This window comes from Ictidomys tridecemlineatus, chromosome 8 (assembly GCF_052094955.1).
Source record: "Ictidomys tridecemlineatus isolate mIctTri1 chromosome 8, mIctTri1.hap1, whole genome shotgun sequence".
NCBI lineage: Eukaryota > Metazoa > Chordata > Mammalia > Rodentia > Sciuridae > Ictidomys > Ictidomys tridecemlineatus.
Window position 1 is genome coordinate 131,789,841 of NC_135484.1, and position 71,607 is coordinate 131,861,447.

A 71,607-nucleotide genomic window follows, 5' to 3' on the forward strand; every position below is an offset into this window, starting at 1 on the left:
AGGGAAGTGGCTCACATCATTATAAAACAGAGGGAGAGAGAGAGAGAGAGAGATGGCCACTTGCCAGATACAAAATATAAACCCATATTCACAAACCCCAATGATCAGCTTCCTCCAGCCACACTCTACCCACCCCCACTCATCACTAATCCCATCAGGGATTGATTCACTGAGTAGGTTAAGGCTATCAACCAATCATTTCTCCTCGAAAACATTGTCACATGTGAGCTGTTGGGAGACACATCATCTAAACCATTAAGGTCTTTTTGGGTTTCTTTTTGGAAGATATTCCTGCTCATATCACATAATCGTATGTTGGTTGGATATTTACAATTGGCTGAGGTTATCTTTGGTTTCTGTTTCACATAATGACTTACCACAAATTACCCACATTTCTTCTCCTATGTGTGTAGTGAAGTAGGGCTAAGGCTATTTCAGAGACCTCATTGCTTTTTAGCCTCCACAACTTTTGAGGTCTAGTCTCTGAATTCTAAATTTCTCTGCCATTTGTCTGTGTGTCACCAGCTGAAAGGGTGACTTCACTCCACAGCCCTGCCTTCTCTTACCACCCTTGACTTGGAGCAGGAGGCAGGTAGATGTTACTGTGAACCTAAGTCACAACAGACAGTGGCTCTCCAAAGAACAAGTGTAGTCAGACATAATAGGGCAGGAATGCAGGACACCCAAAGAAAGATGAGTTAGAGCCCCATCCAGGAGGCAAAGGGAGACAGGGAGTCAAAGGCAGCTTTGAATCAATTATCACTGGCTCCACAGATTCAGTACCAAGGGTGGCCTGAGTTCAAGGACAACAGGCAGCAACTGGCCAGGTGTCCTCCTAGAAAACATGGGGGTACAGATTGGGGAAGGTTTTATGCACAGCTGAGGTTGTGGCTGACAGGTTTGTGATAGAGTTGCATGAGGCAGTGCTGCCCACCAACCTTCTCCTCGAAGCACCCTCGCTCCTCTTCATCAAGATTTGACACATGTTACTCCCTGTTGATTTGGACACCATTTATATTTCCCTCTTGTTTAGGCGTTCATTTAAAAAAATATTTAGGTGGTGATTTTATTTAGTTTCAATTTTCTCTAGCAGTGGGGATTAAACCAAGGGAGGGTTTAATAATCAGCTACATCCCCAGCCCATTTATTTATTTATTTATTTATTTATTTAGACAGGTTCTCACTGAATTGCTCAGATTGGGGTCAAATTTGAGATCCTCATGCCTTAGCATCCTAAGAAGATGGGATTACAAGTGTGCACCACCACACCCTATTTTGAATTAAAAATTTTAAAAGGTAGAGCGTTTGCCTAGCATTCAGAAAAACCTGGATTTGCACCCTTGCATGAAAAGTATAAATAAATACATGGATAAATAAATAAGCAAACAAAAAAATCAGAAACCTGTGTTCAAATACACTATTTAGAGTTATTTTTCTTCTTTTTCATTTCTTCTTTAAAAAACTTTTTTGCATGAAGATGATTATAGTTACTTTTATGGAAAAAATCCAAATGGTTACACTTTCTGATAAACACTTGGAATACCCATGCTTAAAAAATGTGTTGAGAATTTGCTTTAACCAGCTATTAACAAGATGATTTGATTGGCATACATTTTAATATAGTGTCCTGAAGTATGTCTGAAAATATATTAGAATTTTTATGAATTTAGTGAAATTTTGAAGCAAATATTAATAAAAGAACCAAATAAGTGTAACTTGAACAAGGTTATATCATGTCTTATTTGATAGGGCTTCCCATCTCACAAATTAGGCTAATTGCCTTAATGTCTTTCTTCTAGAATTACCTTGAGAAATTCTGGAGCCCTGTGGAACATCCCAATGTTAGCTCAAGGTCAAGTGACAATGTAGAATTTGATCCTAGAGAAGTTAGTCAACAATCTCAAAAGGTTTAAAGCACTTAATGAAAGTAAGGGCCTAGATCATTATGAAAGATAAGTCATTTAGCAAGAGTGATAAAAAATTTTGAAAGCTAATATAGAAAGTTGTGTCATAGTAACTAAGAACAGACTAGGGAAGAAGAGCACGAGAAGAAGACCATCATTAAACAAGGAGGAGAGGTGGGAGGGAAAGGGAGAGAAAAGGGAAATTGCATGGAAATGGAAGGAGACCCTCAGGGTTATACAAAATTACATACAAGAGGAAGTGAGGGGAAAGGTAAAAATAATACAAGGGGGAGGAATGAATTACAGTAGTGGGGGTAGAGAGAGAAGAGGGGAGGGGAGGGAAGGGGGGGATAGTAGAGGATAGGAAAGGCAGCAGAATACAACAGACATGAGTATATCAATATGTAAATCAATGGAAGTGTAACTGATGTGATTCTGCAAGCTGTATACGGGGTAAAATGGGAGTTCATAACCCACTTGAATCAAAATGTGAAATATGATATATCAAGAACTATGTAATGTTTTGAACAACCAACAATAAAAAATAAATAAAAAAAAGTGAAAATAAAATTGTTTTAATGAATAACAAAAAAAAAGAAAGTTGTGTCATAGGAAAAATAATTCAAATTTTAACAGAGATGACTCAGTTTTTTTTCCAAGTAATCAGAGACCTTGTTAAAACCAACCTGAAGCTAGGAAGGCTGAGACAGGAAGACTGAGAGTTCAAAGCCCGCCTCAGCAAAGGCGAGGCACTAAGCAACTCAGTGAGACCCTGTCTCTAAATAAAATACAAAGTAGGGCTGGGGATGTGGCTCAGTGGTCAAGTGCCCCTGAGTTCAATTCCTAGGATCAATCAAACAATAAATAATAAAAGGTTACTCCCCACAGCTCTAGGACTGAGCATTGAACCAGGGGTACTCTACCACTAAGCCACCCGCCCAGTCCATTTTGTTTTATTTTGAAACAGGCTTGCCAAATTGCCAAGTCTGGCATGAATCTTGCCATCCTCCTGCCTCAGCCTTCTGAGAAGGTGGAATTACATGCATGGCTCATCTCACCTGGCTTAAAATGTACTTGTTAGAGTGCAGCTATTTGGCAGTTGTTCATCTGGAACATTCCACATGAAAGCTATCACCATTTTGAATTATCTTTGGTATCATTTGTCCACCAATTTCCAAATGTGCTTAAGAATGAACCATAATAATCTGTTGGAGTGCAGAAGAAAGGAGTTTGCAGGTCCCATTCTGTGTTTTATTAATCTCTTGGGAGCCAAGATAAAATCTTATGATCTTGTTTGGAAAGTCAGGGGTTTGGGAGCAGTGTGTGTGTGTGTGTGTGTGTGTGTGTGTGTGTGTGTGTGTGTGTGTTTATGTGGTTTTGGCAGAGTCCTCCTGAAAGTTCCTTTGATCAAAATATCAAGCTTAAGGATCTTCTCTTGCATGGTCCCCTGCCTCCACTTTTGTCAGGTTTTGGTACAAATAAATTCATTTTGTTTCTGCAGTGTTTTACAGTAGCATCATCAGCAGGTAAACTTTGGTCATGGAATATCCTCAGCCATTACATGGTCACCGTTGGCTCCCTTGAGTTGTCTGAATCTGATAGCAATCATTTGGCATGCATGTGGATGCTGGATCATGTGTGTGTGTGTGTGTGTGTGTGTGTGTGTGTAGTACTGGAGATTGAACCTGGGAAAATTTACTACTGAGAAATACCCCCAGCCTTTTTTTTTTTTAATTTTGTGGCAGGGTCTCTCTAAGTTGTCCAGACTGGCTTGAAACCTTCAAATCTCCTTTCTCAGCCTCCATGTTGCTGGGATTATAGATGTGCACCATGGTACCTGGCCATAGAGCATTTAACACCTTTGAGAGATTGCATTGCACCAGGGAGCAAGCACCATACCTATGAGGAGAATAATAGCCTCGGACTGCAAAATTCCTCTGGATGAAGATTCCCAGGAACCAAGATTTATCCAACTGAATAAGTCAATGGTGAAGCATGTTCTCATCTCATGAAAAGAACCCCTTTATTCTTTAAAAACTTTTTGTTTTTTATCAGAAACATCACTTTTCACTAATTAGGGCACAAACTCCTTCCTGATGAATGGCAGGACAAAGAGATCACTTCCTCTCTGGAGTCTGCCTGAGGCCAAATCCCTCTCAGACTGAACTGCTAGTAGGCAATTCAAAGGGTTCAAACTGTTTGTAACAGTTGCTAAAATATTATTAAGTGAATTTTCCAATTTAGAGATTCCTACCTGAGGTAATATTTATCCTACAAAAGAATCCCTTCAGATGATTGGTACTCTAGTCCATTTTCTGTTACTGTAATGAAATACCTGAGACAGGCTTTGATTTTTTTTAAAAGAGATTTATTTATCTAACAGTTCTGAAAGATACAAGACCAAAATCTGGAATCCCCCTTGGTTTGGCCTGTGGGAGGAAGCCAAAGAACAACCCGGGACTCAGGGTCAGGCTTGTAAACAACTCTCAGAATGATGGACCCAACATCCCAGGAGAACCATTCCTTTCTAAGAACACACAAAGCTTCCAATACCTGAAGCTTTGAGGGATAAATTGCACCAAAACATAGCATAGGGATAGAGCTAGACATGATCACAGCCATCTCAGTCATTATGGCCAGTTTGCCCATCAGTTGATCCCAAGCCCTAGAAGCCAACAAAGTTGTTAACAATCACAGAAACATGTTATCCAAGTCACTGATCCCCAGACATTTACTTCTCTTTCGACATCTATCTTTTGCTGGGGATTTACCTCCCATCATTTTTTATTTTGTATTTTAAGCCAGGATCTCCCTGGGTTGCTGAGGGTCTTTATAAGTTCCCAGGCTGGCCTTGAACTTGCCATTCTCATGCCTCAGCCTCCCCAGCTTCTGGGATTACAGGCATGCCCTCACCAGGCCTGGCCTGGCCTGTTTCTTAATATCCACTGACGTGTCAGACACAGTATAGTTTTTGAGAATGTCCTGGTACTTCCCCGGTGGAATTCCACTGTCTTGCTGCTGCTTGAGACACTAGGGTTCTAAACTGTTTCTGGCATTAGGGAAGAAAAATGAAATTTATCATTCTTGGGGGTTCATTGTCCATGCAAACAAAACAAAAGGAAAAACAAACATGTTTACTAGATGAAAAACACAGAGATCCAGGTTTCCACTCCTGTAATTGCAGCAACTCAGGAGGCTGAAGCAAAATGATTGTGCTCTCGAGGCCAGCCTGGGCAGCTTAGCAAGACTGTATCTCAACATAAAAAATGAAAAGGACTGGGCATGGAGCTCAGTGGTAGAACACTCACCCAGTGATCCTGGGTTCCATCCCCTGCACTGAGACAGGAAGGAAGGAAGGAAAGAAACCTAGACCTGAGTAAACACTAGAAGTGAATGGTGGGCTCTTAGGGACATAAGAGATAGAAACAGGGCCAAAGGCATCTGTCCATGTCTTCATGATGGCTGTCATCTGGAGCCTTTTGAGTTCTTCCCAAAGTGGGATATTTCCCAGGCTGCATCAACCCTAATCAGTTTCTATATCTCTTGAGCCCATAAGGGAATTCTCTGTAGCATAATGAAAGGAGAGAGTTTGAGTAACAGCCAATCAGGAATTGGGGAGCATCAGAGTTAAAAAGTTGAGCACAGTCATGCAACCTGTCAGACGCAAGTGCCTATGAAAAAATGCAAAAGGGATATTTGTTGGTGTGTGATGGTGTTGCAGCTCTAGGGATTGAATCCAGGGTGCTGTCCACCGAGCTCCACCACTAGCCCTTTTTATTTATTATTATTTTTAGCTTCAGTGCAATTTTATTCTAATTCTTTGAAAATTGATAAACCATATCATATTGTAAAACTCAAATCACCAAAACATTCTTTCCCATTCCCCATATCTCCACTCTCTTCAGTCATCTCAGTAAATGACAGTCTCTATAATGAACCTCAAGTAACTAGAACTTTTTTCTTTCATTATCTATCTATCTATCTATCTATCTATCTATCTATCTATCTATCTATCTATCTATCTATCTAATCTTATCTATCTATCTATCTATCTATCTATCTATCTATCTATTCTAATTAGGCATATATGACAGCAGAATGCATTTTGATTCACTGTACACAATTTCAGCACAACTTTTCCTTTCTCTGGTGGTACACGGTGTAGCATCACACCATATGTGCAGTCACACATGACACATCCCTTTATTAAATTTGAGATAGGTCTTGCTATCTTACACAGGCTGGCCTGGAGCTTGTCATCCTCCTGCCTCAGCCTCATGAGTGACTGTGATTATACCCAGAGAGTCCTTTTTGTTTGTTTTTGTTGGTTTGGGCTGTGCCTTTTTCTTAAGTGTTTAGCAGAAATCACCCATATTTGTTTCACTTATGTTTGCAGTCAAAACAGGCTTAGGATTATTTTTAAGACCAAATGGTGGTTTTAGCTGAGGACTATTTGAATCCCAGCCTTCAAATTTGACTTGTCTATCTTTTTCTTGCTATGGGGCATCTCTTAAGGCAGCTGAGCAAGAGGGTTGAAATGGCAAGGTGTCTCTCTCAGTTGTCACCCTTGACTTGGTGCTTGGAACTAGAGACAGGTAGATGTTTCTGCCACACAGGTAACAACAGAGAGTGGCTCTCCAAACACTGTCTTTAGAAGGGATAGGGAATGCAAGATACTCAAACAAAGAGAGTCAAGGGGCCCATCCAGGAGGCAAAGGAAGACAGTATTTCAAAGGCCACATAAGGTGCTTTGAAACCATTATCATTGGCTGCAACAATGCAGTAACAAGGGTGGCCTTGGTCCAGGATGACAAGCAGCTGCTGAGAAGGGTGTCTTTTCATAAAAATATAATTTTGTGTGGGACGCAGTGGTGCATGTGTGTAATTCCAGAGACTCAGGAGGTGGAGGCAGGAGGTTTGCAAGTTCAAAGCCAGCCTGAGCAACTTAGTGAGGCCCTAAGCATCTTAGTGAGATCCTGTTGCAAAATAAAAAATAAGAAAGGGTTAGGGATGTGGTTCAGTGGTATAGAGCCATAGGGCTCAATCCCTGGTACCTAAAAAATTTTAAAGAAAAAAAAATATTTTTTATGCACAATTTGTGGTGGATTTTTGCCTCAGTCCGGCTGCAGCAAAATAAGCGAGGGTGGGGTGGGGGGGTGACCAGCAACTTGTGTAGATTGATACAGCAGGAGTGGGAGCCATTTATTGTAGGACAGGAGGGGTGTATATACATTCCACACAGCTTATCTTAATTAACATAAACTAGATACAGCAGTCAACCAATAAGGAATCTCCACACTTAATGGCTCCCTGAATTTACTTCACAAACCACTCCCTCTGGCAAAATGCCAGGCGCCATCCAGACTTGTTTACAGACTCTAACAGATTTTGCATAAGACTGTGGTTCTGTGAGTCTTTTGTTATGGCTCTTATTAGCAGGCAGCTGTGGTCCAGGATTCCCACTTCCTAGCACCCTGCCAGCCCTGCTGTGTTGGAGTAGTGTCATTTTGATGGAAAACTTTCACCATTAGCTTCACTTGTAAGTACACAGTTGTTCACAGTTGATCAACATCCTCAGCAAGGACACAACCAGTGTTGGATTCCTTGAGTTGTCTGAAACTGATGGCAGTAGTTTGGAGTGTGTGGTTGTAGGAATGTGTTTTGAAAGGAAAGTGACTACAACACTTGGAGCAACCAAGAGATCTTTATTGCAGCAGTGCAACAGAGGAGAAAAGAGAGAAAGAGAAGAAAAAGAGAGCAATGGAGAGCAAAAGGAAGAGAAGAAAGAGAGAGCAAGAGCAAGAGAGAGGGGCCTGGCAGGAATGAATTTTTTAGAGCCAAAATCTAATGGGGTATCTGGGTCTGCAAGCTGCCTTGTTGGCACAAGGGGGGGTGAGTGTTCAGTCTTGAGCAGGCGCTTGGGCATTTGGGCTTGAAGCAAACAGGTGATAAAGAACAAGACAGAAGGGTTGGAGTGGCTAGGTCACCCTGCATCTAACTTTGTTTAGCATGCCCTGCAGACAGCTTATTCAGCCTGTCCTGAACCTAACATGTTTAAAACCCTTTAAAGCCAGGAAGGCAAGCATGGGGACTATATTAGAAATAATTGCCAATGGCCTAGGGAAAGGTATGCTGATCCTGCTTGCTTGCTTGATTATTTATTTTTAGTATTGGAGATTGAACCCAAGGGAGCTATACCATGGTTGCTAATAACTCAGTATCCCTGATGCCAACCCTATAAAAAGTACACAGTATTCAGAAAAAAGAAAAAGAATGTTTGTTAATTTGCTAGCAAAATAGGAAATGAGGGAACTCCTGTTCCAAAGGCTGTGTTTCTGCCCATCAACAGGAACAGGTTTTTTAAAAGAGCAGTTTCAGAGAAAATGACATTAGAACAGAGAAACCAGGAAGGAGAAGATCATGGGGGAGAGGTAATGAAGAAGATTTGGGGGAGAAAAATGTAAGTTTCAAAGCTACAAGAGATATGTAAAAGTGCATCAAGTGAACCCCTATTACACACTGAACCAATTTCTAACCTGCTCTTTTTTGGAGAAACTGGGGATTGAACACAAGGTTGTTTGACCAGTGAGCCATATCCCATGTCTTTTTTGTTTTTTATCTTGAGACAGGGTCTCACTAACTTGCCTAGGTTGCGCATGAACTTACAATTCTCCTGCCTCAGCCTCTGAGTTGGTGGAATTACAGATGTGTGCCACTTTGTCCACTACAATCTATTAAAAAAAAAGAAACACCTGTGCATCTAACAGTATAAGAGGGCAGTGAGGACTGTTTTAAATGGGGGTTAGCAACTCGATATGGGATGCCCTCAAGGTGGGCCACCAAAGAAGTGATAAGAATGACACCTGATAGGGTCCAGTCCATTTTGCGGAGAATTGAGAGGAGGCAACAGGCTTTGGGGAGTGGTAAAAGTACCAGGTCACCAGGGGACAGAGTGGGAGAAAAAGAAGAGGCAGAATTGGCTTTGCCAGAACAACATGCCTGTATTACCAAAGAAAGATCCTTGTTTATGCAAGAAGGGGCCAGAAAAGATGAGGAGCAAGGGGTAGTGGAGAATCAGAGGGTGGTGAGCTGAGCAGGGAGGTGGGTTATCTATATAGAAGCTCAAAGAGGAGGTGTTGAGTGGCTCCTTTGGGATGGCCTGTGACAGAGGAAGAGCCAAGTAAGGAGTTTATTTCAGTCTAAATGTAATTCAAGGGGCAGTAGACATTGAGGGAAGCTCCCTTTGCCAAAGTGAAGGCTCTGATGAGGACAACAAGTTCACCTTGCTGATATTGGGAGTGGAGGCTCTTACACAACCAAGGCTAGAGAGACTATTGCCTACCCTGCCTGATGAATTCCCTCCTAAAAGAAGAAAGAGCCATCTCTGAACCAAGACTCAGAGTGAACTTTCGAAGGAGAAGGGATGAGAAGATGGAGAATCTTGGTGCTGGGCCAAGATCTAAGTTAACTTTTGTGTCTTAAGAGGAGACTTGTCACTGCCATCTCTAGGGGGTAGACTTGAGAGGAGGAGGGGAGGAGAAGGGTAGAGTCACTTCCCCATAGGAGCCGGTGTGTGGATAAAGAAGAAGAGCCCTAGGTGAATGGAAAAATGTGTGGTCATTGTCATGGGCCCTCAGACTAGGGTCCCAACCAGCCCAAATCCTCAGAGTGGAGAGAAAGTCTGTTAGAATCTAGTCTGCTCTGCAAAGAGAGGGACAGCATCATCAAGGAGGAAGAACAAGTGTTGTGATTGGGCAGAAAATGGAGGGGGTTTTGATAGATGTGAATGGGCTCATGAGGTGATAGAAGGACTGGAAACGTCCACCTCAGAAGTGGGTCATGGGAAGGTACTGGCCAACAGAATAGGGGATGGTCCTAAGGTAAGGGTGAGGATCAGGGAAGCAGCAGGTGAGTCTGCATGGAAGCATCTATGAGGGGAGAAGCAGAGCATAGTCCCCAACTTCGTGACAATGTCCCTTTCCATAAGGGGAACAGGACACTGTGGAATGACCAAAAAGGAATGAGTAAAAATTAGAGAGCCACAAGCACAAATAAGGCTAGGTGTCTGTAAGGGTTGGTAATAGGCCCCCAGAACACCTTGAGGGCTGAATATGTAGCCCTGGTGTCTAGGAGGAAGGAGATGGGCCTACCTGACATATGCAGCGTTACCCTGAGTTTCCATGGAGTGATGGTAGTGGTTGGGTGATGGCAAACTGGATCTTTTCAGTCCTCTGCAGCCAGTCCTAAGAGTTGGAAAGAGGAACCCAAAGGGCCAGGTGGATAGGGGGTCCCCATGTGCTCGGGGAATTGAACAGCCCAGTGACCTTCTTGATGACATTTAGGACAAAATTCCAGAAAGTATGAGGCTTGGGACATGTACGAGCCCAGTGACCCATCTGACCACATTTAAAACAGGGTCTGAGTTGTCCTGAGGGACCATCCCATGGGGCAATGATACCAGGGACAGATGGCTTGAGTGAGCATCTGCTATCTCTGCTTTCAGGCCTTCTCACCTCTCTCATCATACACCTTAAAGGACACTTCCAGTCCTCAGCTTTGGGATTTAGAAGCCCGTCTCAAAACATCTGTCACAAGGAGACAAAATTGCAATGTATGCAGTCCAGGGGAGAAATAAAGCATGTCCACGTGCCTCTGCCCCTTTTGGCGCTTTATTCACTCAAAATACTCAATGCAATTTCAATCTATAGGTCCTTTTTTAATATTTATTTTTTAGGTATAGATTGACACAACACCATGCCTATATTTTATGTGGTGCTGAGGATTGAACCCATATCCTGCCCATGCTAGGTGAGCGCTCTACCACTGAGCCACAATCCCAGCCCTGTACATGTTCATAGTAAGAAAATGACAATCCTTAATGCTAGGCACTCCAATAGACATAATAAATTCACAGCAAACAATTCTAGATTAATTTTAAGCATTGCAAACACACTTAATCATGACATGCTAATGACAGACATATCTTCTGCATGCTTATACTTCTGAAACCCCTTCCTGTGCCAATCCCTTCCCCAAACACCCTTTATCTTGTAGAGGAACCAAAGAGTGCTTCTCCCTCCCTGTTCTCATGGGTAGGTTTTAGGAGTCTCTGCTGTGTCTCTAACAATTAACTTCCATCTGTCTCTTTTCTTTGTAGTACTTGGTTAGCACCCGGATGGCCATCTTAAATGGCAGCTGCCATTTTAAGGAAAACATTTCACTTTCCTGACCAAGAGTGTTTCTGAGAAAGGCTCACCACCATTCAAATTAAATAATGCATTGCATTGTGTTCATATGGGCTCTGGTTCTCCTCACAGTTAGATAATTTTCTTCAAATTAAAACTTCCCCCTGGAGTCACATCAATATTGGATTTACTTATTCATTTATTTGTTCACATACATTTGTGGTTCTGGGGATGGAACCCAGGCCCTTCCACATGCTAGACAAGTGCTTTACCATTGAGCTATGTCTCAAGGCCCTCAGTTATTTTTTTTGAAGTTCACTCATTTTTGTAGAAAAGCATGGGTTCTGAGTCCCTAGATTGTACAGGGGAAATTGGCCAGTATTCCAGAAGGGGATATAGACCCTTTTTATGCAGATGCACAAAGGAATTTGCACCTTTCAGTAGCACTACAGAGAGTAGAACCCAGTCCCCTTTTGATTCGTCCACCCTTTCACACCCGGTTCTGTTTGTCATGACATCCTACAGTTGTGGGTTGTCTCACAGCACACATGAACCTAGAGTCAAAAGATGAGGAATTCAAAGAGCAGTCTGGGTGCTTTATCCCTAGGGCTGTGTGGGGACACATGCAGCTCTCAGTCCTTATACAATCTAAGGAGTCTGGACACACCAGAATATCTTCAACTCCCTTTTTGGTCATGAAAACCCTTAAAACAACCAGTGATGACACATCTCATATTTTGGATCTTCCTTGCCTTTATTTGATCCTAGAATCCAGCAGCAGAGCAGAATGAATGCTGTTCAGAAGTCCCTACCTCACCTGCCACACACGTAAGTTAGACATAGAGTGAGAAGAAAGGAAGTGTCATAAAGATGTGTGAAGCACACAGATCACTGTATGGTGGACAGATGGGCTGGCTGTGTAGGACCTGGACTCTGCTACCTTTTCCAAGATTGAGCTGCAATTTGCTTACACTTCGAACTGGGTTCTAATTCACTGTGTATGGAGAAGCCTTCAAGCCCAAATTAGATCATGTACACAGGCAGATTTAGGATAACATAAAAGAAGTTTGGGTGGACCTCCTTCTCCACCTTGGATGGGAGCTAAGGCTAAGGTCACTGCATAACCCCACCAACATTAATCCTCAGCAAGAGTTGTCATTTAGGGGACCTTGGCTTAGGACTAGGCAGCATAGACAGGGCCACCCATTTGCCCACAGCCACCTCATCCTTACTCATCCTCTGATCATCTGCTGATTGAAAACCTTGTGTCCCTGGGTAGGGAGAGATGGGAAGTGTTAGGGGAAGATCTGTCAGTTATGAGCGGCCTTCTCCCCCACCAGAAGGTGGTAATTCATTAAGTTATTTTAGACACATTCAGAAGTGTTATCTACCTATATAATTCTACTATTTTGATGAAAGCTAATTTGAATGGTTTCATTGGCCATGACTACATGATTTCAGGAAAGACTTGGTAGCAGGATGACAGGCAAGGTTTTGTGAGGCCCAGAGACCCTATTTTATTCTCATTGCATCCAAAGACCAAGATGCCAAGTTTCTAGGTCTATGTGGAGACCCACAAGGATGGGTGTACCTTGAGTGTCTGCATGGCGCTGAGGTTGCCTAAGAAAGGTTTTTTTGAAATTTTACTGTCCACTTTGGATGCTCCAAGCCTCCTGTGTTCCCATACATGGATTATGCCACCATGTAGCCACAGATAATGACCTGATTTCAGTTTGATGCTTTGAGTTTCTGGGAATGAACCTCATTGATCACCAAGTACTTGGTGGTATTTCTCCATCAGCCCCTGGAGAATTTCAGTGTCAAAATCAGAAAACTGGGTAAAACCATCATGGAAGATGTCAGAGGACTAATCTTGAGATTTCGTTCATTTCAGACTATTTATTTATGGACTATCCATGAAAAAATATAGTTTCTTCATATGTGCATGAAGCCTAAATCCCATTCTAAAAATCGAGGCCCCTTGTTATGACTCTATACAGACACATATGGCTCTATGCAGAAGGTCCAATCTTCAGGGGCTTCCTTCCAATGTAGCCTCAGCATCTTATTCCTTTCCCCATCCACACTTCCGGCAGTGTCTGAAATGCTGGGCTCCGAGTTTCCTTCATGATCCCTCTACATCCTGGTTATACATCTAATTGCATAGAGGGCATATTTTTATACACACCCAACTAGGCAGCTGTTGGACAGAAACAGTGAATGAGGCCCTGGTTGTAGATGAACATGTGGCCACATTGAGGACAAGGCACAGTATCAAAAATAAGTACCTTTGGCTTCCTAAAGTCCTTCAATAGTGCTGTGAGCTCAGCACAGAGTAGGGAACATCTCTCCCAGTGGATGGCACCCTGGGCATCATAGCTCTCCAGAGGGGCAGGGTATAGCTCTATGCTCAACTGGTTCAGCCTGGCAGTGTGACAGAGCAGGTCCCTGAGGACTGACATAGAGATTCGATTCTGGCAAAAGCAAAAGGTCCTGAGCTGAGAGCAGCGGCTCAGGGCAGGCAGGATGGCTTGGAGCTGGCAATCTGCAATCTCACAGGCTTCTAAGTCCAACCTGTTCAAAGTGGAGGCAACAGTCTCCAGCAGAAATTTGAGGGGCTCTGCACTGAAATTGGTCAGTTTGATGTATCTCAGATCCAGGTGCCTTAGCTGGCTGGTGTTTGGGCATCGGGAGAGATAATTCCAGTCGAAATCTGAGAGCGGGCAGTTGGTTATTGAGAGGGTCTCCAGGGGGGTCTTCAGGTTCCTAAGGAGAAACAAGGCAGTTAGTTCTAAGGGAGAAAATGAATTGGCCTAAACCCAATGTCTCCATGGCCATCTGAATATGGTTGACATTTTGTAGAATCTGCTCATTCAGGTCACTCCATTCCAACCTGAAACTTTCACCACTACTTGTGAGACCAAGTGGGGTCCTCCATCTCTATGAGTGTCACCCTCAATGATAAGCAGAAAGCCACATATCTAGCCACAGGAAGTCAGGAAGAGTCATGCACCAAAGACAAATCCAGGAAAGATGTGTCAAAACACACTGGGGTTAACTCCTCCAGGGCTCACTCCCTGTCCCCTCAGCAAGGGCTTACTTCCTGCTCTTCACTCACAACCCCCGAGTCATCACCTGGAGCTCCATCTGCCTTCCCAGGAGGAAATTAGAAGTGGGCTCCTCTGCTCCCAGAAGGAGGAAAACAGAGATTCCTTGTTGAACAGGTACAGGTGTGGGGGCTTCCCTCGGTCAAAGTCCTCACCTCTATCCTGCTTTGTAAATTTGTAGCTGGAAAGGCCTCCCAGAAAAGGAACCTCACCCACCCTCACTAGCTCCTGTCCACATCAGCTGGCTTCCCAGCATGATGTCACTTCCCAGACCATGAGCCCTGGTTTAACCTTTTGCTCTAACACAGGTTAGGTGATGGAGCTTCAGGATACAACAGGAATAGATGATGGGGTATTTACATTCCAGTGCCTTGTTCACCATGAGAGTGTCAGTGGCTGGCACACAGTAGGTGCTCTTTCATATTTACTGATACTGGTCTGCAGAGGAAGCTCATTTCCCTTACTCACCTCAGAACCTGTTCCAGGTGGCCCTCAAGGAGGAGGACACCATCCACACAGAACTTCCGCAGGCAGTCCATCCTGAGGAACTGCAAGGTGAGCTGGGATAGCAGCCATTCCTGCTCCTCTGGGGAGGTTTTGGTAGGCATGTGGACCTGGGAGACAAGCAGCTTCCTCAGGTTCCTCATCTGGCCCAAGAAAGGAGCATAAGAAGCTAAGGTGGAGGGCACCCAGGTGCAGTTCACTTCCACCTTCTTGACAGAGTCCAGCTGCAGCAGTCTCAGGACCTTCCTGGTGTGGCGGGTGGGTTTCCCAAAGATCTTCAGCCTATTGCAACACAGGTGCAGCCTGTCCCTTCTCTGTGTTACCCATAGGAACAAGAGAGTCAGGAATTCATCCAGGGGCCCTTCTGTGAGGCACAAGTCTATGAAAATCTTCAAGGGCCGCTTAGCTGTCATTGCTGGACCAAGTTTCAATGTTCGATTTTTCTTAATGTCCTCTGGTGAGCAGGCATCAACCATGTCTCCAGACCACTTTCTCCAGAAGTTCCTTGGAACCATCCGCAAATCCAGCACCTGCAGTTTCCACCTCCTGTGGGGACCACAGCAGAGTCTCAGCCCTGAGGCTCTTTCCTTCCCCTCTTAGCTGCTGCTTCCTGGTCTACTTCTTCCTTCTGTCACACTTTTCTCTAATCCAGCCTGGTGCACCCATTGTACAGACTGAGGCAGGGGCAGGAGTCAGCACAGCTGCCACAAGCATCTCCACATCTGGAAGCCTTTCCCAGATGGGGCTCAGCAGGGCCAAGGCCTTTCCACCCCTCCTTGCTGGCAGCACAGAAAGCCTTTGGAGCACACTTCAGCAACCACTCTCTCTGCCTATACCCATCCCTTCCCTGGAACCGAGGGTGCTCCCATCCAGGCCACCTGGGTCCCCCTCACCTGGGGTGATCCTCCTGGGCAAGCAGCATGTCCAGCCCATCCAGTGCCACTCGGAGCATCTCAAGATGTGGCTTTTTCATCAGGGCCCCCAGAGGCAGGCAGGTGAAGGGCCAGGCCTGCACCATTTTCTTCAGGACCTCAGTGTGTCCCCTGCTGAAGGCCTCCACAAATAGTGGTGGGAAGAGCTCTATGGGCAGGTCCTCCAGTTCCAGGATGGCCCTGGACTTGTCACTCAGCAGACTGTGCCCTGCCAGCTCCAGCAGCGTGGGTGGGGACTGGATGCTCATCCTGGGGAGTCTGAAAGAAGAAGGATCTTGGAAAATGGTCCAGAGAAAAGGCCACTATCCCATCCATTGCCAGCCACTGGGAAGGGGGTACTGGGGAGTCCAAAAACTCACCCCAACCTTAATGGGGGAAAGCCTTTGATTATTATTTTGTCCTTATAAAATGGAAATTGGAGTGTCATGTGACTTAATGCAGTAGGCTCCTCAGTTTCAACCACTACAGTGGCTCAGAAAGGAGTTGTAGTCACATGGGTGATGTTATTTTTCATTTCAAAAAATTAAATGGGCACTTATAAAGCATATGCCCATATTATAAAACACTGGGCAATTACAACAGAGTCTCATGGACATCTGTTACACATGTGAGATTCTGCCACCTTAGGGGGGAGTTCAAGAGGACAAATAGATCAGAAGAACAGAGTCTGTGAACTCTTGCATGAGATAGTTTAAAGCTTTTTGTTTATTTGTTTATTTGAAAATATCCCTGCTCACAACACAGTTGAATACTTACAGTTGGCTGAGATGATCTTTGGTTTCTGTTTCACATAATGTCTTACCACAAATGACCCACATTTAGTCTCCTGTGTGTGCAGTGAAGTAGGGCTAAGGCTATTTCAGAGACCTCATTGCTTTTTAGGCTCCCCAACAATGGAAATCTAGTCTCTTAATTGAATTCTAAATTTCTCTTCCATTTTTCTGTGTGTAGCCAGCTGGAAAGGGTGACTTCATGCCACAGCCCTGTCTTCTCTTACCACCCTTGACATGGTGCAGGAGGCAGGTAGATGTTTCTGTCAACCTAAGTCACAACAGACAGTGGCTCTCCAAAGAACAAGTGTAGTCAGACATAATAGGGCAGGAATGCAGGACACCCAAAGAAAGATGAGTCAGAGCCCCATCCAAGAGGCAAAGGGAGAGAGGGTATCAAAGGCAGCTTTGAATCAATTATCACTGACTCCATAGATTCAGTACCAAGGGTGGCCTCAGTTCAAAGACAATAGGCAGCTACTGGCCAGGTGTCCTCCTAGACTTTGGGGAGTGCAGTTTGGGGTGGATTTTATGCACAGCTGAGGTAGGGGCTGACTGGTTTGTGATAGTTCCTGCCATCAGGCAGGGCTGCCCAGGGACCCTCCCTTCACAGCACCCTGCTTCCCCTTAATCAGGATTTGACACAGTTCCTGCCTGTTGATTTGAGCACCATTATGTTTCCCCCTTGGGTTGAAGATTTTTTCTCTGGATGCATCACATAATGGTTAGGGTTTGATTCTCTCTCAGTTCCAGGATGGACTTTTCCTGGTTGGTCCAGTCTCCCATTGGAGGGAATTCATAGATGACTAGGAATCAATGTTGAATCTCATTGAGCCACATTTGAACAAAGTTGGTTTGGAGGGAGTGGCTCTCAGTGTTCCTCCACCAGGAAGTCACTGTTTAATTCAATTTTGCCTGTTCATTAGGTCTTGGGTACCTCATCTCCAAGCTTTAGTCTTTATTATTCTATGAAGAGTTATACTTTTGCAGAAATTTTATGAGTAAAGGTGTTCATTTTAAAAAATATTTAGGCCCTGAATTTATATATTTTTATTTTTTATTTGTTGGCATTGGGAATTGAACTTTACCACTGAGCAACATTCTCAGCTTTTTTCATTTTTTCATTAATTACTTAGTTAATTAAATTATTCATTTATTCAGTTTGGGTACAAGGTTTGAACCCAGGGGAACAATACCACTGAGCTACATTCCCAGCCCATTTTTTTTAAAAAAAATTTTTTTGTTTTGAGGCAAGTTCTCACTAAATTACTGAGAGACGCCTTGAGTTTGAGATCCTTCTGCCTTAGCCTGCTAAGTAGATGCTGTTATGAGGAGTCCCTCCAGAAAGCAGTCTAAGTCTGAATTTCAAATCAAAAGAGAACTTTACTTACCTGACTAGGGACTGTCACCCACCACAGAGACTCAAGCTCTGTGAGAGGACAGCAGCTTCCTGGTCCATCCAAAAACCATACAAGCACAAAATCCATAACTCAGTGACTTGCTTATCTTCATGTAAGCTAGCCAATCATAGAAATTAAAACATTAATAAGTGGGGCCTCGGGGCTCTGGGCAGGACCAGAATTTTCCAGTCAGAAGCCAGCACATTAGCTTTGCAGTTTAGTTGAGCATGGTCCTGGGTTCAAGCAGGTACTAGACAGTCATATCCTGAATTTGAGTGGGGGTCAGTGGGGCGACAATGTACTTCAAAGTCCTGTAGACCCACAATAGCATTCAAACCCAGGATGTAGCTCTCCATGACCACCACTGCATCCTGAGTAGGGTACAATTTGTGGGGTACAAAGTACAGAATGGCAATTTTTTTAAAAAAATAAGAAAACAGCTTTCATTTCAGATTCTCAGAAACAGCTCTTGTATCAGTTTTTCATAGGAGGCACCAAAATGGAGTCTCGGGTGCTGCCTATGACAGTTCTTGCTTTATAATTGTCTTATCTTCCTTTTCAAAATTTTATGTTCATCATCTACATTTTTTTACTAATCCATCCGATAACTGACACACTTATTGATTGTATTTATCAGTTCACAGGACAGCAAATGGGAGTACAAGTGTTCACCACCACAATCTGTTTTTTTAATTACAAGTTTGAAAAGGTAGAGCATTTGCCTAGCATGCATGAGGCCCTGGGTTTGATCCCTAGCAACAATAAATAAAGAAATGAATACATAAATACATAGATAGATAGATGAGAGACCTGTTTTCAAGTAAACTTGTTAGAGGTTTTTTCTTTTTAATCAAATAATCTGATTTTAGTTATGTTCAGGGAAAAAATCCAAATGATAGCTCTTGATGATAAAAATTTAGATTTTTTAACATGGTTAAAAATGTGTTGGAAATTTACTATAAACAGCTATTAAAAAGGTGATTTGATTGGCATACATTTTAATATAGTGTCCAGAATTATGTCTGAAAACATATGAGATTTTTTATGAATTTTTGCCATTTTAAAGCAAATATTAATAAAATATCCAAATAAATACAACATGAACAAGTTATGCCATATTTGACAGGATTTTCCACATATCAAATTAGCCTAATTGTCTTAATGTCTCTCTTCTAGAAATCCCTTGAGCAACTATGGAATTCTCTAGAACATCCCAATGTGAGCTCAAGGTCAAGTGACAATGTAGACTTTGATCATAGAGAAGTTAGTAAATAATCTCAAAAGGTTTAAAGCACTTCATGAAACTTGGGGTCCTAGATCATTATAAAAGATAAGTCATTTAACCAGAGTCATGAAAGATATTTAAAGTGAATAAGGAAATTTATGTCCTATGAAATAATACTTCAACTTTTAACAGAGATGACTCAGTTTTCCTTTTCCCATGTAATCAGAGAACTTGATAAAACCAACTTAAAGCCTAAAAACTTGTTCTCTCCTTCTCCAGTACTGAGCATTGAACCAGGGGCACTCTACCACTAAGCTACCTGCCCAATTCTCTTTGTTTTATTTTCAAACAGACTTCCCAAATTGCCAAGTCTGGCCTGAATCTTGCCATCCTCTTGCCTCAGGCTCCTGAGAATCTGGAATTACAGGCATGGCCCACCTCATCTGGCTTAAAATGTACTTTTTAAAGAGCAGCTTTTTGAGAGATGTTCAACTGGAACATTCCACGTGGAAGCCATTGCTGTTTTTAATTGTCTTTGGAATCATTTGCCCACCAATTTCAAAATGTGCTTGAGAAGGAACCATAATAGACTCCTCTGCAGTGCAGAAGAAAGGCTCTCCTGGAGTTTCTTGGAATTTGCAGGTCCCATTCTGTGTTTTATTAATCTCTTGAAAGCCAATGATAAAAATCCTATGATCTTGTTTGGAGAGTAAGGAGTTTAGAAGCAATTTTTTTTTTGTGTGTGTGTGTGTGTAATGTTGTGGTTTTGACAGAGTCCTCCTGAAAGTCTATTATCAAAGGACCAAGTTCAAGGAACTTCTCCTGCATGGTCCCCTGCCCTACACTTTTGTGAGGTTTTGGAACAAATAATTCCATTTTGATTCTGCAGTCTTTTACAGAAGCATCTGTAAAAGATGCTGGACACTGTGGCCAGGGAATATTCTAAACTACTACATGGTCAGTATTGGCTCTCTTGAGTTGTCTAAATCTGATGGCAATTACTTGACATGCATGAGGCTGCTGGACTGTGTGTGTGTGTGTGTGTGTGTGTGTGTGTGTAGTACCAGGGATTATGTACCTGGGGCACTTTACTACTGAGCTACACCCCCAAAACTTTTTATATTTTTATTTGAGACAGGGACTGACTATGTTGCCCAGGCTGGCTTGGAATCTCTCATCCTCCTGCCTCAGTCTCCCAAGTTACTGGATTGTAAGTGTGTACCTTAGTACCTGGCCATAGAACATTTAAAACCCTCAAGAGATTACATTGCACTGGGGAACAAGTGCCCTAACTAAAAGGAGAATAATAGCCTCAGACTGCAAAATTCCTCTGGTTTAATGTTATACCAATACAGAGACCCTTAAATATCTCTTAGACCACACATTGTCATTCCAATTAAGCCTTTATTGCTGGCCAGCAGCAGACACTCTACTCTCTAAAAGTGAGATGGACAGTGTAGCACACCAGCTTCAGTGATTCCTCATATTTAAGCCAAAAAAACCCAAAAGGGAGATTTGGGGGTCTAGCCAATGTAAGGAAGCACATTGAATATGAGAAGAAGAGCAGTGTACTAAAATTTTATTGATGTTTTTATATTAACCAAGTTTTAGACTCTGTAATGTGGAACAATACTCTAAAATAACAGTTGCTGTTTCACCAGAGATGTACAAAACTTCATTTGTCCCGTTAGTTGCTCTAGAGAATAAAACTTAACAGACACAATATAATTAATATTTTAAGAAGTGTTTGTCATTTTTAATATGTAAATAATCTTTGGTTTATATCAGCACATTAATATTTGCTCTTAGGGAATAACCTTGAATACTTTAAACTATTTGTGTTACATATATAAACAACATTATAAAGAAACATTTTAATATTTAACCTTTATTTATAGATGTTTATATTACTTACTTAGATCCTATTGTTTACTTAGATGTATTATAATTATATTTACCACATAAAGGCTTTCTTACCTAGTAACATGTTTTTTTACTAAATATATTTTTTATATTTAGAACATTTTAATAATTTTTAATCCATGGATCCCTCTTTTTGTTTATACCTTAAAATAACCCTTATCAATTTCTGACTTTAGATAAATTAATGCATTTAATAACAGGAAATATATTTGCAGTACTCTAATTGAAATGCAGTTGAAACCTCTTGACTTTTTATATATAGAATTATACCCACTGGGACTTTTAACTTTTAGTAACCTTGTTTTTGAGATAACGTAAAGTAATTTTAAATTTTTTTAAATTTACCAATATATGAAAACACCAACAGTGCATAAATATTTTTACTAATGGAATTTAAGGAGTTAATATTACTTGATATTATATTTAACAGTTACCATTTAAACTTTGTAAACCAATGAGATGTCTCTAACAACACATTCATGATTAATTTCATATAGGTCAGATCTAATTTACATTTTTTTTAAAAAAGGTATAAGACAAGTGCATTGAATAGTATTTGTAATTTTTTCCAATTGAAGAAATATCCTAGAGACAATTGATATTAGACACTTTATAGACATTAACATCTTATTAACAACTGTTTGACCACCTAGAAACAAATCTGTAACTTGTTTAAGTTGCATTAGTAACTTTAAAGACATTTTTACTTTTACTTATTTACCCAATTTCAATTGAACCTTTTAAATAATATGAATCAAAGGTATTTGGATCCATTTTTTAAATTTTAATTTATGAGCTTATTAATATTTGCTCAATTTTTAGTATTAAATATATGTATACACAGCAATACATGTAGATGGACAGTACACCGGTGCACCTACACAAAATAGACAAACAAAAGCCTTGTAGGTTATTTGTTAAAAACCTATTAGACTGAGAATTAACCCTTGTGAATTGGCCTTAGAACAAAGCAGAATGTAATCAGAAAAACATATTAACCTAGGCGTATCAGATCAAAATTATTATTTTAACAAATACAGACTTTCAAAAACCTTCCTGTCCTTCTTCCTGAGGTGGTCCTGCTGAATAAAGGTGAAACGAATTCAGGGAATATAGACAAAGGACAGGGCCTTATTCCTCCCTGAAGGAACTTCCCAAAGAGGTAACTCCAATGCTCTCCTCAGGAAAGTCACCCAGGTTGGGGTCCCATTGTATGGTTACACATGAGAGTCCGGTCTTTATTATCCACTGAGGGTGGGAACTGTGAGCTCTTTGGGAAGTTGGGGAGCAGAAGATACATGTAAAAGGCAAGTGTCTCTGATATGGTTTGGATATGAGTTTTCCTCCAAAAGCCTCTGTGTTGATGCAGAAGGTGAAATAATCAGATCATGAGAGCTGTAATCCAATCAGTAGATTAATCCATCAAATGGATATATTTCTGTGTGTGTGTGTGTGTGTGTGTGTGTGTGTGTGTGTGTGTATTCTGATAATTAGCATGTTTTGAATCCTAGATAACCACTGACCAAATGCAGTTTCAGAAGTACAGGTGTTTGAACTCAGGGTAATTAAACACTGAGCCACATTCCCAGCTCTTATCTATTTTTATTGAGGCAGGATCTCACTAAGCTGCTTATGGCCTTGTTAGGTTGCTGAGGCTGGCTTTGAACTTGTGATCATTTGCCTCAGCCTCCTAAGCTGCTGGGATTACAATCATAGGCCACCATACCTGGCTCTTCGCCCTATCTTATGCTAAGACAGGATCTCACTTTTTTCTCTATACTCGTCTCAAACTCATGATCATCCTGCTGCAGCCTCTTAAATAGCTGGATTACAGACATGTACCACCATGCTCAGTTTAAATGTAAGCAATTCTAAAAGCCGCATATACTATTTGAGAACACTGGCAAGTAAGAGATGGAAAATGCTAACTCTGAGATGAGGCTTGATTGTCATGTGTATCTTGTACATGTGACAGCGTGCCACTTTGGAGTGGAGTCCCAGGAAAGAAATAGATCAGAATAGAGTCCAGCCTATGAAAAATATTGTGTGGTTCCAGGTTTGATGACCTGCACCTGTAATCCCAGCTACCCAGGAGGCTGAGGCAGGAGGATCACAAGTCCCAGGGCAACTTCAGCAATTTAGTGAGACCCTAATCCACTTAGTAAGACCCTGTCTCAAACTAAAAATATATAAATGGAAAGGAAATGTAGCTCTGTGTTGTAGTGCACCTGGATTCAATCCCCAGAACCAAAACAAAAACAAAACAAAAAATATAACAGAAAAAGGAAAAGAAATACAGAAGGAAAGAAGTTTCATATGATCTAAACCAAAGCAGAAATCAAAACTATTGGGATGATGGGAAACTGCATGTAGAGAACTTCTGGTCATTTGAAGAGAAAGAAATGTGATATTCTCTTTGCATCACAAACTATGTGCCACCATTTTGTGTTTCTTTTTTGGTACTGGGGAATGAACCCAGTGGTGCTCTTCTACAGGGCTCCATCTCCACCTCCTTCTATTTTTATTTTGAGACAGGATCTTGCTAACTTGCTGAGGCTCGCCTCCCACTTGTGCTTCTCCTGCCTCAGCGTTGCTGGGTTTGCAGGCACTAGGGAGTGTAGGTTACTAGGGAAGACTGTCTGGGAGTAGACCCTCTAAAAGTTCTCTTTTAGGCTCAGTTGCCCTACAACACTAAAGCACTTGTTGACAAATGCTTTGTTCTCATCCCTGATGCTAATGTAATAATGAGGACACAATTTTGAGAAAAAGGAAAGGGAATGTTTACTATTTTGGTAGCAAAAAAAGAAAAAACGGAGGGTCTTCTGTCCCAAAGGCTCTCATACTGCCTATCAGAGGAACAGGTTTTTTTTTTTTACTTGATTTTAAAATAAAATAAATGACAGCAGAATGCATTACAATTCTTACTACATGCATACAGCACAATTTTTCATATCTCTGGTTGTATATAAAGTATGTTGACACAAATTTTTGTCTTCATACATGTACTGTGTATAATGATGTCCATCACATTCCACCATCCTTGCTAATCCCCTGCCCACTCCCTTTCCCTCCCACTCCCTTGAACTATCTAGAATTCATCTACTCCTCCCATGGTCCCTCTCCCTACCCCACTATGAGTCAACCTCCTTCTATCTGAGAAAACATTTGGCATTTGTTTTGGGGGGTATTTTCTAACTTCAGTTAGCATTATCTACTCCAACGCCATCTATTTACTTGCAAATGCCATGATTTTATTCTCTTTTAATGCTGAGTAAAATTCCGTTGTGTATATATGCCACATTTTTTTTATCCATTCATCTACTGAAGGGCATCTAGGTTGGCTCCACAGTTTAGTGATTGTGAATTGTGCTGCTATAACATTGATGTGGCTGTGTCCCTGTAGTATGCTGTTTTTAAGTCCTTTGGGTATAGTCTGAGGAGAATAATAGCTTTGTCAAATGGTAATTCCATTCCCAGATTTCCAAGGAATCTCCATACTGCTTTCCAAATTGGCTGCACCAATTTGCAGTCCCACCAGCAATGTATGAGTGTGCCTTTTCCCCCACATCCTCACCAACAGTTATTGTTGTTTGTCTTCATAATAGCTGCCATTCTGACTGGAGTGAGATGATATCTTAGAGTAGTTTTGATTTGCATTTCTCTGATTGTTAGAGATGATGAACACTTTTCATGAATTTGTTGATTGATTGTATATCCTCTTCTGAGAAGTGTCTGTTCAGGTCCTAGGCCCATTTGTTGATTGGATTACATGTGTTTTTGGTGCTTAGCTTTTTGAGTTCTTTATATACCCTAGAGATTACTGCTGAACAGGTTGTTTTTAAAAAGGTGATTCTGAGAAATTTAGATTAGAGAGAAGAAACCAGGAAGGAGAACATCAGGGACCAGAAGATCAGGGAGGAGAAAGTTAAGGAGAAGATTTGGGGGAAAGAAAAAAATATGTAAGATTCAAAGCCACAAGGGATTTAGTGAAAGCATCAAGCAAACCCCTGTTACACACTGAACCACATCCCCAACTCCCCCTTTTTTGCAGGAACTGGGCATTGAACCCAGGGGTACTTTAACACTGAGCCACCTCCCTAGGACATTTTGTGTTTTATTTTGAGAGAGGTTATCGCTAACTTGACCAGGATGTCTGTGAACTTGCAATCCTCTTGCCTCAGCTCCTGAGTTGGTGGGATTAGAGGTCGTGCCACTGTGTCCACTACAATCCACATTTTTTAAAACTCCCCATTCCAAAATTTTATTCAGCAAAAGAACAAGGTACTTTTGTTTTGTACCTCTCTTCTTACCCCCACCCCCTTTTGTACCAGGAGGAGAACCCAAGGACACTAAACCACTGAGCCTCAGTTCTAGCATTTTTTCTAAATTCAGTAAATACAAGTTATAGGAAATGAAGAGTTTAATTATACAAAATGTTGGGCAATTAGGCCTTTCCTATTAGTTCAGTTCCCTGATTTCTGAAGCTTATTGTTTTGAAGTAAGATGAAACATTGGAATGTTTCATTGAAAACTTAATAGAGACACAATTCCCTGCATTACTGAAACCTAGGCACTGAATGAAATTTACCAGTTGCATTTTGCTAGTCTTATTTGTCTCTCAGAAATGCCCTTAGTGGCCCCAGGGGTGTAGGTCTCTTTGTGCCAACATTAAGCAGATGTCAGGGCTGTGGTGCTTCTAATTCTCAAGGCTGCTCTTCCTGGTTCTTTGGTCATCTTCTGTAACTGATGTCTCTGTTCACTTCTGTCTCTGCTCATACTTCTGTGCTACTGCGTCTCTTGTCTGGGCTCTGAGGCTGTAGGGTCTGCATCCTTGGACTCAATCAACCTTGGATTGGACATGGTTGAAAATAAGTGCATCTGGGCTTAATGTGTAGAGACATTTTTCTTGTCATTATTCTCTAAACAGCACAGTGTAAACCACTATGTAATGTTCCCATTGTATTAAATGTTATAAGGAACCTCGAGATGGTTTAAAACACACAGGAGGATGTGCATAGGTTATATGAAAACACTGCATCATTTACACCTGACCCTGAACATGTGCAGAGTTTGATATACAAAGGGGGTGGGCGGTGTCCTGGAATCAATTCACTGTGGATACTGAGTGAAGGCTGTCTTGACCTTGGGCTAGGGAGTATAATTTTCACATATATGTTTACTCTTAAGGTCACTTGAACCCTACATATTTTCACACATCAACAATTATTGGTTTTGTGGTGGGTACCAGGGATTGCACTCAGGGGCACTCGACCACGGAGGCCCATCCCCAGCAATATTGTGTATATATTTTAGAGACAGAGTCTCCCTGACCTTAGTGCCTTGCCATTGCTGAAGCTGGGTTTGAACCCATGATCCTCCTATCTCAGCCTCCTGATACACTGGAATTACAGGCATGTGCCTCTGTGACTGGCAAACATGGTTCTTAGTATCAAAAAACTAACCCAGGTACATTTAAGCAGAGAGAACAACTGTAAGCATGTTGTAAAGCCTACAAGATTACTGGGAAATTTGGAACATTGCTGTGAAAGTGGGCAGGGACCAAGGGAAGCTGGCTAGTGTTGGGATGGGCAAAGGTGTGACATCTGCAGTGGAGGGGAGAAATAAATCATATTCACACACTAATGCTTTTTTCAATGCTTTATTCACTCAAATCACTCAATACAATTTCACTGTATAGGTTCTTAATCAAGCAAATGATAATCCTTAGTGCTGAGCACTGCAATACACATAATCAATTCAAAACTAAAAATTCTAAGTTAACTCTGAGCACAGCAAACACTTAATCATGCCATACTCATTACAGACATTCCCTCTGCATGCTCAGCTCAAGTGCCAGGTTTAGAGTCTCAAGTCTAAGGGATTAAGTCCAGCGGATGCTCACTCACTCAGACCGCAGTAATCAGGTCAGGAACCAATGGAGGCTTCTCCTGGGCTCGATGTGACAGCTGGTTGAGGAGACAGTCTTAAGAGGAAGTCACCATTTTCACCAGGGTCGAGATGTGGCTATAGAGTCTGAGAGCAGTGAGGACAATGCAGAGGATCAGGCAGATGATGAGAAGAGGTGGCGCAGGACCTCATCAGGCTCTCCAGCATGTGGCCATGAGTGCAGCTGGCTGAATGTCTGTTCACTTGCTCCACCATTTCTACTAAATGTTGGGGTTCTGCTCACCCTTTCAGTCCCTATCAGCTATTACCATGTTTCTTAGTGATGTCTTACATTCTGAGGTTGCCCTGACCTCTCTCCTGTGACTCCCATCAGGGTGAAGGCAAAGGACCGTGACTTCACTCTTCAGTTTTAACGGGGTTGTGAAAAGAGACTTGTCTTTATTAGCAGTGCTTGATTCATACTAGAAGGCTCTGGAGGCTGTGCCTGGTGGACTTGCAGGTTCATTTTCAACTGGAATTACTTAGGCTGAGGCCATTCTTAGGTTAAGGCCATCCTTACAGCCAGAATGGACCACAGCTTGGACCCCCCACAGACACTCTGATTAGGACCTGCTGCCAGGTGACATAGCACATTTGTGGCATAGGCCACACCTTAGGCATTAACCCCAAACCACATCAGGAGGAAGAAAAACACATTTGACTTTTTCATTCCTATCAACTGACGGTGGACCCTGTCTTACTTGGAGACTCCCAAGTTGGGTGGGGAATTCCTTGACACAGGAAGGGCTTTCATTCAGAGGCCAACTAAACTACACCTCAGCTACAAACAAAAACTAACACATATTACCTATCTATATACGCATGTATGCACCATCTCTAACCTATTCTATTAGGCCTGAAGAGTCCTGCTGGCCTCCCTCGCCAGAGTTCTTGAGAGTTCAGAGAAGGGGAACATGATGGAGATGTACAGGAACAGACCTCTGCACATATTTATGTGTGCATATCCATTTTTAACTCTCCCCGTCTGTCCTCCCACTCCAGCCAGTACTGTAGCACTAAGGGCCAGTATGGGGGGCCACCTCTGAGCCATTTGCATAGTCTCTACTCAGCCTTGAAGCCAAGGAGATTTCGGTGTGGCATTGCAAGTCATTCCATGGCTTATTACAGAAAGCACATGACCTCAGTCTTCCCTCAGTTATAGAGACTGCTCTGTGGCTTTGGGGTTGGGTGTTACCTATCAAGCTGGGACAGGCCACCCATTGCTTTATTTGGTGAAGCATGTTCTATGGAAAAGCCTTGTGTATCCCCCATAGAAAAATAAAAAAAAAAAACAAAACACACATTCTCTCTCTCTCTCTCCTTCCAGTGTGGAAGCAGCATCCTTAAGATCTCAGAGCTGGCCCACCCTTACATTTCAAAATTATTTCTGTGCTGTGTGATTCCTTGCTGTATCTCACAGCCAGCTTTCTGCAGGAAGGTAACACAGCATATCTTCCAGTGAAGGCCACAGGCGAGAGTACAGGCTCTTGAAGGTGTTGGATCTAATGGGAAGTCAGCCCTTTTTATATTTTATTTCAAGACAAGTTCTCATGAAGTTGTCTAGGGCCTTGCTAAGTTGCTGAGGATAGCTTTCAATTTGCACTCCTTCCTCAGTTTCCAGAGGGATTACATGCATACAGCAGTGTGCCTGGTTTACATAACAGGAATATTTAAACTATTAAATAACTAATAGGAAAGTTAAAAACAAAATGGTGAGTGTTAAGCATGGCCACAGTAAGAGGTTAAGAAATGCACAAAACCAGGAGAAGAAAACCACAGCAACCAAAGCACAAGTTACAAGAAAAAAGACGGAATCCATAGTACTGGTATCAGAGCAGAGGGAGGTTTTGTTCAGCTTAAAATGCTCTTTGGTAACTCTAAAAATTTTCTAAATCCCAGAGGAAGCCCAAAAGAAAAACCCAAAATGACAGCATGTTCACAAAGGACAAAGAAGGAAATGCAAACTTATCCCAGAAGAAAACACAAACCCACAGAAACAGACTAGAGAGTAGGGAGGAAAAGAGAGAAAAAGAACTAAAGAGAAATCAGAAAAAGAAACTAAAAATAAACAATACCAGTCAGAAATAATTCTGTATCTTTTGATAAAAAACCTTGAATTTAAAGGGAACAAACTCCCCAATTATAAGATGTAAAGTGACTGAATAGATTTTCTTTTTCAATGAACTCAGTTACCTGCTGTCTACAAGAAAGTCACTTCACCTCAGACACACACAGAGTGACAGTGAAGGGATGGAGAAGATATTCCACACAAAGGAAACCAACCTAGAGCAGGAGTGGCTAGACTCCTGTCAGATAAAATAGACTAGAGATTAAAACACAATAAAAAGAGACAAGGTGGTCACACGATGATCAAAGGTCAATTCAGCAACATGAGACAGCAATTGTACACATACATGTACCCGACACCCAAGCACCCACATGTGCAAAACAGATATTACTGGAATGTAAAAGAAGAAGTTGACTACAACACAGTAATAAAAGTGGGGATTCAACACCCCTTTTCAGCACTGGACAGATCAATCTCTGCACACAGTAGACATTTACAGATCACCCCACCCAACATTGCAGAGCAAACATCCTTCTCAACAGCACACGACACATTCTCCATTTATTCTCAAAATAAATCTCCATAAATTTAATAAGAATGGAATCCATAGCAGGGGGAACTCCTGGACAGTTACAAAGCATGGGAATTCTTCAGCGTGTTCCCCAACAATCAATGGGTCATTGAAGAAATCAAAATATTGTCATGTATGTACAAAATTTAAAAAATACAGAAAAATAAAAAAAAGAAAGTGTAAAATGCCTGAAGACCAATAAACAGGGCCACACAAGATATTCAAACCTGTGGATACAGCAAAAGAAATTCTAAGTGGGAAGTTCACAAGAAGAAATATCTACATTAGGAAAATAGATCTCAATTAAATGGCCCAATATGGCATCTAAGGGACTGGAAAAAATAAGGATGGGTCATGCCCCAGTTAGTAAAATTGAGAGAAGGAATAAAATCATAAAGCTTCTCGAGTAGCTGGGATCCCAGGCATGTGCCACTGCAACCGGCTTTTCATACTTGTTTGTTATTGTTTTGGGGACCAGGCAGTGAACCCAAGGGCACCACACCAGTGAGCCCCATCCCCAGGTTGGATTTGAAACAGGGTCTCACAAACTTGCTTACAACCTTACTAAATTGCTGAGGCTGGCTTTGAACTCACCATCCTCCTGCCTCAGCCTCCTGGGCTGCTGGGACTACAGCTGTGTGCCACCAAGCCCGCTTTTGCAGTTGTTTTTGGAAGAGAACCTTTCAGTACATCTATTTGACCCACCTGTCCAGACCAATTAAAGAATGCATTCCATTGTTTTCATGTGGGTTCTGCTTCTTTCTTTTCAAGTATTTCTAACAGACAGCACTATTTCAATTAAACCTTCCCAATGTGGTAAAATCATTTTGGGATTTATTTATTTGTTTACTTGTTTCTGTGATGCCTTGGATGGAACCCAGGCACTTCCACATGCTAGCAAGTGCTCTACCACTGACCAATGACCCCAGATCCCTGAGTTAGCTTTGATGAAGTTCACTCATTTCTCCAGAAAAGCATGGGTTCTTGTTTCCTAGATTGTGGAGAAGAAATTGGCCAGTGTTCAGAAGGGGCTGTATAGTTTTTGGATGCAAAGGACTCTGCATCTTTCAGTAGCCAAGGAGTGAAACCCAGTCCCCACTGCCTGATATGGCCACCCTTACAAACCTGGTCCTGTTTACTGTGACATCCTACAGTTGTGTACTCTCTCACAGCACAAATGAACCTAGAGTGAAAAGATGAGGAGCTCAAAGAGCAGTCTGGGTGCTTTAACTCCAGGGCTCTGGGGAAACAAAGAGTCCTCACAACCCTTCCAGTGTTCAAGTGGTCTGAAGGCACCAGAATATCTTCAAGTCCCTTTTTAGTCATGATAACTCTTAAAAGAACAAATGATGACACATCTCACTATGCAGAACTTTGGCTTTATTTGAACCTAGAATCCAGCAGAATGAATGCCGTTCAGAACCTTCCACCCGCCCCACACTTGCAACCTAGTTTTAGAGCCCGAGAAAAGGAAGTGCCATAAAGAGGGAGCCAGGCACAAAGATTGCTCTGTGGGTGACAGAGAGGCCAGATGTGCTTGGCCCAGACTCTGCTACCAGTTCCAAGAGCGAGCTGCAATCTGCTTACACATCCAAGTGGGTTCCAGTTCACTATGTGTGGAGAATTATTCAAGCCATAATTAAAACACATCCACAGGCAGCTTTAGAACACCTCAAATGAAGACTGGGGGGACCTCACTCTCATCCTTGGATGGGAAGCTAAGGCTAAGGTCGCTGCACAAGCCCACCAGCCCAGTCCTCAGGGGAGGGAAGTGTCAGGGGAAGATCTGTCAGTTATGTGCATCCCCGCCCCACCACAGCTTGTAATTTATTCAGTTTCATTTTGAAATATTCACAAGTGTTATCTACCTATGGGATTCTACTATTTTGCTGAAAGGGAATTTGGATACCTTCAATGGGCACCACTAGTTTAACTGAGGACAGACTACTTAGACAGATGACAGGCAAGAGACTCAGAGCTCTGATCAATGTGCAGCATGGACACCTCCTGCAGGCACTTGGAGTGGGACAATGGGGCCTGTTGTATGCAAAGATGCTCTTGCCCAGCGCATCCAAAGACTGGGACCTGAAATTTCTGGGTCTACATGAAGACCCATGAGAAAGGCTTTCTGCATCCACACTTCAGGCAGTGTCTAAAATGGTGGGTTCTGTGTTCCCTCTGAGGTGACCCTATATCCTGGTTATACATCCAAGTGACTAGAAGTATGCTTTTGAAACACACTCAACTAGGCAGCTGTTGGACAGGAATAGTGAATGAGGTCCTCTTTATATATGAACTTGTAGCCACAAGGACCACCAGGGAACAATACAGAACACAAGGACATTTGGCTGCCTAAAGTCCCTCACTATTGCTGTGAGCTCAGCACAGAGTTGGGAACATCTCCCTGGGTGGATGGTACCATGGGCATCATAGCTCTCCAGAGGGGCAGGGTATAGCTCTATGCTCAACTGGCTCAGCCTGGCAGTGTGAAGCAGCAGGTCCCTTAAGGCTGACATGGAGTTGCGGTTCCCATGGAAGCTCAAAACCCTGAGCTGGGATCAGCAGCTCAGGACAGGCAGGAGGGCCTGGAGCTGGGAGTCAGTGATCCCACAATCTTCCAAGTCCAGGCTCTTCAGGGAGGCTGAAGTGCTTTCCAGCAGAATTTTGAGGGGCTCTGGACTGAATTTGGTCAGTCTGATGCCCCTCAGTTCCAGGTGTCTGAGCTTTCTGGTGTTTGGACATCGGGAAAGATAATTCCAGTCAGAATCTGACAGCCAGCACTTGGTTATTGAGAGGGTCTCCACGGCGGTCTTCAGGTACCTAAGGAGAAACCAGGCAGTTAAGTCTAAGGAGCAATGTCAGGGTGGGAAAGACAAATTGGCCCAAACCCAAAGTCATCCTGGTCATCTGACAATGGTCTACACTTAGGATGCTGCCTTTTGCAGAATCTGGTCATTCACATCACCCCATGTCAAGATGAGCCTTTCACTACCACTCCTGTGAACCGATGAGTCCATATTTCTGTGTCCCCTCCTCACTGCCAAGCAGAAAGTTACAGGTCTGGCCACAAGAGGTCATGGGGAGTCATGTACAAAGGTCAAATTCAGGCAGGATGTAGCAAAATCCACAGGAGTTAACTCTCTGAGAGGCTCACACCCTATAGCCTCAGCAAGACTTCCACCCCTGCTCCTCACCCTCACACCAGGATCACTACCTGGAGCTCAGAACAGCCTTCCCCAGGTGGGTATTAGAGGCAGGTTCTCTGCTCCCAGCTGGGGAGCAGAGTGATTCCCTGTTGATGGGTGTAAGTGTGGGGGCTTCCCTCCTTCCAAGCCCTCTTCTCTACCCTGCTTTCCACCACCTTCACTGGACTGGCCTCCCACAAAGGGAACATCAATCCCATCCCTAGCTCATGTCCCTCCCAACTGGATTACCAGCATGGTGGCACTTCCCAGACCATGGACCCTGGTTTAGGACTCTGCTCTGACACAGGTTATGTGATCTAGCTTTAGGATCCAAGAGGAACAAAAGGATGGGTTATTTACCTTCCAGTGTCATATTAACCATGAGAGTAATAGTGGCTGGTCAGTGGAAATTTCCTGTTACTGGTCTGAGGAGGATGCTCACCCACCTTACTCACCTCAGCACCTGCTCCAGGTGGCCCTCGAGGAGGAGGACAGCATCCACACAGAACTTCCGCAGGCAGTCCATCCTGAGGAACTGCGAGGTGAGCTGGGCGAGCAGCTGCTCCTGCTCCTCTGGGGAGGTGTGGGCAGGCACGCGGACCTGGGAGACAAGCAGCTTCCTATGGTTCTTCATCTGGCCCAAGAAAGAAGCACAAGTAACCAAGGTGGAGGGCTCCCAGGTGCAGTGTACTTCCACCTTCTTGACAGAGTCCAGCTGCAGCAGTCTCAGGACCTTCCTGGTGTGGCCGGTGGGTTTCCCAAAGACATTCAGCCTATTGCAACACAAGTGTACCATATCTCTTCTCTGTGTGACCCACAGGAACAAGTGGGCCTGGAATTCATCCAGGGGCCTTTCTGTGAGGCACAAGTCTATGTCTACATTGAAGGGCGGCTTAGCTGCCATTGCTGGACCATGTTTCAATATTTGATTAGTCTTCATAACCTGTAGTGAGTGGGCATCCACCATGGCTCCAGACCACATCCTCCAGAAGTTCTGGGGAACATTCTGCAAATCCAGCACCTGCAGTTTCCACCTCCTGCGGGGACCACAGCAGAGACTCAGCCCTGAGGCCCCTTCCTTCCCCTCTAAGCTGCTGCTTTCTGCTCCACCTCTTCCTTCTGTCTCAGCTTTCTCCACCCACTTTCCTCCAATCCAGCCTGGCCCCCACCTGTACCAGCTGAGTTAGATGCAGGTGCATCCTCCATTATGGGTCACCACAGCTGACACAAGCACCTCCCAGATGGGGCTCAGCATGGCCAAGGCCTCTCCACCCCTCCTTGCTGGCAGAGTAGGAAGTCCTTGGTCCACCCTTCAGCACCCACTCTCCTTGGATCCATTAGTCACTTCCTTGGATCCCAAGGGTGCTCCCTTCCAGGCCACCTGGGTCCCTCTCACCTGGGGCGATCCTCCTGGGCAAGCAGCATGTCCAGCCCATCCAGTGCCACTCGGAGCATCTCCAGCTCTGGCTATCTCATCAGGGCCCCCAGGGGCAAGCAGGTAAAGGGCCAGGCCTGCACCATTTTCTTCAGGACCTCAGTGTGACCCCTTCTGAAGGTCTCCACAAAGAGTGGTGGGAAGAGCTCTATGGGCAGGTCCTCCAATTCCAGGATGGCCCTGGACTTGTCACTCAGCAGGCTGCGCCCTGCCAGCTCCAGCAGCGTGGGTGGGAACTGGATGCTCATCCTGGGGAGTCTGAAAGAAGAAGGATCCTGGAAAATGGTGCAGGGAAAAGGCCACTATCCCATCCATTGCCAGCCACTTGGAAGGGGGTACTGGGGAGTCTATAAACACTCCTCACCCTTATGGGGGAAAGCCTTCGATTATTATTTCATCCTTCTCAAAGTGGAATTGGACTGTCATGTGACCTAAACAGTAGGCTCCTAGATTCAACAACTACATGGTGGGAATGGACTTGCCCTCACATGGGTGATGTTAGCTTTAATTTTAAAAAATCATGAGCAATTTTAAAGCATGTGCCCATATTATAAAACACTTGGAAATTACAACAGAGTCCCTTGGATATCTATTACACATGTGAGATTCTGCCACCTTAGGCAGAGTTGAAGAGAACAAACAGATTGGAACAGAGCCTGTGAACTGTTCCATCAGATAGTTTGAAGCTTTTGGTTTACTTTGTTTAAACAAAGTATAAAAGTACAAAATCGCATGGGCCATACAGTATACTCTTTTAGGGAGCAGATATTGCAACTGAGTTTAGGACACTCCACCATTGATCCATGTCCCTAACCCTATTTTGTATTTTAGTTGGAGACAGGGTCTTACTGATTTGTGTAGTACTTTGTGTTGCTGAGGCTGGCTTTGAACTCTAGTCCTCCTGCCTCCTCATCCTCTTGAGTTGGCGGGATTATAGGTGTGCGCCACCACACCCGGCAAAAGAGTATAATTTATAGGCACACAATATAAATATTTCCATCATTAGAAAATAAAATTCCAATCAATTAGCATGAGATAGGAATCCAATCTCCTTGGTGAAGAAAGTGGCTGGGGCTGGAACTGGGCTTGATCCTCAGCAGCACATAAAAATTAATAAATGGTGACCTGGGGATATGCCTCTGTTATTAGAGTGCTTACCTCGCATGTACAAGGCCCTCGGTTCAATCACCATACCACCAAATAAATAAATAAATTAATTAATTATATTGTCCATATAAAGCTTAAAAAACAAAAATTAAACAAATGAATAAAAGTTGGGCGTGCAAGCGTACATCTGTAATCCCAGGGGCTCGGGAGATTAACAGAGGAGGATCAAGGGATCAAAGCCATCCTCAGCAAGAGCAGGTGCTAAGCAACTCAGTGAGATCCTGTCTGTAAATAAAATACAAAATAGGATAGTTTAGGGTTGTGCGCCTCCTGGCCGAGCCTCTGAGTCCGTGGCTTTGACTGATGCAGTAGTTGCGCATCAGGCCTGAGAAACTCTGAGAGAGTGCTCCTAGTTGGCTCCTGGAGTGATGCCTACCGCATCCCAGTGCTGAGGATTGAACCCAGTGCCTCACACACACTAGAAGGTGCAAGAAGCCATCCGTGAAATGTATGAGCACCTTTTTAGCATCTCAGCCAGTGAGGGGGTAGACTCTGGCATTGGGAACTTCCAGTGACAATCCCACCAGGAGAGATTGCCTGATGCAAGTGAACTCCCCTGCAAATTTGCCCAGAAAGGTCCTGCATGGCACTGGAGATGGATGTGACCTGCTTGGAACTGAGCAGCCTATATGCCCCCACCTCTATCCTGTTTTGGTAAAGAACCTTCCATAGAATATCTTTGATGTCTTCCCATATAAATACTACAAACATGGGCTCCTTTCTTTGTTAGAATCTGGACCATTCTGGTCAACTTCTGGTCTCTGCCCCGTCTTTGAAATTACTTTCTGTATTCTGTGGTCATTTCATCATTCTACTTTTCTTAGCTTTTATTTCTCAGCCAGTCCATCCCATGGAAGGGAAACCCAATCCCTCACCTTTGAGGGACATGGGTGATAAGAAGGATTTTTCTTCTTTTAAGAACAGCTTTGTTGGTATAGCAATCTTTTTTGTTGTTGTTCTTTCTGAAATGCCTTTTTTAAAATTTTTAAATTTGATTTAATTAGTTATGCAGGATGCTAGAATGCATTTATGTACTTTGATATATAATACATAGATGGAGTATAATTTCTCATTTTTCTGATTGAACATGTTGTAGAATCACATTAGTCATGCAGTCATATATATATGTAAAGTAACAATGTCTGTCTTATTCTACTATCCTTCCTATCCTCATATTCCCTCCCCTTCCCTCCCTTCACTCCCTCTACCTAATCTAAGATAACTCTATTCTTCACTAGTATCCCCCCTTATTGTGAATTAGCATCTGCATGTTAGAAAAAACATTTTGTCTTTTTGGGGAGGGGGTATTTGCTTATTTTGCTTAGCACGATATTCTCTAACTCCATCCATTTACCAGCAAATGCCATATTTTTTTCCTTAAAGCTGAGTAACATTCCATTTAATATATATAACATATTTTCTTTATCCATTCATCTATTAAGAGACACCAGGTTGGTTCCATATTGTAGCTATTGTGAATTGAGCCACTATAAACATTGATGTGGCTATATTACTGTAAAAAAAATAATAATAAATAAAATACTAAACAGGGCTGGGGATATAGCTCAGTGGTTGAGTGCTCCTGAGTTCAATATTGGGTACCAAAAAAAAAAAAAAAGAGAGAGAGAGAGAGAAAATTGAAAGTGACATAAAACAAAATGGAAATCCTAATATTCAACATAAAGGCAAAACCACACTGTGAGGCAAAATCAAAGTCCTAAGTTGGCTCATGAGAAAATATAGGAACAAAATTGTACCTGAATCCACACAGGTGAGGAGGAAATGCACTGGTGCTTAGGCCAGTGAGGGACTTACAGGATCTAGCCAGATGTGCAGGTGCTCTGAGCTTCAGCAGGCCAGGATGTGTCTCCTTAGGCTGCCAGACTCTTGTGCTTCTCTTCTGGCTCTGCAGAAGCCTTTATGGACCTCTATGGCCACGCCCCCATCTCCATCTGATTGATGACAACCAATCAGAAAGCAGTATGTGATCACCTTCCCCAGTCTCCACCCACTTAATTCTAGTGGGATTTTCTTCCTCGAGATTAGTTCATTGAATCCAATGCTCATGCAGGAGCACAGAATCAGGGAGATGTGAGAGTCAGGGATGCCTCCGTCCATGCACTCCCCACCATGGACTCAATTTTGTTCATATGTGACCCTCCTGTTTCTACTGTCAAACAGAAAAGTACTTAATCCCTAATGTAAGAAGAAACATTCCTGAAAAATACCTTTCTACAGGGAACTTTGGCCATATTAAAATTATTTGAAAAAAATAATTTTCAAAAATATTTCTGAAAATTCCAGAGAGAAGACAGCTTTTTGAAGACAGTAGTGTCATTGTAAAAGATTACACAATGGAAACCATGTGTGCAACAGTCACACAAGTGTCAAGTTAACTTGCAGCAAATCTGGGCACACTCAGGAAGGAACAGCACACAAGGAGGGTGGAAGCAGTCTTCTAGACTTCGGGCAAAATTTCTTCTGTCTCTTTGTACTGGGGATGAAACACATTGGCCCTCTACCACTGAGCCACATCCCCAGCCCTATTTTATTTTATTTGGAGACAGGGTCTCACAAAATTGCTTAGGTTCTCCCTTAGTTGCTGAGGGTGCCTCAAATTCCCATCCCCCTTCCTCAAGTCTCCTGAGTTGCTGTGATTACAGGCATGGGCCACCGTGCCCCATCAAACTTGGAAAAGTCTGAAAGCCACTGAGGGTGGAAGCGGTGGGCAATTTGGGATTTTAGAGAGAAAGACACAGGGTTGGACAGCAAGTGTCCTTGACTTCGGGGCAGCCACCAAGTGGAGAGCCTTCCTTCAGAATCTGGGACCTCCCCAGGGCACATCTCCCAGAAAACTGTGGCCCCAGGCACTTTCCAAGGCCTTTAGCCTGGGAGAAGAACAGAAACAAAGGAAAATTGCAAGAGTCTGAGTAAAACAAAATTCTAAAATTGAGGAAGGAGAGACAGAAAGAGATGGAATGCTTGGATGTGCCATGTGAGGGGAGCACTTCCAGGGAACATGTAGAAGGAATGGTTTGATGGGTTGCAGTTAGAGAATCCATTTCTGTATTTTCAGTCTGTCTTTGTTTAGTCAGCTTTATGGAACTGTGACTAAAAGACCCAACGACAACAACTACAGAGGACGAAAAGTTTATTTGGGTGGCTTGGTTTCAGCGACCTCAATCCAGAGACAGTACCTCCAAGGTGAGACTGAACATCATGGCAGAATCATGTGACAGAGGGAAGAGGCTCACATTACCAGAAAGCAGAGAGACATGGCCACTTGCAGATACAAACTCTACAACCATATTCACACCCCAAAGATCAGCTTCCTCCAGCCACACCCCACCTGCCCCTGTTATCCCCCAGTTAATCCTATCAGGGGTTAATTCACTGGCTAGGTTAAGGCTATAAACCAATCATTTCTCCTCCAAAACCATTCTCTTCACAGGTGAGCTGTTGGGAGACACAGCATCTAAACTGTGATGGTCTTTTTCAGTATCTTGTTGGAAAATATCCCTGCTCACATCACATAATCATATGTTAGTTGGATACTTATAATTGTCTAAGGTTATATTTGGTTTCTGTTTCACATAATAACTTACCACAAATGAAACACATTTAATTTCACGTGTGCAGCTATATAGGATTAAGGCTATCCAACACCTTCTCTGATTTTTATGCTCTACAATATTTGAAGTCAACTCTCTGATTTAATTTGAAGTTTCTCTGGAATTTGTCTGTGTTTCACCAGCTGAATGGGTGACTTCATGCCACAGCCCTGGCTTCTCTTATTACCCCTGACTTGGTGCACAAGGCAGGTCAAAATTACAGTCAACCTCAGTCACAACAGACAGTGGCTCTCCAAAGAACAAGTGTAGTCAGATACAATAGGGCAGGAATGCAGGACACCTAAAGAAAGATGAGTCAAAGCCCCATCCAGGAGGCAAAGGGATAGCTTTGAATCAATTATCACTTGCTCCACAATAACATCAGTGACCTCTGTTTAAGGATAACAGGTGGCTACTGGGTGTCCTCCTAGACTTTGGGGGGTGCTGTTGGGGTGGATTTTATGCACAGCTGAGGTTGGGGCTGACTGGTTTGTGATAGTTTCTGCCATCAGGCAGGGTTGCCCAGGGACCCTCCCTTCATAGCACCCTGCTTCCCCTTCATCAGTATTTGACACAGTTCCTGCCTGTTCATTTGAACACCATTATGTTTCCCCCTTGGGATGAAGATTTTTTTTTTCTCTGGATGCATCACATAATGGTTAGGGTTTGATTCTCTCTCAGTGCCAGGGTAGACTTTTCCTGGTTGGTCTAGTGTCCCATTGGAGGGAATTAATAGATGACTAGGAATCAATGTTGAAACTCATTGAGCCACATGTGAACAACATGGTGGGTTTGGAGGAAGTGGCTGTCAGTGTCCCTCCACCAGGAAGTCACCGTTTAATTCAATTTTGCCTGTTCATTAGGCCTTGGGTATTTCATCTCCAAGCTCTGGCCTTTACTATTCTAGGAAGAGTGAGATTCTGCAGAAATTTTATGAGTACAGGTGTTTATTTTTTAAAAATATTTAGGCCCTGAATTTATTTATTTTTATTTTTTTTATTTTTTGGCATTGGGGATTGAACCCAGGAGAGCTTTACCACTGAACTACATCCTCAGCTTTTTTCATTTTATTAATTAATTATTTAGTTAATTAAATTATTCATGTATTCAGTTTGGGTACCAAGGTTTGAACCCAGGGAAACTACACCACTGAGCTACATTCCTAGCATTTTAAAAAATTATTTTGAGACAAGTTCTCACTAAATTGCTGAGACAGGCCTTGAATTTGAGATCCTTCTGCCTTAGCCTGCTAAGTGGGTAGTGTTATGGGGAGTCCCTCCAGAAAGCAGTCTAAGTCTGAATTTAAAATCAATAGAGACCTTTACTTACCTGACTAGGGACTGTCACCCACCAAAGAGCCTCAAGCTCTGGGAGAGGACAGCAGCTTCCTGGTCTATCCAAAGACTATATGAGCACAAAATCCACAACTTAGTGACTTGCTTGTCTTCATGTAAGCTACCAACCATAGAAATTAAAACATTAATAAATGGGTCCTCTGGGCTCTAGTCAGGACCAGAATTTTCCAGTCAGCAAGCCAGCACATTAGCTTTGAAGTTCAGTTGAGCATGTCCTGGTTTCATGCAGGTGCTAGACTGTTGCATCCTGAATTTGGGTGGAGGTCAGGAGGGTGAGAATGTACTTCAAAGTCATGTAGACCCACAATAGCACTCAAACCCAGGATGTAGCTCTCCATGACCACCACTGCATCCTGAGTAGGGTACAATTTGTGGGGTACAAAGTACAGAATGGCAATTTCTTTTTTAATATTTATTGTTTAGTTTTTGGCGGACACAACATCTTTGTTTGTTCCCCTGAGTTCAAACCTTGGTACCCAAACTGAATAAATGAATAATTTAATTAACTAAGTAATTAATGAAAAAATGAAAAAAGCTGAGAATGCAGTTCAGTGGTAAAGCTCTCCTGGGTTCAATCCCCAATGCCAAAAAAATTTTTAAAAATATATATTTTTTAAAAATGAACATGTGTACTCATAAAATTTCTGCAAAAGTCTAATTCTTCATAGAATAATGAATCTGCAGATCGAAGAGGAGGTACCCTAAGGCCTAATGAATAGGCAAAATTAAATTAAACAGTGACTTCCTGGTGGAGGAACACTGAGAGCCACTCCCTCCAAACCCACCTTGTTCAAATGCGGCTCAATGAGTTTCAACATTGATTCCTAGTCATCTATTAATTCCCTCCAAGGGGAGACTGGACCAACCAGGAAAAGTCCATCCTAGTACTTAGAGAGAATCAAACACTATGTGATGCATCCAGAGAAAAAAATCTTCATCCCAAGGCGGAAACAAAATGGTACTCAAATCAACAGGCAGGAACTGTGACAAATCCTGATGAAGGGGAAGCAGGGCGCTGTGATGGGCAGCCCTGCCTGATGGCAGGAACTATCACAAACCAGTCAGCCCCAACCTCAGCTGTGCATAAAATCCACCCCAACCTGCACCCCCCAAACACTTGGAGGAACCCTGGCCACCTGTTGTCCTTGAACTGAGGCCACCCTTGGTACTGAATCTGTGGAGTCAGTGATAATTGATTCAAAGCTGCCTTTGACTCCCTGTCTCCATTTGCCTCCTGGATGGGGCTCTGACTCATCTTTTTTTAGGTGTCCTGCATTCCTGCCCTATTGTATCTGACTACACTTGTTCTTTGGAGAGCCACTGTCTGTTGTGACTTAGGTTGACAGAAACCTGCCTCCTGCACCAAGTCAAGGGTGGTAAGAGAAGGTAGGGCTGTGGCATGAAGTCACCCTTTCCAGCTGGCTACACACAGAAAAATGGCAAAGAAATTTAGAATTCAGGTGAGAGTCTAGATTTCAATTGTTGTGGAGCCTAAAAAGCAATGAGGTCTCTGAAATAGCTTTAGCCCTACTTCACTGCATACATAGGAGATTAAATGTGGGTCATTTGTGGTAAGTTATTATGTGAAAAGGATACCAATGATCATCTCAACCAACTGTAAGTATTCAACTGTGATGTGAACAGGGATATTTTCCAACAGATACCCAAGAAGATATCATGATTAAATGCTGTGTCTCCCAACAGCTCACCTGTGAAGAGAATGGTTTTGGAGGAGACATGATTGGTTTATAGCCTTAACCTTTTCAGTAAATTAATTCCTAATGGGATTAACTGAGTGATAACAGGGAGCATCTGGGGTGGGGCTGGAGGAAGCTGATCATTTGGGGTGTGAATATGGTGTGTATATTTTGTATCTGGCAAGGGGCCATCTCTCTCCCTCTGTTCTCTAATACTGTGAGCACCTTCCCTCTGCCACAATCTCTCACCATAATGGTCAGCCTCACCTTGAAGGTGAGGGCCCAAGAAATGGAATCTGTTGTGTTTGCATTGAGACCTCTGAAACCATGAGTCCCCAATTAAACTTTTTCTCCTCTGTAGTTGTTGGGCTTGTGTGTTGTAGTGAGAGCATGAAAAAGCTGACTAACACAAAGACAGAACAACAAAGCAGAAATGCAATTCTGTAACTGCCGCCAATCAAACCATTTTTTCTACATCTTCCCTGTAAGTCCTCCCCTCACATGACTCATCATCCAAGCACTCCCTCTGTTTCCATCTCTCCTTTCTCAATTCCTGAATTACTTTTTACTCAGGCTCTTCAAATTTTCCTTTGCCTGTGAATTTCTCACAGCCTAAAGAGCCCTGGAAACTGCCTGGAGCAAAGGTTGCCTGGGGGATGTGCCCTCGGGTCCCTGATTCTGCAGGAAGACTCTCCAGTTGGTGGCCTCCCTGATGTCAGAAACACCTGCTGTCCAACCCTGTGTCTTTCTCTCCCATTCCCAAGTTGCCCACAGTTTTCACCCTTGGTGAAATTGGAAAAGTCTGAATTTTTTTTTCCAATTCTGATGGGGCATGTTGGCCCATGCCTATAATCACAGCAACCCAGGAGAGTGAGGCAGGAGGATGGCAAATTTGAGGCCAGCCTCAGCAACTTAGTGAGGACCTAAGCAATTTAGTGAGACACTATCTCCAAATAAAAGCAAAAAATAAAAAGGGCAGCGGATGTGGTTCAGTGGTTGAGAACCAATGGGTTCAATGCCCAGTACAGACAGACAAACAGGAGAAGTCTTGCCCTAAGTCTAAAAGACTGATTCCACCCTCCTTGTCTGCTCTTCCTTTCTGAGTTCACCCAGATTTTCTGCAAGGTAACTCGACACTTGTGTGACCTTTGTCAACATGGTTTCCATTCTGTGTTCTTCGTGGATGACACTAGTGTCTTCAAAAAGCTGTTTTTACTATGGAATTTTCGGGGGAAAAAATTCAAATAATTTTGATATGGCCAAAGACCCCTTTGAAAGATATTTTCAGGTGTTCTTATTTCTTAGTGCTTTTCTGTCTCACAGGAAGAACAGGAGGATCACATATGGACAAAATTGAGTCTGTGGTGTGGAGTGCATGGAAGGACGCACCCCTGACTGTCACACTCTCCTGGTTTCTGCGCACTTTCATGATCACCAGATTCAATCAATCAATCTGGAGGAGGAAAATCCAATCAGGATTAAGTGAGTGGAGATTGGAGAACCTGATCAGATACTGCTTTCTGATTGGATGTCAGTCAACCAGATGGAGGTGGGGGCGTGGTCAGAGAGGTCTATAAAAGCTTCCATGGAGCCAGAAGAGAAACACAAGACTCCTGGAGCCCGAGGAGAACCAGCCTGGCCTGCTGAGGCTCCAAGAACCCTGCACACCTGGACAGATCCAGTAAGTCCCTCACTGCCCTGAGCACCACACCATCCCACCTCACCTGTGAGGATTCAGAAACAATGTTTTTCCTGTCTTTTCTCATGAACCAATTTAGAACGTCAATTTTGCCTCTCAGTGTAGTTTTACCTTGATCCTGAACACTAGGATTTCCACTTTGGCTTATGTCACTTTCAATTTTTTTCTTTCTTTCTTTGGTATGCGCTATTGAACTCAGGGGCACTCAAACACTGAGCCAAATCTCCAGTCATATTTTGTGATATATTTAGAAACAGGGTCTCAATGAGTTGCTTAGCGCCTGCTCTTGCTGAGGCTCACTTTGATCACATGATCCCCCTGTCTCAGTCTCTGGAGACCCTGGGCACGCCCTGCACTTTTTCTTTTTCTAAATTGTTGTTTTGTAAAGTTTTTATGAACAATATAATTTATTTATCCATTTATTTATTTGGGGGTATGGTGATTGAACCAGGGCCTTGTGCATGTGAGGCAAGCACTCTATCAACAGAGGTATGTTCCCAGCCCAACATTTAATAATTTTTACCTGCTGCTGAGGATCAAGCCCAGTGCCTCACATGTCCTAGGAAAGTGCTCTTCCACTGAGCTCCAGGCAAAGCCAATTTAAAATTATTTAACCAAGGAAATGGATTGCAATCCTATTTCATTCTAATTGATTGGAATTCTATTTTCTGATAATAAAAATATTTATTTTGTGTGCCCTTAAAATTATACTGTTTTGCTGGGCGTGGTGGCACACACCTGTAATCCCTACAACTCCAGAGTTTGAGGAGGCCAGAGAATTAGAGTTCAAAGCCAGCCACAGCAGCAAGAGGTGCTAAACAAATCAGTGAGATCTTGTCTATAACTAAAATACAAAATATGGCTGGGGGCAGTGACTTACGGGTTGAGTGTCCTGAATTCAATTGCCAATATCTCCTCATCCCCCAAATTATATTTTAAGGCTTATTTAGTTTTGTAATTTTATAATTTGTTTAAACAAATTAACAAAAAGCTTCAAGCTATCTCATGCATCAGTTCACAGACTCTGTTCTTCTGATCTGTTTGTTCTCTTGAACTTCCCCCTAAGGTGGCAGAATCTCACATGTGTAACAGATATCCATGAGACAATGTTGCAATTTCCAAGTGTTTTATAATATGGGCACATGCTTTATAAGTGCCCATTTAATTTTTGGAAATGAAAAATAGCATCACCCATGTGAGGGCAACTCCTTTCTGTTCCACTGTAGTTATTGAAACTGAGAAGCCTACTGCATTAAGTCACATGACACTCCAATTCCCATTTTATAAGGACAAAATAATAAAGGCTTTCCCCCATTAAGGTTGGGGTGAGTTTTTGGACTCCCCAGTACCCCCTTCCCAGTGGCTGGCAATGGATGGGATAGTGGCCTTTTCTCTGGACCATTTTCCAAGATCCTTCTTCTTTCAGACTCCCCAGGATGAGCATCCAGTCCCCACCCACCTTGCTGGAGCTGGCAGGATGCAGCCTCCTAAGGGACAAATCCAGGACCATCCTGGATCTGGAGGACCTGCCCATAGAGCTCTTCCCACCACTCTTTGGGGAGGCCTTCAGCAGGGGACACACTGAGGTCCTGAAGAAAATGGTGCAGGCCTGGCCCTTCACCTGCCTGCCTCTGGGGGCCCTGATGAAAAAGCCACAGCTTGAGATGCTCCCAGTGGCACTGGATGGGCTGGACATGCTGCTTGCCCAGGAGGATCGCCCAAGATGAAGGGGCTGCAGGTGGCCTGGAAGGGAGCACCCTCAGTTCCAGGGAAGGGATGGGTATAGGCAGGGAGAGTGGGTACTGAAGTGTGCTCCACAGACTTCTTGTGCTGCCAAAAAGGAGGGGTGGAGAGGCCTTTGCCATGGTTAGCCCCATCTGGGAAAGGCTTCCAGATGTGGAGGTGCTTGTGGTAGCTGTGTTGACCCCTGAATGAGGCTGTACCTGCCCCTGCCTCAGTCTGTACAAGTGGGTGCACCAGGCTGGATTGGAGGGAAGTGGATGGAGAAAAGTGAGACAGAAGGAAGACGTGGAGCAGGGAGCATCAGTTGAGAGGTGTAGGAAGGGGCCTCAGGGCTGAGATTCTGCTGTGGTCCCCACAGGAGGTGGAAATTGCAGGTGCTGGATTTGCAGAGGGTTCCAAGGAACTTCTGGAGGACGTGGTCTGGAGCCATGTTCGATGCCTGCTCACAAAAGGACATTCAGAAGAATCAAACATTGAAACTTGGTCCAGCAATGGCAGCTAAGCTGCCCTTGAAGATATTTATAGACTTGTGCCTCACAGAAGGGCCCCTGGATAAATTACTGACTCTCTTGTTCCTATGGGTCACACAGAGAAGGGACAGGCTTCACCTGTGTTGCAATAGGCTGAAGATCTTTGGGAAAGCCACCGGCCACAACAGGAAGGTCCTGAGACTGTTGCAGCTGGACTCTGTCCAGAAGGTGGAAGTGAACTGCACCTGGGTGCCCTCCATCTTGGCTGCTTATGCTCCTTTTTTGGGTCAGATGAGGAACCTGAGGAAGCTGCTTGTCTCCCATGTCCGCATGCCTGCCCACACCTCCCCAGAGGAGCAGGAGTGGCTGCTATCCCAGCTCACCTTGCAGTTCCTCAGGATGGACTGCCTGCGGAAGTTCTGTGTGGATGGTGTCCTGCCCCTCGAGGGCCACGTGGAACAGGTGCTGAGGTGAGTAAGGGGGTGAGCATGCTCTGTAGACCAGTATCAGTAAATATGAAAGGGCACCTACTGTGTGCCAGCCACTGACACTCTAATGGTGAACAAGGCACTGGAAGGTAAATAACGCATCTTCTGTTTCTGTTGTATCCTGAAGCTCCATCTCCTAACCTGTGTTAGAGCAACGGGCTAAACCAGGGTTCATGGTCTGGGAAGTGACATCATGCTGGGAAGCCAGCTGATGCAGACAGGAGTTAGTGAGATTCCTTTTCTGTGAGCCCTGTCCAGGGACAAGGGTACAAAGCAGGGTAGAGGTGAGGACTTTGAGGAAGGGAAGCCCCCACATCTGTACCTGTTCAACAAGGAAGCTCTGTGTCCTCCCTCTGGGAGCAAAGGGGCCCACTTCTTATGCCCTTCTGGGGAAGGAAGGTCTGAGCTCCAGGTGATTACTTAGGGGTTGTGAGTGAAGAACAGGGAGTAAGACCTTGCTGAGGGGACAGGGAGTGAGCCTTGCAGGGGTTAACCCCAGTGTGTTTTGACACATCTTTCCTGGATTTGTCTTTGGTACATGACTCGTCCTGACTTCCTGTGGCTAGATATGTGGCTTTCTGCTTGTCATTGAGGGTGACATTCATAGAGATGAAAACCCACCTGGTCACACAAGTAGTGGTGAAAGTTTCAGGTCAAATGGGGTGACCAGAATAAGCTGATGCTACAAAATGTCAACCATGTCAGATGGTCACAGTGACCTTTGGTTTGGGCCAATTTGTTTTCTCCCTCAGAATAACTGCCTGGTTCCTCCTTAGGCACCTGAAGACGTCCCTGGAGGCCCTCTCAATAACCAACTGCCCGCTCTCAGATTCCGACTGGAATTATCTCTCCCGATGCCCAAACACTAGCCAGCTAAGGCACCTGGATCTGAGATACATCAAACTGACCAATTTCAGTGCAGAGCCCCTCAAATTTCTGCTGGAGACTGTTGCAGGCACCCTGAACAGGTTGGACTTGGAAGCCTGTGAGATTGCAGACTGTCAGCTCCAAGCCATCCTGCCTGCCCTGAGCCACTGCTCTCACCTCAGGACCTTGTGCTTTTTCTGGAATCGCATCTCCATGTCAGTCCTCAGGTACCTGCTCTGTCACACTGCCAGGCTGAGCCAGTTGAGCAGAGAGCTTTACCCTGCCCCTCTGGAGAGCTATGATGCCCAGGGTGCCATCCACTGAGAGAGATGTTCCCAACTCTGTGCTGAGCTCACAGCACTATTGAAGGACTTTAGGAAGCCAAAGGTACTTATTTTTGATACTGTGCCTTGTCCTCAATGTGGCCACATGTTCATCTATAACCAGGGCCTCAATCACTGTTTCTGTCCAACAGCTGCCTAGTTGAGTGTGTATAAAAAGCTGCCCTCTATGCAATTGGATATATAACCAGGATGTAGAGGGATCATGAAGGAAACTCAGAGCCCAGCATTTCAGACACTGCCTGAAGTGTGGATGGGGAAAGGAATAAGATGCTGTGGCTACATTGGAAGGAAGCCCCTGAAGATTGGATCTTCTGCATACAGCCATATGTGTCTGTATAGAGTCATAACAAGGGCCCTGGATTTTTAGAATGGGATTTAGGCTTCATGAACATATGAAGAAACTATTTTGTTTCATGGATAGTCCATTGATAAATAGTCTGAAATGAACAGAATCTCAAGATTAGTTCTCTGACATCTTCCATGATGGTTTTACCCAGGTTTCTGATTTTGACACTGAAATTCTCCAGGGGCTGATGGAGAAGTTCCACCAAGTACTTGGTGATCAATGAGGTTCATTCCCATAAATTCAAAGCATCAAACTGAAATCAGGTCATTATCTGTGGCTACACTGTGGCATAATCCATGTAGGGGAACACAGGAGGCCTGGAGCATTCTAAGTAAACCGTAAAATTTCAAAAAGCCCTTCTTAGGTGACCTCAGTGCCACACAGACACTCAAGGTACACCCATCCTTGTGGGTCTCCACATAGACCTAGAAACTTGGCATCTTGGTCTTTGGATGAAATGAGAATAAAAGAAGGTCTTTGGGCCTCACAAAACCTTGCCTGTCATCCTGCTACCAAGTCTTTCCTGAAATAATGTAGTCATGGCCAATGAAACCATCCAAATTAGCTTTCATCAAAATAGTAGAATTATATAGGTAGATAACAGTTGCAAATGTTTCCAAATTAAACTTAATAAATAACCACCTTCTGGTGGGGGAGAAGGTTGCTCATAACTGACAGATCATCCCCCAACACTTCCCATTTATCCCTACCCAGAGACACAAGGTTTTCAATTAGCAGATGATCAGAAGGATGAGGTGGCTGTGGGCAAATGGGTGGCCCTGCCTGTGCTACCTGGTCCTAGACCAAGATCCCCTAAATGATGACTCCTGCTGAGGATTCAGTCTGGTGGGATTATGCAGTGACCTTAGTCTTAGCTTCACATCCAAGGAGGAGAAGGAGGTCCACCCAATCTTCTTTTGAGTTATCCTAAAGCTGCCTGTGTACATGTTCTAATTTGGGCCTGAAGGCTTCTCAATCCACAGTGATCTAGAACTCAGTTGATCTATAAGAAGACTGCAGCTTACTCTTGGAATAGGTAGCAGAGTTCAAGTCCTACACAGCCAGCCCATCTGTCCCCCATACAGCGATCTGTGGGACTCACCCCTCTTTATGACACTTCCTTTCCTCTGGCTCTACGTCTAACTTGCGTGTGTGGTGGGTGGGGTGGGGAGTTTTGAACAGCATTCATTCTGCTCTGCTGCTGGATTCTAGGATCAAATAAAGGCAAGGAAGATCCAAAATATGAGATGTGTCATCACTGGTTGTTTTAAGGGTTTTCATGACCAAAAAGGGAGTTGAAGATATTCTGGTGTGTCCAGACTCCTTAGATTGTATAAGGACTGAGAGCTGCATGTGTCCCCACACAGCCCTAGGGATAAAGCACCCAGACTGCTCTTTGAATTCCTCATCTTTTGACTCTAGGTTCATGTGTGCTGTGAGACAACCCACAACTGTAGGATGTCATGACAAACAGAACCGGGTGTGAAAGGGTGGACGAATCAAAAGGGGACTGGGTTCTACTCTCTGTAGTGCTACTGAAAGGTGCAAATTCCTTTGTGCATCTGCATAAAAAGGGTCTATATCCCCTTCTGGAATACTGGCCAATTTCCCCTGTACAATCTAGGGACTCAGAACCCATGCTTTTCTACAAAAATGAGTGAACTTCAAAAAAAATAACTGAGGGCCTTGAGACATAGCTCAATGGTAAAGCACTTGTCTAGCATGTGGAAGGGCCTGGGTTCCATCCCCAGAACCACAAATGTATGTGAACAAATAAATGAATAAGTAAATCCAATATTGATGTGACTCCAGGGGGAAGTTTTAATTTGAAGAAAATTATCTAACTGTGAGGAGAACCAGAGCCCATATGAACACAATGCAATGCATTATTTAATTTGAATGGTGGTGAGCCTTTCTCAGAAACACTCTTGGTCAGGAAAGTGAAATGTTTTCCTTAAAATGGCAGCTGCCATTTAAGATGGCCATCCGGGTGCTAACCAAGTACTACAAAGAAAAGAGACAGATGGAAGTTAATTGTTAGAGACACAGCAGAGACTCCTAAAACCTACCCATGAGAACAGGGAGGGAGAAGCACTCTTTGGTTCCTCTACAAGATAAAGGGTGTTTGGGGAAGGGATTGGCACAGGAAGGGGTTTCAGAAGTATAAGCATGCAGAAGATATGTCTGTCATTAGCATGTCATGATTAAGTGTGTTTGCAATGCTTAAAATTAATCTAGAATTGTTTGCTGTGAATTTATTATGTCTATTGGAGTGCCTAGCATTAAGGATTGTCATTTTCTTACTATGAACATGTACAGGGCTGGGATTGTGGCTCAGTGGTAGAGCGCTCACCTAGCATGGGCAGGATATGGGTTCAATCCTCAGCACCACATAAAATATAGGCATGGTGTTGTGTCAATCTATACCTAAAAAATAAATATTAAAAAAGGACCTATAGATTGAAATTGCATTGAGTATTTTGAGTGAATAAAGCGCCAAAAGGGGCAGAGGCACGTGGACATGCTTTATTTCTCCCCTGGACTGCATACATTGCAATTTTGTCTCCTTGTGACAGATGTTTTGAGACGGGCTTCTAAATCCCAAAGCTGAGGACTGGAAGTGTCCTTTAAGGTGTATGATGAGAGAGGTGAGAAGGCCTGAAAGCAGAGATAGCAGATGCTCACTCAAGCCATCTGTCCCTGGTATCATTGCCCCATGGGATGGTCCCTCAGGACAACTCAGACCCTGTTTTAAATGTGGTCAGATGGGTCACTGGGCTCGTACATGTCCCAAGCCTCATACTTTCTGGAATTTTGTCCTAAATGTCATCAAGAAGGTCACTGGGCTGTTCAATTCCCCGAGCACATGGGGACCCCCTATCCACCTGGCCCTTTGGGTTCCTCTTTCCAACTCTTAGGACTGGCTGCAGAGGACTGAAAAGATCCAGTTTGCCATCACCCAACCACTACCATCACTCCATGGAAACTCAGGGTAACGCTGCATATGTCAGGTAGGCCCATCTCCTTCCTCCTAGACACCAGGGCTACATATTCAGCCCTCAAGGTGTTCTGGGGGCCTATTACCAACCCTTACAGACACCTAGCCTTATTTGTGCTTGTGGCTCTCTAATTTTTACTCATTCCTTTTTGGTCATTCCACAGTGTCCTGTTCCCCTTATGGAAAGGGACATTGTCACGAAGTTGGGGACTATGCTCTGCTTCTCCCCTCATAGATGCTTCCATGCAGACTCACCTGCTGCTTCCCTGATCCTCACCCTTACCTTAGGACCATCCCCTATTCTGTTGGCCAGTACCTTCCCATGACCCACTTCTGAGGTGGACGTTTCCAGTCCTTCTATCACCTCATGAGCCCATTCACATCTATCAAAACCCCCTCCATTTTCTGCCCAATCACAACACTTGTTCTTCCTCCTTGATGATGCTGTCCCTCTCTTTGCAGAGCAGACTAGATTCTAACAGACTTTCTCTCCACTCTGAGGATTTGGGCTGGTTGGGACCCTAGTCTGAGGGCCCATGACAATGACCACACATTTTTCCATTCACCTAGGGCTCTTCTTCTTTATCCACACACCGGCTCCTATGGGGAAGTGACTCTACCCTTCTCCTCCCCTCCTCCTCTCAAGTCTACCCCCTAGAGATGGCAGTGACAAGTCTCCTCTTAAGACACAAAAGTTAACTTAGATCTTGGCCCAGCACCAAGATTCTCCATCTTCTCATCCCTTCTCCTTCGAAAGTTCACTCTGAGTCTTGGTTCAGAGATGGCTCTTTCTTCTTTTAGGAGGGAATTCATCAGGCAGGGTAGGCAATAGTCTCTCTAGCCTTGGTTGTGTAAGAGCCTCCACTCCCAATATCAGCAAGGTGAACTTGTTGTCCTCATCAGAGCCTTCACTTTGGCAAAGGGAGCTTCCCTCAATGTCTACTGCCCCTTGAATTACATTTAGACTGAAATAAACTCCTTACTTGGCTCTTCCTCTGTCACAGGCCATCCCAAAGGAGCCACTCAACACCTCCTCTTTGAGCTTCTATATAGATAACCCACCTCCCTGCTCAGCTCACCACCCTCTGATTCTCCACTACCCCTTGCTCCTCATCTTTTCTGGCCCCTTCTTGCATAAACAAGGATCTTTCTTTGGTAATACAGGCATGTTGTTCTGGCAAAGCCAATTCTGCCTCTTCTTTTTCTCCCACTCTGTCCCCTGGTGACCTGGTACTTTTACCACTCCCCAAAGCCTGTTGCCTCCTCTCAATTCTCCGCAAAATGGACTGGACCCTATCAGGTGTCATTCTTATCACTTCTTTGGTGGCCCACCTTGAGGGCATCCCATATCGAGTTGCTAACCCCCATTTAAAACAGTCCTCACTGCCCTCTTATACTGTTAGATGCACAGGTGTTTCTTTTTTTTTAATAGATTGTAGTGGACAAAGTGGCACACATCTGTAATTCCACCAACTCAGAGGCTGAGGCAGGAGAATTGTAAGTTCATGCGCAACCTAGGCAAGTTAGTGAGACCCTGTCTCAAGATAAAAAACAAAAAAGACATGGGATATGGCTCACTGGTCAAACAACCTTGTGTTCAATCCCCAGTTTCTCCAAAAAAGAGCAGGTTAGAAATTGGTTCAGTGTGTAATAGGGGTTCACTTGATGCACTTTTACATATCTCTTGTAGCTTTGAAACTTACATTTTTCTCCCCCAAATCTTCTTCATTACCTCTCCCCCATGATCTTCTCCTTCCTGGTTTCTCTGTTCTAATGTCATTTTCTCTGAAACTGCTCTTTTAAAAAACCTGTTCCTGTTGATGGGCAGAAACACAGCCTTTGGAACAGGAGTTCCCTCATTTCCTATTTTGCTAGCAAATTAACAAACATTCTTTTTCTTTTTTCTGAATACTGTGTACTTTTTATAGGGTTGGCATCAGGGATACTGAGTTATTAGCAACCATGGTATAGCTCCCTTGGGTTCAATCTCCAATACTAAAAATAAATAATCAAGCAAGCAAGCAGGATCAGCATACCTTTCCCTAGGCCATTGGCAATTATTTCTAATATAGTCCCCATGCTTGCCTTCCTGGCTTTAAAGGGTTTTAAACATGTTAGGTTCAGGACAGGCTGAATAAGCTGTCTGCAGGGCATGCTAAACAAAGTTAGATGCAGGGTGACCTAGCCACTCCAACCCTTCTGTCTTGTTCTTTATCACCTGTTTGCTTCAAGCCCAAATGCCCAAGCGCCTGCTCAAGACTGAACACTCACCCCCCCTTGTGCCAACAAGGCAGCTTGCAGACCCAGATACCCCATTAGATTTTGGCTCTAAAAAATTCATTCCTGCCAGGCCCCTCTCTCTTGCTCTTGCTCTCTCTTTCTTCTCTTCCTTTTGCTCTCCATTGCTCTCTTTTTCTTCTCTTTCTCTCTTTTCTCCTCTGTTGCACTGCTGCAATAAAGATCTCTTGGTTGCTCCAAGTGTTGTAGTCACTTTCCTTTCAAAACACATTCCTACAACCACACACTCCAAACTACTGCCATCAGTTTCAGACAACTCAAGGAATCCAACACTGGTTGTGTCCTTGCTGAGGATGTTGATCAACTGTGAACAACTGTGTACTTACAAGTGAAGCTAATGGTGAAAGTTTTCCATCAAAATGACACTACTCCAACACAGCAGGGCTGGCAGGGTGCTAGGAAGTGGGAATCCTGGACCACAGCTGCCTGCTAATAAGAGCCATAACAAAAGACTCACAGAACCACAGTCTTATGCAAAATCTGTTAGAGTCTGTAAACAAGTCTGGATGGCGCCTGGCATTTTGCCAGAGGGAGTGGTTTGTGAAGTAAATTCAGGGAGCCATTAAGTGTGGAGATTCCTTATTGGTTGACTGCTGTATCTAGTTTATGTTAATTAAGATAAGCTGTGTGGAATGTATATACACCCCTCCTGTCCTACAATAAATGGCTCCCACTCCTGCTGTATCAATCTACACAAGTTGCTGGTCACCCCCCCACCCCACCCTCGCTTATTTTGCTGCAGCCGGACTGAGGCAAAAATCCACCACAAATTGTGCATAAAAAATATTTTTTTTTCTTTAAAATTTTTTAGGTACCAGGGATTGAGCCCTATGGCTCTATACCACTGAACCACATCCCTAACCCTTTCTTATTTTTTATTTTGCAACAGGATCTCACTAAGATGCTTAGGGCCTCACTAAGTTGCTCAGGCTGGCTTTGAACTTGCAAACCTCCTGCCTCCACCTCCTGAGTCTCTGGAATTACACACATGCACCACTGCGTCCCACACAAAATTATATTTTTATGAAAAGACACCCTTCTCAGCAGCTGCTTGTCATCCTGGACCAAGGCCACCCTTGTTACTGCATTGTTGCAGCCAATGATAATGGTTTCAAAGCACCTTATGTGGCCTTTGAAATACTGTCTTCCTTTGCCTCCTGGATGGGCCCCTTGACTCTCTTTGTTTGAGTATCTTGCATTCCCTATCCCTTCTAAAGACAGTGTTTGGAGAGCCACTCTCTGTTGTTACCTGTGTGGCAGAAACATCTACCTGTCTCTAGTTCCAAGCACCAAGTCAAGGGTGACAACTGAGAGAGACACCTTGCCATTTCAACCCTCTTGCTCAGCTGCCTTAAGAGATGCCCCATAGCAAGAAAAAGATAGACAAGTCAAATTTGAAGGCTGGGATTCAAATAGTCCTCAGCTAAAACCACCATTTGGTCTTAAAAATAATCCTAAGCCTGTTTTGACTGCAAACATAAGTGAAACAAATATGGGTGATTTCTGCTAAACACTTAAGAAAAAGGCACAGCCCAAACCAACAAAAACAAACAAAAAGGACTCTCTGGGTATAATCACAGTCACTCATGAGGCTGAGGCAGGAGGATGACAAGCTCCAGGCCAGCCTGTGTAAGATAGCAAGACCTATCTCAAATTTAATAAAGGGATGTGTCATGTGTGACTGCACATATGTTGTGATGCTACACCGTGTACCACCAGAGAAAGGAAAAGTTGTGCTGAAATTGTGTACAGTGAATCAAAATGCATTCTGCTGTCATATATGCCTAATTAGAATAGATAGATAGATAGATAGATAGATAGATAGATAGATAGATAGATAAGATTAGATAGATAGATAGATAGATAGATAGATAGATAGATAGATAGATAGATAATGAAAGAAAAAAGTTCTAGTTACTTGAGGTTCATTATAGAGACTGTCATTTACTGAGATGACTGAAGAGAGTGGAGATATGGGGAATGGGAAAGAATGTTTTGGTGATTTGAGTTTTACAATATGATATGGTTTATCAATTTTCAAAGAATTAGAATAAAATTGCACTGAAGCTAAAAATAATAATAAATAAAAAGGGCTAGTGGTGGAGCTCGGTGGACAGCACCCTGGATTCAATCCCTAGAGCTGCAACACCATCACACACCAACAAATATCCCTTTTGCATTTTTTCATAGGCACTTGCGTCTGACAGGTTGCATGACTGTGCTCAACTTTTTAACTCTGATGCTCCCCAATTCCTGATTGGCTGTTACTCAAACTCTCTCCTTTCATTATGCTACAGAGAATTCCCTTATGGGCTCAAGAGATATAGAAACTGATTAGGGTTGATGCAGCCTGGGAAATATCCCACTTTGGGAAGAACTCAAAAGGCTCCAGATGACAGCCATCATGAAGACATGGACAGATGCCTTTGGCCCTGTTTCTATCTCTTATGTCCCTAAGAGCCCACCATTCACTTCTAGTGTTTACTCAGGTCTAGGTTTCTTTCCTTCCTTCCTTCCTGTCTCAGTGCAGGGGATGGAACCCAGGATCACTGGGTGAGTGTTCTACCACTGAGCTCCATGCCCAGTCCTTTTCATTTTTTATGTTGAGATACAGTCTTGCTAAGCTGCCCAGGCTGGCCTCGAGAGCACAATCATTTTGCTTCAGCCTCCTGAGTTGCTGCAATTACAGGAGTGGAAACCTGGATCTCTGTGTTTTTCATCTAGTAAACATGTTTGTTTTTCCTTTTGTTTTGTTTGCATGGACAATGAACCCCCAAGAATGATAAATTTCATTTTTCTTCCCTAATGCCAGAAACAGTTTAGAACCCTAGTGTCTCAAGCAGCAGCAAGACAGTGGAATTCCACCGGGGAAGTACCAGGACATTCTCAAAAACTATACTGTGTCTGACACGTCAGTGGATATTAAGAAACAGGCCAGGCCAGGCCTGGTGAGGGCATGCCTGTAATCCCAGAAGCTGGGGAGGCTGAGGCATGAGAATGGCAAGTTCAAGGCCAGCCTGGGAACTTATAAAGACCCTCAGCAACCCAGGGAGATCCTGGCTTAAAATACAAAATAAAAAATGATGGGAGGTAAATCCCCAGCAAAAGATAGATGTCGAAAGAGAAGTAAATGTCTGGGGATCAGTGACTTGGATAACATGTTTCTGTGATTGTTAACAACTTTGTTGGCTTCTAGGGCTTGGGATCAACTGATGGGCAAACTGGCCATAATGACTGAGATGGCTGTGATCATGTCTAGCTCTATCCCTATGCTATGTTTTGGTGCAATTTATCCCTCAAAGCTTCAGGTATTGGAAGCTTTGTGTGTTCTTAGAAAGGAATGGTTCTCCTGGGATGTTGGGTCCATCATTCTGAGAGTTGTTTACAAGCCTGACCCTGAGTCCCGGGTTGTTCTTTGGCTTCCTCCCACAGGCCAAACCAAGGGGGATTCCAGATTTTGGTCTTGTATCTTTCAGAACTGTTAGATAAATAAATCTCTTTTAAAAAAAATCAAAGCCTGTCTCAGGTATTTCATTACAGTAACAGAAAATGGACTAGAGTACCAATCATCTGAAGGGATTCTTTTGTAGGATAAATATTACCTCAGGTAGGAATCTCTAAATTGGAAAATTCACTTAATAATATTTTAGCAACTGTTACAAACAGTTTGAACCCTTTGAATTGCCTACTAGCAGTTCAGTCTGAGAGGGATTTGGCCTCAGGCAGACTCCAGAGAGGAAGTGATCTCTTTGTCCTGCCATTCATCAGGAAGGAGTTTGTGCCCTAATTAGTGAAAAGTGATGTTTCTGATAAAAAACAAAAAGTTTTTAAAGAATAAAGGGGTTCTTTTCATGAGATGAGAACATGCTTCACCATTGACTTATTCAGTTGGATAAATCTTGGTTCCTGGGAATCTTCATCCAGAGGAATTTTGCAGTCCGAGGCTATTATTCTCCTCATAGGTATGGTGCTTGCTCCCTGGTGCAATGCAATCTCTCAAAGGTGTTAAATGCTCTATGGCCAGGTACCATGGTGCACATCTATAATCCCAGCAACATGGAGGCTGAGAAAGGAGATTTGAAGGTTTCAAGCCAGTCTGGACAACTTAGAGAGACCCTGCCACAAAATTAAAAAAAAAAAAGGCTGGGGGTATTTCTCAGTAGTAAATTTTCCCAGGTTCAATCTCCAGTACTACACACACACACACACACACACACACACACACATGATCCAGCATCCACATGCATGCCAAATGATTGCTATCAGATTCAGACAACTCAAGGGAGCCAACGGTGACCATGTAATGGCTGAGGATATTCCATGACCAAAGTTTACCTGCTGATGATGCTACTGTAAAACACTGCAGAAACAAAATGAATTTATTTGTACCAAAACCTGACAAAAGTGGAGGCAGGGGACCATGCAAGAGAAGATCCTTAAGCTTGATATTTTGATCAAAGGAACTTTCAGGAGGACTCTGCCAAAACCACATAAACACACACACACACACACACACACACACACACACACACACACACACACTGCTCCCAAACCCCTGACTTTCCAAACAAGATCATAAGATTTTATCTTGGCTCCCAAGAGATTAATAAAACACAGAATGGGACCTGCAAACTCCTTTCTTCTGCACTCCAACAGATTATTATGGTTCATTCTTAAGCACATTTGGAAATTGGTGGACAAATGATACCAAAGATAATTCAAAATGGTGATAGCTTTCATGTGGAATGTTCCAGATGAACAACTGCCAAATAGCTGCACTCTAACAAGTACATTTTAAGCCAGGTGAGATGAGCCATGCATGTAATTCCACCTTCTCAGAAGGCTGAGGCAGGAGGATGGCAAGATTCATGCCAGACTTGGCAATTTGGCAAGCCTGTTTCAAAATAAAACAAAATGGACTGGGCGGGTGGCTTAGTGGTAGAGTACCCCTGGTTCAATGCTCAGTCCTAGAGCTGTGGGGAGTAACCTTTTATTATTTATTGTTTGATTGATCCTAGGAATTGAACTCAGGGGCACTTGACCACTGAGCCACATCCCCAGCCCTACTTTGTATTTTATTTAGAGACAGGGTCTCACTGAGTTGCTTAGTGCCTCGCCTTTGCTGAGGCGGGCTTTGAACTCTCAGTCTTCCTGTCTCAGCCTTCCTAGCTTCAGGTTGGTTTTAACAAGGTCTCTGATTACTTGGAAAAAAAACTGAGTCATCTCTGTTAAAATTTGAATTATTTTTCCTATGACACAACTTTCTTTTTTTTTGTTATTCATTAAAACAATTTTATTTTCACTTTTTTTTATTTATTTTTTATTGTTGGTTGTTCAAAACATTACATAGTTCTTGATATATCATATTTCACATTTTGATTCAAGTGGGTTATGAACTCCCATTTTACCCCGTATACAGCTTGCAGAATCACATCAGTTACACTTCCATTGATTTACATATTGATATACTCATGTCTGTTGTATTCTGCTGCCTTTCCTATCCTCTACTATCCCCCCCTTCCCTCCCCTCCCCTCTTCTCTCTCTACCCCCACTACTGTAATTCATTCCTCCCCCTTGTATTATTTTTACCTTTCCCCTCACTTCCTCTTGTATGTAATTTTGTATAACCCTGAGGGTCTCCTTCCATTTCCATGCAATTTCCCTTTTCTCTCCCTTTCCCTCCCACCTCTCCTCCTTGTTTAATGATGGTCTTCTTCTCGTGCTCTTCTTCCCTAGTCTGTTCTTAGTTACTATGACACAACTTTCTATATTAGCTTTCAAAATTTTTTATCACTCTTGCTAAATGACTTATCTTTCATAATGATCTAGGCCCTTACTTTCATTAAGTGCTTTAAACCTTTTGAGATTGTTGACTAACTTCTCTAGGATCAAATTCTACATTGTCACTTGACCTTGAGCTAACATTGGGATGTTCCACAGGGCTCCAGAATTTCTCAAGGTAATTCTAGAAGAAAGACATTAAGGCAATTAGCCTAATTTGTGAGATGGGAAGCCCTATCAAATAAGACATGATATAACCTTGTTCAAGTTACACTTATTTGGTTCTTTTATTAATATTTGCTTCAAAATTTCACTAAATTCATAAAAATTCTAATATATTTTCAGACATACTTCAGGACACTATATTAAAATGTATGCCAATCAAATCATCTTGTTAATAGCTGGTTAAAGCAAATTCTCAACACATTTTTTAAGCATGGGTATTCCAAGTGTTTATCAGAAAGTGTAACCATTTGGATTTTTTCCATAAAAGTAACTATAATCATCTTCATGCAAAAAAGTTTTTTAAAGAAGAAATGAAAAAGAAGAAAAATAACTCTAAATAGTGTATTTGAACACAGGTTTCTGATTTTTTTGTTTGCTTATTTATTTATCCATGTATTTATTTATACTTTTCATGCAAGGGTGCAAATCCAGGTTTTTCTGAATGCTAGGCAAACGCTCTACCTTTTAAAATTTTTAATTCAAAATAGGGTGTGGTGGTGCACACTTGTAATCCCATCTTCTTAGGATGCTAAGGCATGAGGATCTCAAATTTGACCCCAATCTGAGCAATTCAGTGAGAACCTGTCTAAATAAATAAATAAATAAATAAATAAATGGGCTGGGGATGTAGCTGATTATTAAACCCTCCCTTGGTTTAATCCCCACTGCTAGAGAAAATTGAAACTAAATAAAATCACCACCTAAATATTTTTTTAAATGAACGCCTAAACAAGAGGGAAATATAAATGGTGTCCAAATCAACAGGGAGTAACATGTGTCAAATCTTGATGAAGAGGAGCGAGGGTGCTTCGAGGAGAAGGTTGGTGGGCAGCACTGCCTCATGCAACTCTATCACAAACCTGTCAGCCACAACCTCAGCTGTGCATAAAACCTTCCCCAATCTGTACCCCCATGTTTTCTAGGAGGACACCTGGCCAGTTGCTGCCTGTTGTCCTTGAACTCAGGCCACCCTTGGTACTGAATCTGTGGAGCCAGTGATAATTGATTCAAAGCTGCCTTTGACTCCCTGTCTCCCTTTGCCTCCTGGATGGGGCTCTAACTCATCTTTCTTTGGGTGTCCTGCATTCCTGCCCTATTATGTCTGACTACACTTGTTCTTTGGAGAGCCACTGTCTGTTGTGACTTAGGTTCACAGTAACATCTACCTGCCTCCTGCTCCAAGTCAAGGGTGGTAAGAGAAGGCAGGGCTGTGGAGTGAAGTCACCCTTTCAGCTGGTGACACACAGACAAATGGCAGAGAAATTTAGAATTCAGAGACTAGACCTCAAAAGTTGTGGAGGCTAAAAAGCAATGAGGTCTCTGAAATAGCCTTAGCCCTACTTCACTACACACATAGGAGAAGAAATGTGGGTAATTTGTGGTAAGTCATTATGTGAAACAGAAACCAAAGATAACCTCAGCCAATTGTAAATATCCAACCAACATACGATTATGTGATATGAGCAGGAATATCTTCCAAAAAGAAACCCAAAAAGACCTTAATGGTTTAGATGATGTGTCTCCCAACAGCTCACATGTGACAATGTTTTCGAGGAGAAATGATTGGTTGATAGCCTTAACCTACTCAGTGAATCAATCCCTGATGGGATTAGTGATGAGTGGGGGTGGGTAGAGTGTGGCTGGAGGAAGCTGATCATTGGGGTTTGTGAATATGGGTTTATATTTTGTATCTGGCAAGTGGCCATCTCTCTCTCTCTCTCTCTCCCTCTGTTTTATAATGATGTGAGCCACTTCCCTCTGCCACACTCTTCCACCATGAAGTTCAGCCTCACCTTGGAGGTGAGGCCACAAGCAATGGACTGCTGTCTCTGGATTGAGACCGCTAAAACTATGAGTCCCCAAATAAACTTTTCCTCCTCTGTAGTTGTTGGGGTTCAGGGTTGTAGTGACAGCGTGAAAAACTGACTAACACAAAGACAGAACAACAAAGCAGAAATGCAATCCTGTAACTGCCACCAATCAAACCATTCCTTCTACATTTTCCCTGTAAGTCCTCCCTTCACATGGCTCATCATCCAAGCACTCCCTCTCTTTCTGTCTCTCTGTCCTCAATTCCTGAATTATGTTTTTCAGACTCTTCATATTTTCCTCTGTCTGTGTACTTCTCACAGCCCAAAGGGCTCTGGAAACTGCCTGGAGCCAAGTTTCCCTGGGAGATGTGCCCTGGGGGGTCCCTGATTCTGAAAGAAGGCTCTCAGGTGGTGGCTGTCCTGAAGTCAGGGACACCTGGTATCCAAACCTGTGTCTTTCTGTCCAACATTCCAAGTTGCCCACAGTTTTCACCCTCTGTGGATTTCAATTTTTTCTTCTGGTGGGGCATGGTGGCCCATGACTGTGATCCAAGTGACTCTGAAGACTGAGGGAGAAGGATGGGAAGTTTGAGGCCAACCTCAGAAACTTAGTGAGGACCTAAGCAATTTTTTGAGACCCTGTCTTAAAATAAAAAAAAAGGAGAAGGGCTAGGATGTGACTCAGTGGTAGAGCACCAATTGGTTCAATCCCCAGTTCAAACAGACAAACAGGACAAGTCTTGCCCCAAGTCTAGAAGACTGATTTCACCCTTTGTGTCCATTCTTTCTCCTGAGTGGCCCTGATCTACTGCAGGGTAATGTCACACCTATGTGACTTTTGGACACCTGGTTTCCATCTGTTTTCTTCGTGGATGATGCTAGTATCTTCAAAAAGCTGTTTTTACTATGGAATCTTTTGGAAATGTTTTTTTTAAAAAAATATTTTGGATATGGCAAAGATATCACAATGATATTTGGGGGGTTTTGTTTTTTCTTACTGTAGGGATTCAGTGCTTTTCTGTCTTCCAGGCAGGAACAGGAGAGTCACATATGGGCCAAATTCAGTTCACCATGTGGAGTGCATGGATGAAGGCTTTTCTGGCCCTCACTCTCCCTGATTCTGACCTCCTGAAAAAACATGGGATTCAATCAATTAATCTGGAGAAAGAAAATCCCATCAGGATTATGTGGGTGAAGATTGGGGAATGTGATTAGATACTGCTTACTGATTGGATACTAGTCAAAAGGTGGAGGTGGGGGCGTGGTCTGGGAGGTCCATAAAAGTTTCTGCGGAGCCAGAGGAGAAACACAAGAGTCCTGGAGCCCAAGGAGAACCATCACCACATGCTGAGGCTCGGATCACCCCGCACACCTGGACAGATCCCGTAAGTCCCACACCTCCCTGAGCACCACCGCATCAACTCCTCACCTGTTTGGATTCAGGAACAATTTTCTGTTTTTTTCTCAATTTAGGACTTAGGGTTTGCCTCCCAGTGTGGTTTTACGTTTATCCTGAACATTAAGATTTTCACTTTAGTTTATGTCTCTTTCAATTTTCATTCTTTCTTTCTTTTTTTTTTTTTTTTTTGTTCCAGGGATTGAACTCAGGGACACCCAATCATTGAGCCACACCCCAGCCCTATTACATATTTTATTTAGAGACAGGATATCTCACTAAATTGCTTAGCACCACTCTTCCTGAGGCTGGCTTTGCATGCATGATCCTCCTGTCTCAATCTCCGGAGCCCCTGAGATTATAGGCTTGTGCACGCATGTCCTGCATTAAAAAAAAAAAAATAAGATTACATGGACTGCATTCTTTTATCTATTTATTTGGCAGTGCTGGTGATTGAAACCAGGGCCTTGTGCATATGAGGCAAGAATATACCAACTGACCTAATCCGCAGACCACCATTTATTAATTTTTATGTGCTGCTGAGGATCAAACCCAGGGTTTTACATGTCCTAGGCAACTGCTCTTCCACTGAGCTCCAGCCCCACCCACTTTAAAATTATTTAAGTAGATTGCAATCCTGTTTCAATCTAATTGATTAGAATTCTATTTTCATTTTTTAAGGAAGATTTATTTATTTATTTGTATTTAATATTTAATTTTTAGATTTAGTTAGACATGATATCTTTATTTTTTTTTATTTTTATGTGGTGTTGAGGATCAAACCTAGTGCCCCAAGCATGCCAGGCGAGTGCACTACTGCTTGAGCCATATCCCCAGCCCTGGAATTCTATTTTCTGATAATAAAAATATTTACATTGTGCATCCTTAAAATTATACTTTTTGCTGTGCTTGGTAGCACATGCCTATAATCCCAGCAATTTAGGAGGTTGAGGAAGCAGGAGGGTTAGTGTTCAAAGCCAGCCACATCAACATCAGGTGCTAAACAACTCAGTGAGCCCCTGTCTCCAACTACATGCAAAATAGGGTTGAAGAAATGGCTCAGTAGATGAATGCCCTGAATTCAATCCCTAATACTATCCCTCCAAAACATGATACTTTATGGCCTATGTGTTTTGTAATTTTATAATTTGTTTAAACATATTAAACAAAAGCCTTAAAACCATATTATGTAACAATTCACAGATTCTGTTCTAATTCATTTTGTCTCTTCAACTCCCCATAATATGGCAGAATCTCACATGGGTAACACATATCCTTGTGACTCTGCTGTAATTTCCAATCTTTTATAATATGGATACATGCTTTATAATTGTATATTTAATTTTTTAAAATTATAAGTAACATCATCCATTTGAGGGCTAGTCCTTTCCCAGCCTTGGTAGTGGTTGAAACTGAGGAGCCTACTGCATTAGGTCACATGATACTCCACTTCCCATTTTATAAGGACAAAATGATAATCAAAGGCTTTACCCCATTACAGGTGATCTGAGCTCTTAGACTCCCCAGTATCCACTTCCCAGTGGCTGCACATGTATGAGATAGTGGCCTTTTTCCATGGACCATTTTTCAGGATCCTTCTTCTTTCAGACTCCCCAGGATGAGCATCCAGTCCCCACCCACACTGCTGGAGCTGACAGGGCGAAGCCTGCTGAGTGACAAGTCCAGGGCCATCCTGGATCTGGAGGACCTGCCCATAGAGCTCTTCCCACCACTCTTTGTGGAGGCATTTAGCAAGGGACACACTGAGGTCCTGAAGAAAATGGTGCAGGCCTGGCCCTTTACCTGCCTGCCCCTGGGGGCCCTGATGAGGAAGCCACAGCTGGAGATACTCTGAGTGGCACTGGATGGGCTGGACATGTTGCTTGCCCAGCAGGATCGCCCCAGGTGAGTGGGACCCAGGTGGCCTGGAAGCGCCCTGGGGACCAGGGAAGTGATGGCTGTGGGTGGGAAGACTGGGTGCTGAAGAGTGCCACCAGAGATGTTTTGGAGAGACCTTGCCCATGCTGAGCCCCATCTGGGAACATGTCCCAGATGTGAAGGGTGCTTGTGACAGCTGCAGTGACCCCTGAAGAGGGCTGAATCTGCCCCTCCCTCAGCTGCTACAGGTCGGGTCAGCAGCCTGTATTGGAGGGAAGTGGGTGGAGAAAAGCAAGACAGAATAAAGAGGTAGGGCAGGGGGCAGAGGCTGAGAGGTGACTGAAGGGGCCTCAGGGCTGAGACTCTGCTGTCCTCCCTATAGGAGGTGGAAACTGCAGGTGCTGGATTTTCGGAATGTTCGCCACAACTTCTAGAGGATGTGGTCAGGAGCCATGGTCGATGCCTGCTCACCAGATGCCATTAAGAAGAATCAAATGCTGAAACATGGTCCAGCAATGGCAGCTAAGCCACTCTTGAAGGTTTCATAAACTTGAACCTCACAAAAAGGCCCCTGGATGAATTCCTGACCCACTTGTTCCTGTGGGTCACACAGAGGGGACAGGATGCACCTGTGTTGCAATAGGCTGAAGATCCTTGCGAAACCCACTGGCCAAACCAGGAAGGTCCTAAGACTGCTGCAGCTGGACTGTGTCCAGAAGGTGGAAGTGCACTGCACCTGGGCGCCCTCCACCTTGGCTGCTTGTGCTTCTTTCTTGGGCCAGATGAGGAACCTGAGGAAGCTGCTTGTCTACCAGGTCCTCGTGCCTGCCCACACCTCCCCAGAGGAGCAGGACCAGCTGCTTGCCCAGCTCACCTTGCAGTTCCTCAGGATAGACTACCTGCAGAAGTTCTGTGTGGATGCTGTTCTCCTCAAGGGCCACCTTGAGCAGGTGCTGAGCTGAGTAAGGGGGGTGAGCATCCTCTGCAGACCAGTATCAGTAAATATGAAAGGGCACCTACTGTGTGCCAGCCACTGACACTCTCATGGTGAACAAGACACTGGAAGGTTAATAACCCATCATCTATTCCTATTGTATCCTGAAGCTCCATCTTCTAACCTGTGTTATAGCAAAGGGCTAAACCAGGGCCCATGGGAAGCATAACTCTGCTTAGAAGCCAGCTGGGGAGAACAGGAGCTAGTGAGTGTGGGTCAGGATCCTTTTCTGGGAGGCCTATCTAGCAACAGAGTTGCAAAGCAGGGTAGAGGAGAGGGCAGGGAAGGAGGGGAAGTCCCTACACCTGTACCCCCAACAGAGAAGCTCTGTGCTCTCCAGCTGGGAGCACAGAGATGCACCTCTAATGCCCATGTAAGGAAGGTTGTTCTGAGCTCCAGGTAGTGATTCAGCAGTCCAGGGTGAGGAGCAGGGATGGAGACCTTGCTGAGGGTGCAGGGTGCGAACACTGCGGGGGTTAACCCCAGTAGGTTTCTCACATCTTGCCTGGTTTGTCCTTCGTACATGACTCCCCTTGACCTCCTCTGACCAGAGATGTGGCTTTCTGCTTGTTATTGAGGATGGCGTTCTTAGAGATCGTGGATCCATCTGGTCACAAAATTGATGGTAAAAGGCTCAGACTGAAATGCAGTGACCTGAATGGGCAGATTCTGCAAAATGTCAACCATGTTCAGATGGCCATGGAGACATTGGGTTTAGGCCAATTCATTATCTCCCTTAGAAATCACTGCCAGTTTCTCCTTAGGCACCTGAAGACCCCCCTGGAGGCCTTCTCAATAACCAACTGCCCGCTCTCAGATTACCAGCTAGCTCAGACGCCTGGATCTAAGCGGCATCAAACTGTCAAATTTCAGTCCAGTGCCCCTCCAAATTTTTCTGGAGACTGTTGCAGCCACCCTGAAGAGCCTGAACTTGGAAGCCTGTGAGATGACAGACTCCCAGCTCCAAGCCATCCTGCCTGCCCTGAGCTGCTGCTGTCCTGTCAGTCCTGAGGGACCTGCTTCTTCACACTGCCAGGCTGAGTCAGTTGAGCATAGAAATCTACCCTGCCCCTCTGGAGAGCTATGATGCCCAGGATGCCATCTACCCAGGGAGATGTTCTCAACTCTGTGCTGAGCTCACAGCAATACTGAAGGACTTTAGGCAGCCAAAGGTCCTTGTGTTCTGCACTGTCTCATGTCCTCAATGTGGCAGCATGTTCCTCTACAACCAGGGCCTCATTCACTGTTCCTGTCCAACAGCTGCCTAGTTGAGTGTGTATAAAAAACTGTCTTCTGGGCAATTAGAGGTATAACCAGAATGTAGTATGATTGTGAAGGAAACTCAGAGCCCAGCATTTCAGACACTGCTTGAAATGTGGATTGAGAAAGGAAACTGAAGCAGGGGAACACATTGGAAGGGACCCCTTGAAGATAAGACCCTCTGTATACAGTCATATGTGTCTTAATAGGGTCATAACTAGGAACCTGGATTTCTAGAATGGGATTTAGGCTTCATGCACATATGAAGAAGCTATTTTGTTTCATGGATGGTCCATAAATCAATAGTCAGAAATGAATGGAATCTCAAGGTTAGTCTTCTCATGTCCTCTGTGATGGATTTACCTGGATTTCTAATTTAAACCTTGGAATTCTCCAGGTGCTTATGGAGAAAGATGGCCCTGGGTTCTTGGTGTTCAATGAGGTTCAGCCCCGGGAACTCAAGGTATCAAACTGAAATTTGGTCATTATATGTGGCGGCTACTCTGTGGTTTAAGGCATACAGGTGCCCGCAGCAGGCCTGGAACATTCTAAGTGGTCAGTGAAATTGGAAGAAAACCATTCCTCAGGGGACTTCAGTGCCAGACACTCAGCACTGGCCCCTCCTTGTGCGTCTCTGTGTAGACCCAGAAGCCTTGGGTCCTGGGCTTTAGCTGCACTGGCAACAGGCCAAAACCTCTGGTCCTCACCAAACCTTGCCTACCATCTTGCTGGGTAGACTTTACTCAATTAAACCAGCAATGTATACCAATAAAGGTATCCAGATTACCTTTCAGCAAAATAGTAGAATCATATACACAGATGACACTTGCAAACATTTCTACCTCAAACTGAATAAATTACAACCTCTGGTGAGGTGGGGGCTGCTCATGACTGACAGATCTTCCTCAAAAACTTCCAGTCTCTCCATACCCAAAGACAAAAGATGGCCTCTTTTAATCAGCAGGTGGTGAGAGGATGAGTAAGGATAGGGTAGCTCTGGGGAAATACATGACCCTGACTTGGTGCCTGGTCTGAGACCGTGATCCCCTAAGTGATAGCTCCTGCTGAGGACTCACGCTGGTGGGGTTCTACAGTGACCTTAGCTTTAGCTTCACATCTGAGGTGAAGGAAGTCACCCAATTTTTATTTGAGGTTCCCTAAAGCTGCCTGTGTGTGTTTTAATTTGAACCTGAAGGCTTCTCCACACATAGTGAATGGGAACCCAATTTGATGTGTAAGCAGATTGCAGCTCCCTCTAGGAACAGGTAGCAGAGTCCCAGCCAAGCACAGCCAGCCCATATGGCCCCCACACAGCGATCTTTGTGCTTCACCACTGTTTATGACACTTGCTTTCCTTGGGCTCTAAGTCTAGATTTCACGTGGGGCAGGTGGAAAGTTCAACAGCATTCATTCTGCGTTGCTGCTGGATTTAGGATCAAATAAAGGCAAGGAAGATCTGCAGTATGAGATTTGTCATCATTTGTTCTTTTAAGGATCTTCATGACCAAAAAGGGACTTGAAGATATTCTGGTGTGTCCAGACTCTTTGAATTGTATAAGGACTGCGAGGTCCATGTGTCCCCACACAGCTCTGGGGATAAAGCACCCAGACTGCTTTTTGAATTCCTCATCTTTTGACTCTAGGTTCATGTGTGCTGTGAGAGAGCACATGACTGTAGGATGCCATGACAAACAGGGCCGAGTGTTTTAGGATGGCCGGGTCTGAAGGGGACTGGGTTCCACTCCCTGGAGTGCTACTCAAAGGTGCACATTCCTTTGTGCATCTGCATCAAAAGAATCTAGATCCCCTTCTGGGAAACACTGGCCAGAGTCCCAGCCAAGCACAGCCAGCCCATATGGCCCCTGTATGGGGGCCAATTTCCCCTGTACAATCTAGGAACCCAGAACCCATGCTTTTCTACAGAAATGAGTGAACTTCATAAAAATTAACTGAGGGCCTGTGTACATAGCTCAGTGGTAGAGCACTTGCCTAGCATGTGGAAGGACCTGGGTTCCATCCCCAGGGCCACAAAAGTATGTGAACAAATAAGTGAATAAATAAATTCAATATTGATGTGACTCCAGGGTGGAGTTTTAATTTGAAGAAAATTGTCTATCTGTGAGGAGTACTTGAAAAGAAAGAACCATAACCCACATGAAAACAATCAAATGCATTCTTTAATTGGTATACACAGGTATGGAAAATTGATGTCCTTAAAGATTTTTTTCCAAAAACAAAAGAAAACCCAGGTCAGGGGTGAAGGGAAAGTGAGGAATGAGAGATAGATAGATAAGCAAGAAATGTAAGACAGAGACCAGGCAGTGAAACACAAGAGAATTGATTTTTCACACTTGACAAGTAAAGGCCATCTCTCTATATATAGGAGAGGGGGGCAGAATAGGCTTCAGTTCTGGGACTTTTATGGGGGAGGATCAGGAATCAGAGCTCAGTGGGTCCTCATGCAGATGGTTAAGCGTTGGGTTGGTATGAAGGTGTGGTGAACCTTTCTCAGAAATGCCCTTGGGTGGGAAAGTAAAACGTTTTCTTTAATATGTCAGGTGTCATTTAAGATGGCCACTCAGGTGCTAAGCAAGGACCTTATAGTGAGAAACTGATGTGACTCCATTTTTGAGATAACCAGCCTCTACCTCAGAGCAGAGCCTTTCCAAAGCAGGGGTGGTGTGTGGGGGGGGATGATCCAGCGTTCCTAGGTACATAGCTACCCCTAACTGCGTTGACCAGATAGACTTGACTCATCAATGCAAGACCAAAGAATGCTTGAGACCTAATTTCAGACCATAGCAACAACCAATCATAGTGAGACAGGGAACATATCTGAAATGCCAGGTGAGCCTCCCAATAGTTTTGGTGATTGATAACATGTTATGAAACCGTGTAGTTTAGCGTGTACACCCCTTGCAGCTTAAACCAATCAGTTCAAATGTACCCACCTCTTGAACTAACCAATTACCCTTACCCAACTTGTTCCCACCAGAGAATCTGCTAATCAATGTTAAGAGTTTGTGTTTTTTTTTAATTTTCCCACAGTGTGAAATGATTTGCTGTCTGATGTTGTGATATATAGAGTATCCCCCAAAAAAACCTATAAATCCTCACTGAACTAAAGGCCAGGACTCACTCCCTGGGATTTCTGCATCAAAAATGGTTGTGAGTCCAGACTCGAACTTGCAATAAAGACTCTTTTGTGATTGCATCAGATTTGGCTCCTAGAGGTCTGTTGGGGTCCCATGAATCTGGCATTACAATAGGTACTAAAAAGAAAAGAAAAATTGGAAGGGAGTTGTTAGAGACACAAGAGACTCCTAAAACCTTACACTACTCTTGGGGACAGGGACAGAGAAGCAGTCTTTGGTTCCCCTAGAAAGTAAAGGGTTTTGGGGGCTGGGGATGTGGCTCAAGCGGTAGCACGCTCGCCTGGCATGCGTGCGGCCCGGGTTCGATCCTCAGCACCACATACAAACGAAGATATTGTGTCTGCCGAAAACTAAGAAAAAATAAATAAATGTTAACAATTCTCTCTCTCTCTCTCACTCTCTCTTTAAAAAAAAAAGAAAAAAAAGAAAGTAAAGGGGTTTTTGGTGGGCTTGATTCAGCAAACAGGCTTGAGAAGTATAAGATTCTTGCTTAGTATCTGGATGGCCAATTTAAGTGACAGCAGTCATTTTAAGGAAAGACATTTGCTTTCCCACCCAACCCTAACCACCCATATTAGGACCCACTGGGCTCTGATTCCTGAGCCTGCCAAGATTGGGTTCCCTGGTGTGCCCAATCTCCCCTTTGAGCTTCACTGAGTTTCCCCCGGTCCCAATCTGGATTCTATCATGGGACCAGGCTTTCCATTCTGCCAAAGGCCCTCTCTGCCCCCAACACCAGACATTTCATCTCCAGCCAACTTAAAGGATCTACAGTTTCTGGAAAGTAATGGTTGATCATCTGACACTCTATGTGGTTGGGGGCACCCTCAGGCACAACATTCACAGCTACTGCTGATCCCTCCTATCGACTCAGTGTATAAGTGGTCATTTATTTGGGTCCTGTGTTTTGAGACAGAACCACCAAGGATGATTGGGAGCTGTTCCTGGTGAGACTACCTCTCAGCCTTGGGTTATTCTCTATGGACTTTTCCCTCCATCTATGGGTATCTGTACCTTATATGGGCTTTTGCCCCTACTACATTGTCCTGGCTGGGTCCCAAGTATCTCTATGGGATCCTGGTCTTACGCTTACCCAGTGGGGTTGACAACCACTTTAACATAACCATGCTCTCAACTAGGTGATACTCAAGACTTGGGGATGGCCCACATTTAAATTCACATCCTATGTCTCATGGGTGGTTCCTCATCCATTTCCCCCCCCCACAGTCCTCTAGACTGCCTCCTGGCTAACCTAGGGTCTCTCTCACCCCAGATCTTAACGCTGCAATACTTATCTGCTTGTGCAATCAGATCTGGCTTCAATATCCTTTGAATAATGACTCTTAATTGCCACTTGAGGGCACTCTAGACCCCAGTGTTATCAGGGATCTCTTCAACTATTGTGAGTGTTCGGGAAAATGGAAAGAAATGTCATATGCTCAGGCCTTCTCCTTTCCATGTCCTAATCCCTCTCTCTCCAGTTCTTGCTCTCCCACACAAGTACTCTCAGCCCTCACCTCCCCTACACCTTCTTCCAAAGAGACAGAGGATTCTACCCAGGACTCTTCCTTCTTTGACCCAGTGGCTGAGACATCCACTATGCCACAGTTCTCTTTGTGATGAACCGACCACAACCACTGTCCCCTCGGCCCCTCCACCTTCTCTCCTCCTGCCACAAGCTCACATGCTGCCACTGCCCAACCCACATTTCTGTGTCTGATACACAAGATGGCTGGGGTAGATGGTATAACCCTGGTTAATGTGCCTTTCTCTTTTTCAGACCTTTCCCAGACAGAAAAGTGGGCTTGATTCATACTTCAAGCCCCACCACATAGATCAAAGGGTTTTAATATCTGACTCAATCATAT

The 71,607-nt window shown here is 43.7% G+C and overlaps 3 protein-coding genes across 3 annotated transcripts; 1 reads left to right on the forward strand and 2 right to left on the reverse strand.

Annotated features, from left to right (window-relative positions):
* Positions 1–13,281: 13,281 nt before the first annotated feature.
* Positions 13,282–15,880, reverse strand: LOC101962703 (PRAME family member 12). Its single transcript, XM_005335179.2, has 3 exons — positions 15,594–15,880; positions 14,665–15,246; positions 13,282–13,855 (listed from the first exon to the last, which is right to left on the reverse strand). Exons 1-3 carry the CDS (start codon positions 15,878–15,880, stop codon positions 13,282–13,284), a joined length of 1,443 nt encoding a protein of 480 aa, XP_005335236.2.
* A 16,213-nt stretch (positions 15,881–32,093) lies between these two features.
* On the reverse strand, positions 32,094–34,403 carry LOC144365815 (PRAME family member 15-like). Its single transcript, XM_078018565.1, has 4 exons — positions 34,239–34,403; positions 34,117–34,187; positions 33,176–33,757; positions 32,094–32,355 (listed from the first exon to the last, which is right to left on the reverse strand). The coding sequence occupies exons 1-4, from the start codon at positions 34,401–34,403 to the stop codon at positions 32,094–32,096; spliced, it is 1,080 nt and encodes a 359-aa protein (XP_077874691.1).
* Positions 34,404–45,120: 10,717 nt separating this feature from the next.
* LOC101962984 (PRAME family member 5-like) lies at positions 45,121–47,576 on the forward strand. Its single transcript, XM_078018566.1, has 3 exons — positions 45,121–45,404; positions 45,786–46,367; positions 47,162–47,576. The coding sequence occupies exons 1-3, from the start codon at positions 45,121–45,123 to the stop codon at positions 47,574–47,576; spliced, it is 1,281 nt and encodes a 426-aa protein (XP_077874692.1).
* The last annotated feature ends 24,031 nt before the right edge of the window (positions 47,577–71,607 follow it).

Bases quoted from the DNA above. Each gene is read 5' to 3' on its own strand.
- LOC101962984 (XM_078018566.1), top strand. From the start codon at position 45,121: ATGAGCATCCAGTCCCCACCCACCTTGCTGGAGCTGGCAGGATGCAGC. The intron at 45,405-45,785 runs AAGATGAAGGGG...TGGTCCCCACAG, and splicing joins CTTGCCCAGGAGGATCGCCC to GAGGTGGAAATTGCAGGTGC. The intron at 46,368-47,161 runs GTGAGTAAGGGG...GTTCCTCCTTAG, and splicing joins CACGTGGAACAGGTGCTGAG to GCACCTGAAGACGTCCCTGG.
- LOC144365815 (XM_078018565.1), bottom strand. From the start codon at position 34,403: ATGAGCATCCAGTTCCCACCCACGCTGCTGGAGCTGGCAGGGCGCAGC. The intron at 33,758-34,116 runs GTGAGAGGGACC...TGGTCCCCGCAG, and splicing joins GCCCAGGAGGATCGCCCCAG to GAGGTGGAAACTGCAGGTGC. The intron at 32,356-33,175 runs GTGAGTAAGGTG...GTTTCTCCTTAG, and splicing joins CACCTGGAGCAGGTGCTGAG to GTACCTGAAGACCGCCGTGG.
- LOC101962703 (XM_005335179.2), bottom strand. From the start codon at position 15,880: ATGAGCATCCAGTCCCCACCCACGCTGCTGGAGCTGGCAGGGCACAGT. The intron at 15,247-15,593 runs GTGAGGGGGACC...TGGTCCCCACAG, and splicing joins GCCCAGGAGGATCACCCCAG to GAGGTGGAAACTGCAGGTGC. The intron at 13,856-14,664 runs GTGAGTAAGGGA...GTTTCTCCTTAG, and splicing joins CACCTGGAACAGGTTCTGAG to GAACCTGAAGACCCCCCTGG.